The following is a 70766-nucleotide window of genomic DNA, read 5'->3' as shown; positions in this document are numbered from 1 at the left end:
ACAAATAACTGAAATATACCAAGACATTACTGGCATTTATTATACATTTATACTTAAAAATGGCTGATCTACAATCAGCTGATCTACAAGCTTACAACGCATCACGAAGTGACGCGTTGTAAGAACAGCTATTTCTGCTTTTTGAGGGGCACTAGTCCCTCCTATGTCCAGCCTTTAGTGTGCGTGTGTACACAAACTTTGTCCTAACACAAATGCCATTGACAATGAATGGAGAATTTAAGTCATATGTGGATGAGCAAATCGGCTTTTCTAAACAGTGAAACTGTTTTAATTCAGCTCGGGGGCTTATACCTGTGTGTGTATATACTGTATATAATATTTATACATCACATACATTCAGTTGTCATCTTACATGATCATGGTGAAAAGATGAGTTTTTTTAAACATTGTATCATGGTTAAAAGATAATAACATAAACAAGTTGACAAATTAATTCATGAAGAAGTATATTCATTTTTTATTGGATGATGTACGATGACAAGAGCGCCCCTCACTTCACACGGGTGTGATTTTTAGATATTAATGCACAGTCCATAGCCCCAATGGGGGCTTATAAGCAGTAGTTTTTGATTGATTGATTGATTGAATACTTTATTAACAGTTTGCATGGACAAGCACAGGGAAGTACAGTACAATAAAAGGTCTGCTAAAAGGATTTATCCAAGGAACCTAATGGTTTGTTGTTTCCATTGGGGTCCTACTCCTATTGTAATCAATTCATCGAAACATTTAATGATTTGGTTGGAATTGTAACTAGAAACTAGAATTGTAACTATAAAGGGTTAGTCTCTCTGGCACCCAGGCTCCCTCCATCTTTCTGTCAGTATGGTGAGGGTAATGGGGGAAGGACTGTCATTAAATTAAAGTATAATATAATATAGTATAACAATAATATGAAAGGCCTAGCGTTCACATTCTGGCATGCCTTGCCATGACACTGTTGCACTTCGACGTGCACTGGTGCAGTGAAAGGCTGTGTCCGCTCTTCCGTTTTTAGACTTGGCAAATATATTTAGCTTTGCATGCTGTGAACTCGCTCAAAATAGGACTGGACATAATAATCTTTATGAACGTCACCATTAAGTCCAACGACACTACTTCACAAATGTTGGTGTGACTAAGGGATTCGCTGCAAAAAATAAATATATATTATATTTTTTTACATTATCAACTATTATGCAAGTTTGACGAGTTGGCATTTCTGTCTGGAGCCTTGGCTTGTGCATAATTATTGTTGTATGCCTTTAGCCGAAAGGACAGGGTCATTGTAATTGGCTAGTAGTGCAGATCCTATATGCCGGGCTGGCAGCTTGGCTAGTCCTATAGCATTTTGGAGTAGGGGTGGGCGATATGGAAAAATCACACCTGTGTGAACTGAGTGGTGCAACTCCCCTCTCCCCCTAACCCCCCCCCCCCCCCCACCCCACCCCCTCTCTCTCTCATTAGCAGGCAGTGCAGCACTATCTCTCTCTCTCTGTTTCTGGCACAACAGCGCCACTTTTGCCCCTACTGCTATAGTCACATAGGTTAACACAGACATTGCTGTTCCTTGAAGTGGTTGCACCACTCAAAAATATAATATCACAATATTGTTTTACCAAAACAATATTATAATTTCACCAAAAAAGAACATATTAGTTGTTGACTGATTACAACAAATATTCAGGGATTTTAGGTCCTTGGCCTGCACAAGAAATGTGATGCTGATTGTCCCAGTAGTATGCGAGATTAGCTGCAGACAGACACACACAACAGATACACAGACACACAGCGATCGCAGTATTTCCACCTGCCTGAATAATAACTACGGCTGTCAAAATAACTGAGTTAGCTGAGTTAATTAATTTGTAAAATGTAACGCAAATTAATCCATACCTAGATGACCTGCCCCATACATCCCATAATCCCATCCACTCTGCACTCTGGTATCTGATGGCTGATAAATCCAAACGACATGTAAAGAGAAGCCCTATCTAGCCCTATCTGGATGGGGAAAAAACAGTTGGTTATTGCCATAAAAGGCTGCTCAATTTACATTGGCAGCGGCTCAAATCACATACACTAGCGGGATGCGAGACATGGAGAGAGAGCAAGAGAGCTAGAGTGTCACTTATCTTTCGGTTCTGACAACAGAACATGGCATATTTTGGACATAGTTGAATGGTGATTAATCATTATTAATACATTTTTAAGCTGTGATTAATCTGATTTAAAGTTTTTCATCATTTGACAGCCTTAATACCGGTAATAACGTTTTGTTTTGAACACCTCAGACGGTGGTGGTGAAGACAGACGAAGACAGGATGGAGGCGGAGCCAAGCGATGATGTCACCATCGCCAAGGAAGCAGGTGGGACAGGGATAGAGGCATGATGTCAGGCCACGTCATAATCAATCACTGTTTCTCAACGTCCGGTCCAGGGGTCCAAATTCCCGCCCAGTTTCAACTGAAAATGAATTTGTTCAGAACCGTAAAGGTTGGTTTGGAACTGGTTCCGTGAAAGCACCACGGTTCCAAGAATCTAGAAAGGAACCAGTTCTAGAACCAAAGTTATTTTGGTGGAAAAGGGGGCCTCAGAGTTCAATTAACACTTGTTGTGACCCCCAACTGGGCGTCTGTGACCTATATCAAACCGGGCCTCCTTGAAATTCAAGGAGGTTGAGAATCACTGACAACATGATGACATTAAATAAAATCAAACAAGACAACTTCTAACAAACTCTCTTCTGTATGCGTGCGTGCGTGTGTGTGTGTGCGTGTGTGTGTGTGTGTGTGTGTGTGTGTGTGTGTGTGTGTGTGTGTGTGTGTGTGTGTGTGGTACAGGCAATGTCATGCAGAGTCTGAACAAGTTGTCTTCTCCAGATGAGAAACTGGAAGTTCTGGTCAAAAAGTACTCTGAACTGGTGAGTGCATCATTCCACAAACAAACATGTACACCTACAATACACTTGCTGTATTAGGACTCCATTCCGCCACTGTCGGAGAACTTGTATGTTCAAAACAAACAAAAGTGATCGGAAATCGGCTCCGATCACACGATCCGATCGGATTTGTAATTGTAATGTAAATCTCAAAGAAAGATGTATAAGCAGTGAGAAACTTGTAAAAACTGTTTATGCTAGTTCTGGTCAAACAAAGACTATAGTCACACTCAGAGGCGTGAAAGACACCTATGATAAAAACAAAGGAAATGTAACGCCTGCTATGCATGATGGCATAGCTGTCTGTAGTACTCTCTCTGAATGAGAGAGATACTCTTTAAGAGTTTTAACTTGACTTCAGTTCTATAAGCTGTAGAACTGTATTCACTCTAATTAACCAATACATCATTATTTTGCTATGATTCCATGCTTTCATAGAAAGAAAAAGAAAACACTGACAGTCATTCTAATATAAGTATAGTCACATTTTGCCTTTCAATAATTGAAAGGCAACACAACAGACTAGACTAGAGTGACATACATTAGGATATTTGCTATTGTGATATGGCATACCGGTAAGTAAATATAAAGATCGGATCGGTAAAGATCAGTATTGGTATGTCTCAAAATCAAATGATCGGAATCGGATCGAGAGCAAAGAAACGTGATCGGGACAACCCTACCCCCCAGGGGTCCTTGAGAGAGTTTCAGGGGGTCCCTATACTAGCTAAATGATAGATAGGAACCAAATAGACCCTTATGGGTCTGTAACTCAGAGTGTACAAATGGAACGGGTCCATTTGGTTCCATTTGTACACTCAGAGTTAAATCAACACAGATTTTACAATTTAAATTGAGGTCCCAGAGATAGAAATGCTATTAAATAGGGGCCCGTAGACTAATGCATGTCAAACTACGGGTCCTTGAAATTAAAATGGTTGAGAATCACTGCTCACTGAGCCATACAATCTTTCAAATGAGGGTCCGCAGGCTAATAAATGTTGATTTGGGGGTCCTTGACATGAAAACGTTTGAGACGCAATGCAGTACTGTATGTAAAAGTATCCCCGACCACGAAGTCACATTTCACAAATACTAGAACAGTGCCCGTTGAGGGGTGATCAGGTGTGATCAATTGGCTAAAGGGCGAGGTTGCGCATCATTGTGATGTCAGAGCACCATTGTGATGTCAGAACAGGCCAGCTCCATACGTATATGGAGATCTAGGGGTGATCTGGATTTGTTGGGCCTTGTCCGATCTCCATTTATGAAGATCATGACACTGACCTCATTTATGATCTCCATATATGAAGACACTGACCTCGTCAAACCCTGGATTTAGGCCCTGGCCGGAGCGCGGGCAGGTGGTTTTTGTACTGGTTCTGGACAACCGGCGATCCGACGGACTTGACACCGGGCACTGCACTCCCTGTGGGGGTGTGGAGCGCATGTGTCAAGTTGAAGGCGGTGGGCCAAATGGTTCTCAAGTTACGTGGATTACAGACATACACACACATAGACATGGTGCATTTATAGATAGATAGATGTATCTTTGTTTCGTCATCAGGCTGAAGCGCGGCGTGCGGACGACAAGCGGCAGCGCGCCATGCAGCAGAAGCACTCTGCGCTGCTCCGGGAGAGGGAGAACCTCCAGGCGGAGAACAGCAGGAGCATCCTGGCTCGCAGCAAGATGGAGGCACTCTGCAGAGAGCTACAGAGACAGAACAAGAGCCTCAAGGTATAGGAGATAGGGTGCAGATTCTGGCCTGGGGAGGGGGCAGATTTTATATGGCCCGCGGCTTCTTTCCTGAAATGTATTATTGACAGCCCACCGGTATAGTCATGTGAAATTCATACGCATGACTAGATCTGCTATTTTCAAAAGATTTTTATGCATTTCATACATTTGAAAACTTGTGAGAAAATCAGCATGAGTATTATTTTGATGCAAATACATTTGTGCTTTTACTAATACCAAACTTGCAACAGACCATTTCTACAAGGGTTTTGATACTTTTACTTAAGTAAAAAGAATATGTGAGTACTTCTTCCACCACTGCCCCTATCCTAGCTCAGCCTCTCTCCTATTCTCACCCTATCCCTCCTGCCACCCACCTCCTGCCACCCACCTCCCCCTCTCACCTCCCCCTCTCACCCCCCTCCCCAGGAGGAGACCCTGCAGCGGTGCAGGGAGGATGATGAACGGCGGTCGGAGATCAGCACTCACTTCCAGAACACGCTGACGGACATCCAGGCCCAGATCGAGCAGCACAGCAACCGCAACACCAAGCTATGCGGCGAGAATGCCTTGCTGGCCGACAAGCTGGAGAGCCTCATGCACCAGTACGAGAACCGAGAGGAGGTACGTACTGCACAAGAAAGCGCGGATGACGTTCGCTTATTATTTCATGAACAGAACTGGGACGATAGGGTTCATGTGGTTAAGTGCTGTTGAAGCCACGGTCATCATTGTTTTTGTGTGTGTGTGTGTGCGTGTGCGTGTGTGTGTTTGCCCGTGTGCGTGTGCGCGCACAGAGTCTGGAGAAGCTGAACAAGCATCGTGACCTGCAGCTGAAGCTGTCTGACACCAGGCTGGAGCAGTCCAATGCTCTGCTTGCAGAGGCAGAGGAGAAGCACAAGAGAGAGAAGGAATACGTGAGTTCCCCCTCATCATGGTACACAACAACACATCAGAGATCACACACAATCCAGGCGTTGACACTAAGGCTTACCCACCTGCCCCTGGCAGGTAAATAAAACTTTCGGGCAGGTGGAGTCTGCTTTCAGGTTGCCCGACCGGGCAAGTGCTCGTTTGAGAGGGGGACGCAACTGTCTATAGTCTATACTCTATAAACACAACATGAGATATCTGTCTAAACACCTGAACGTGGACATAGCGCTCTGTCTTCTGGTGTGTGGAATGTAAAATTCCAGCACTGTTTACCTATAATGTGCTGTTTTCACTTCTAAAAAAAGAAAAATGGTTACATTGAATTCACATTTTACCTAGCATTTTGTAATGGACAATTTACTTTTCAGGCAAGTAACATGACCTGTACTTGCCTGACGGGCAAGTGCCTTTGAGACCTTAGTGTCAACACCTGTTCAATCACACATCACACATAAGAGAGAGAAGGAGTGAGTTACTTCTCATCATTCATGGTACACGCAACACGTCCTCATCGACGCTGTTGGGTGGGAACCTTGTATGTCCAAAACTGTTACTTTTTTTGGGAAATAAACGTAATGCTGCATTCACATGGAATCAGGCAAGCGGTAGATGGCAAACCGGACTTCATTTTAGTGGACGGGAGCAGGACTGTAAATGGAACAGGACGGCACGGCAGCCAGAACCGGTGACGTAACGGCAGACGGCATCAATGTTAAAATATTTAATCTTTTTACAATTCCATGCCGTCTAGCAGGTTTTGCCGTTTGCCGTCTACCACTTGTCTTATTCCATGTGAATGCAGCATTAGGCATTTAATTACGGGTGGAGAGGGGGCATTAAAATGTTGAAATATGGAGGTACAGTACAAGGTTTCTGCCCAGTGAACAGTGACAATATTCAGTCAAATACACCAGCAACTCAACTAACCGAGAAAGCATCTGTGTCATTTTAGATTTTTGCTTTGACTATTCAAACATAGCAGATATACAAGTTTACAGCTGCTATTTTTGAACATTTTCAGAAAAGAAATACTTGACTTAATGGGTTAAATGACACATTTCACACAGTCATCCATTAAATAAAGTTTAATCATTAAATATTTTCATGTTTTTTGCAAATTTGTGATTCTACATTTCTTTCAGCTACAGTAGGGTGATTATTTTCTACTGTATTTGTATCATTTTAAAGCTACAGTCCAGAAGTCTTATGTCTGTTGTCTCCCTCTCCTGACGGAGAGGGGTAATTGCAACAGGGGTCATTTACAATTAAATTACATCCATGGCACTATTTTTCGTCACTGCCTATACCCCTTATCTATAAACTTCTTTGCCTTTTTTACTATTTTGAAAAACGTTGACACGTTGTGAGCTTGTAGATCGGCTATTTGAACTGTTCAAAAATGTTTTTCAAAATAGTAAAAAAAAAAGGAAAATAAGTTTAGGGATATGGGGTAAGGCACTGAAGGCAGTTGGTTAAAAATAATGTTTTATTCATTAGAGTCGGTCCTGGGTTGTGGCTTTAATCATTAATTCACTTTATGCATTTACTTTTTAAAATGCTATATAAAGGTTATTATTATAATTGTTGTGTAGAGTGGTATTTTCGGGTAGAATGTCTATGTATATATGTCAATATAGTCAAGAACAATATCATAAGCGTCCTTAATTATGGAAAATATCCATATCAAAGTGTTTATTGGAGAATATTCGAGCGGAGACACGGCACTTACAACAGTGCGACGGCCAGGCCTCCTGGCCTGATCAACCGTAATATCCCGTTCTTCCCGAGGTGAGGTTAATGAATAATACTGGTCCAATGCGATGCTGCCATAGCCTGGTAAACCAACCCCGGTCACGTGAATTCACATTATCGTGTGCCTTCTGCAGAGCGGTCTGGCGACTCTGGCCCCAAGCGCTGGGCGGGCGTTTGTCAGAAACCAAACAGTGGAAGAGCCAATCGGCGTCTGCGCTCAGGGCCCTTGTGATTGACAGATGCTGATTGGCTCTTCCACTTTTTTGCTTTCTACAAAACGCCCACCCAGCGCTTGGCGCCAGGCCGGTGCAGCAGTGTACATTTTGTCGACTAAAACTATGACGAAAAAATGTTCGTCGACTACCTTTTTTCACTGACAAGTGAGAGGCTTATTGTCGGTATCAGCCAGGGTGTGGGAGTTTCAATGCGCTGGCTAGACCACAGTCTATCCCCGTTTCAATGCGCTAGACCAGTGGTTCCCAAACCTTTTCATGTAAAGGACCCCCAAATTGACACTAATTAGCCCCGCGGACCCCCATTTGAAAATATATGCCAGGGACTATGAGAGAAGATTTTGAGAATCCATCTCCCAGAGGGAGATGGATTGCTGAGGTGGAGCGCAACACCTACCATCAGCTCCCAGCACTTATACCACACGACATCAAGCCATGCTCCTCATACGCTGAGTTGGCGGTGCTTGGATTCGAACCCATGACTTTGGGGTCGAAAGTTGAGTGCTCTACCGACTACCCGGACACAAAACAGGCCAGTTTTCACTGACAAAACAAAATAAAAACTAAACAAAAATGAAAAAATCACACCTGTGTGAACTGAGTGGTGCAACTACACATTTATTGTTATAGTTACTGTGATGTCAGTGACGTCACATACTAACCATAGCAACCATGCTCGTTTTCTTGGTTGCTAACCATAGCAACCATGCTCGTTGTTTTGGTACGAACAAACACGGGTACACGGGTACAAAGCCAGTTGTTGGAGTGGTTTGCACCACTCAAAAATTACTAAAAGTAAATCAAATTTTGGTGTCAAAATCAACACTGGTCTGCAGAAGGCGTACACATGAGATACATCTACCCGGAAATACACAAAAATTGTGTTGTGGTGACGTCATGATGATTGTGTTGTGGTGACGTCATGATGATTGTGTCTTTTGTAGTCTGTGCATAACGCCCTAGACTGACTGTGATTGTATACTGTCTCTGTCATAGTTACTTAGGGAGGCTATTGACAAAACAAAGAAATGCTACGCAATGAAGGAACAGGAGCTGTCCATGAAGAAGAAGGTAAATGAATGCCTCTCTCTGATCCAACTGTCTCTCTGTCCTATAACTATAGTTACTGGTACAGGCCGCTGAGTGGAAACTGCAAGCTCAGCAACTCAATGAGCATGGGACTATGATGCAGGCTCAGGTGAATATCACAAAGAAATTATGATACAAAAGCAGCAAAGCAGTTCCTTTTAATGTCAGTGGTTCTCAAAACGTGTTTTCAGCGTGAGTTCCAAAAGTTTCCATAAACTTAGAAAAATACATTATGAATGAAGTCCCATTTCTAAAATAGTGAAAATAGCTGATCGACGTGACGGAATGTGACGTGTTATGAGCTTGAACATCGGCTATTTTCAAATAAAAATAAATTATGGAATCTTTTTAGATTTATATATTTTTATTTTTTTAAATTCTTTTGGCAACATAGAATATGTACTCAATGGGTTCCGACCCATTTTGGGAAACACTGCTTTACAGTAATAGTAGTAGTAGTAGTAGTCTCGAGAACAGAGAAATGGTAGAAACAGCGTCCACTCAAACTGGGATGAATACTGTCCTGTACAGGTCTACAGTAGGATATGTACTAAGTACCAACCTCTGAGCTACATCTTGGGCTCAAATCGCAGCATTGATTTGCCACGCAACTCTGTGCAACATGCAACTACTTGCAACCAGTATCTGCATCCCTAATGGCAGTTACAAGAAGTTACATTGGGTGTGGTTTGTTTAAAATAGCCAACTTACTGTACAATCTCGATAGTTGTAGAGGGAACGTTGGTTATTGCACGGATTAACTCCTGAGCAATGTGGAGCATGGACATAATTCTTGACTAATGTGGCATAGTCACTGCAGTGTGACATCTTGCAGTGGAATGTTGTACAAAGTCTCAATGTGGTTAAGATGAATCTTAACCACTTGCATCTTAACCACTTGAACCCTATCATCCATAATCTGTGGGGAACATTAGGCAAAAATATTTTGGCGAAGAAATTTGTAGAGGGGGCGGGGGGGGGGGGGGGGGGGGGGAGTGGTCAAAGTATAGTAACTCATGTCTGTTTGACTAAGAATAGAGGGTTAAAGTGGTTAAGGCTGACTATGTGTATCAACATTACTTCAAATGTCTCTCCAGTTTTCAGGTTTGATGACTTGTTTTACCCAAAATTGAATTCATTTCCTGGGTTGATTTTTACACGTCCAATGTTTAGTTTTACTGTTATGAAAACCAGTGATAGAAACTATTATTTACGTGCTGTATGCAGTTCACAGTAGTTGTTAAATGTCAGTCATGTTTAAGATGTTTTACAAGTCAACGAGGACCTCACGACAGTTGGGTGTCCTACATCCCTAAATGGCTAATACGATTATTATAGAAAGAGTTGAATTAGTTTAGTTGGTTGAAATTGACAGTAGAGCAGTAGAGTCGAATTGACAAACATTTGACTTGACAATTGCAGATACTTTCCTAGCTGATGGCAGTGTAGTTGTACTTTAGCTAGAAAAGAAGCCTGTAGCTCAGTCTGTCTGTCTGTCCACAGTTGACCCTGTATTCCCAGAAGTTTGACGAATTCCAGATCACCCTGTCCAAGAGCAACGACATCTATGTCAGCTTCAAACAGGAAATGGATAAGGTAGGTTGTCACCGTGGGTGGGGATGGGTCATTAGGCCATGTATATTCTGATATAATAACAATTAGACAATTAGATTTCATCCCATGGGGTAAATTCAGCTGAGTGCTGCCCACAGAGGAGCGCAGGGGGGGTGAGCAGTTAGGTTAAATGTCTTGCTCAGGGACACCTTGTCACATCACTGGGTCCGGAAATAGAATCTGGCACCTTCTAAATTCCCTGGCTTGCTCTCTACCCATTCAGCTATGGCTGCAGTGGATCTCAAAGTGGGTGCTGTGACGCAAGTCCAGGAGTGCCTCAGAAGAACACTTTAATAATATCTGGAATTGATCAATATAACTTCAGTTTAACCACTTAAACCCTCCTCCTCGCCAAAAATAGCAGATCTACAAGCTTGTGGGCTTCTGGATCTGCTGTTTTTCGGTGAATGTTCCCCCCAGAATAGGGATTGCTGATGCAAGTGGTTAAATGTCAAGTGTAACGTTATTTGTCGTAATGGAAACTGCTATTCTCTCAAATTTTCTCAAGAGGAGCACTCCTGATTAATGTCACTTTCATATGCATAGGCATTGGAAAAGACACGGCCACAATCGTTTAGCAGAGGCGTCTCACTCATGTGTAGCGCTCTGGACATAATGCAAAGCTCTCACTCAGAAAGATATTTTTGTTTGGCCCCATGCTGTCCGTCTGTTTACTCTGTTAGCAATATATAAAGTTGTGGAGGTTCTTGAAAGTGGATACAGACCATCCTTTACTAACTATGTCATGTGCGATGCAGTCAGAACATTCTTTAAATGTGAAACATGTGGTTGTTTTAGATGACGGGGAAGATGAAGAAACTGGAGAAGGAGTCCACTGTGTGGAAGACGAGGTTCGAGAGCTGCAACCAGGCTCTGGCTGGCATGATTGAAGAGGTATGTACTTTACGGTGATGCTGTTGTCATACGAAGTCACCTTTCAATGTTATGTCTGTGTTATGTCAACTGTTTAAGACCCCCACACCCCATAACTCAGAGAGTTACAGGTTCATTGATTCTATTTTTCACTGTGTAACAGAAAGAAGTGCAAGTCAGTCCAGTTTACGTTTCTGTAACTCTTACTCATGGTATCTAAAATCTCCCCAAAAGGTTTATTTGTCCTTGGGTGGTACATCAGTAAGTTTCATGTCCCCCACAATGTATGGGTTCAAATCCACTGCAGTGCAGCCAGATTGGCCAAGCGTTTAATCAAACACAGAGAAACACGGAGAAAATGGGGGAAGAATAGAGGGTATGCATATGCATAAAGTGAGTGGCAAATCGATTGGCAAACTGAATGGCAAAGTGAGTTTAACGCAGTCAGATAGGACTTTTCTGTTTGGATATATGGGCTGTCAAGGCAAGAACGTAGTTTTTTGCCACTCAGTAGGCGTTCCCGCATAACTTCCGAGTATGATGATGATGTCACGTGCATAACTGCATACCTTCTATAATCAAATTTAAACCAATTTTTTGGACCTGCTATTTGAACGTGATCTCACTATTATTTTCCATTCTCATTGTTCTTGCACCCCATCCCCCTTCTCACCATCACCTTTCTCCCGGCCTGTCGCATTCACTTCACTCATCCATGAATGTATTCTCCCCTTCTCCAGCGGGCGGAGAAAGACAAAGAGTACGAGTCGTTTGTGGAGAAGATCCAGAAGCTGGAGCTGCTCTGCCGGGCGCTGCAGGAGGAGAGGAAGGCCCTGTACGACAAGATCAAGGATGTCCGCTGTGCCAACACCCAGTCCGGCCTCGCGTTCAAGGTCAACATGGGCCTGTCCGAGGAGATCGAGCTGACCATCCCAGCGGTTGCCGTCCCGGCGGAAGCCGCTCCCGCTGCTGGCCTCCTGACCACCGTGGAGATCCAGGAGATCCAGGAGCAAGACCCGGTCCTGACCCAGGGCATGAGCCGCCTGAAGGAGGAGCAGGCCAGGCTGCAGGAGTTCGCAGCCAGCCTGCTGTCCCGCTCCTCTGGTAAATTCTCCTTCTATAGCACTGCCACCCAAGCGTGGAATGCCCTGACCCCCTCCCCCAAAAATGCAGATCACTTGCATCTTTTAAAACAGGCCTGAAAATCAGCAGGCCCAAGGGAGAGGAAATGATCACCCTCCCTTCCTTTTTCCCCTCACTGTATTTACAGTGTTTAATTTTTTACTGTGATGATTAGATTTTTTGTTGCTTTTACCTGTGATGATATTGATTGTGTCTATGAATTGATTGCATAGGGCCTAAATGGAAACAAGACCGCAAGGACTTTTTTGGGTGCTATCCCTTTTGGACTGAGTGTTTGACTGTACTCTGTTGCTGTTTATACATTAATTCTGTCTAATACACTATTCAATCAATCAATTCAATCCTCAGACGTCGAGGAAGACGACGAGTGCGAGGACGATGAAGAGGACGCGCTGACCTCGGTGTTCGCCGGCATTACAAAGCAAAGCCGCGTCCAGAAGAAGACCGCGGCGGAGGAGAGCGCCGTTCCAGAGGCGGTCGACACCAAGCCAGATGAGGAACCGCCGGCAGCTGAAGTGGCCGCCGTGGCCGAGCCCGCTTCAAAGACGGAGATCTGCAAAGAGACAACTGGGTCTCCGATGGCAGCTGCAGAACACGAAGAGCGACCCACCGAATCGGTAGCGGTCACAGCACCGGTGAAGGAGGACACCGGTCTAACTGTTGAGTCAACAACGGATTCCAGACCAGAAGCAGAGGAGGCGCAGCGGCAGCACACACCAATGGTACCAGTACCAGAAGAAGAGAACACACAGCTGTCCCCTGAACCACTGTCGGAGCCCACGGAGGTGGAGTCCAAACCTGCAGAGGAAAAGGTAGGGCAGATGAGGGACAACTTTAAATACAATGACAATGATATCAGTTCAGTTGCATTTGTCATATAATTCTCAGGAAATTACTTAAAGCTGCTATAAGCAATAAAATATTTTAATTACTTTTTTTAAATGTATTCAGACACATCTGAATACATGTGTCTGTCTAGCTGTTTCCAGACCTGGGCAGACAGGCGCGGCTGTTTTCCGCTGTCTGCCAGCGTCTTTTCCGGGTTTTTAGACAGCTGGTGGATGGAAAAGAAGCTCCACCCACGCGGCCGTCGCGGCATTCAGGCGCGTGGCTGGAGCTTCTTTTCCATCCATGATGATAAGAGCGCCCCTCACTTCACACGTGTGTGATTTCTTTCCACATGATTTGAATGTCCAGCATTTATTTTAAAAAGTATTATCCGTTTGCCCTTGCCCTTTTTAAAGGTTGACGCTGAAGTGATGGAAATCGAGCTATCGCCCACGCCAGCGGCGGCGGCGCCACCGGTACAAGAAGAGAAGACCCAGAAGGAGCAGTGTGCTGAACCGGTACAAGAACCAGTACAACAAGAAGCATCGGTCCCTGTCGAGCCAGAAGATGCAGATGGTCCCTCTAAAGGAGCCACTGCCTCAACAACAACAACACAGGCAGACAGAGCCTGCAACAACCCTCAGCAGCCCATCAGGAAGAAGAAGAAAAGGAATAATAAGAAAGTGTAGTTATGTTGGGTTATGACTGTGTATGTTGGGTTATGTGTGTGTGTGTGTGTGTGTGTGTGTGTGTGTGTGTGTGTGTGTGTGTGTGTGTGTGTGTGTGTGTGTGTGTGTGTGTGTGTGTGTGTGTGTGTGTGTGTGTGTGTGTGTGTGTGTGTGTGTGTGTGTGTGTGTGTGTGTGTGTGTGTGTGTGTGTGTGTGTGTGTGTGTGTGTGTGTGTGTGTGTGGTTAAGAACACTGGTTCTCAAAGTTCCTACAGTCATGAGTCCAACACCCTACCCAAAACTCTAACCCTAACCGCACGCGGACGCCACGGGTGATTTTTAACCCGCCACGGGTTAGTTTGAACCTGCAGCACTTGTCAGGAGCCACGGGTGAATTTTAACCCGCAGCATGGGTGTTGTCGAACTAATGACTGTAGGACTGTTGGTCTAACCAACGTATGTACCCCGCGGGGGACCCTCAATGGTTTCTTGCGGGGGTGCCAGGGCGTCCCCCAGCTAAATGGTTCTTAGTTAGGAACCAAACGGAACAGGTTTGGAACAGGTCTGTAGCTCTGAGAGTGTACAAATGGAACCATTTGTAGTAGTAGTAGTAATAGTAGTAGTGGGGGTCTGTGGCGCCAATGCATACCAGACTGGGGGTCCTTGAAATTAAAAACAAAGTTTGAGAACCACTGGGTTAGAGGGAGATACTGTAGTCAGTGTGTGTGGGGGTGTATGTGTTACGGTGGGGGGTTATTTATATTTTATTTGGTCAGGGTGTGTATGTGTTTACCTAGTGCCTTATGACATACTGGGTTTGTCTCAACTGGTGTGAGCAAAGCGCTAGTGTACTGTACGTCTAAACAGGTTCTATACCGGGAGCAGACTGACGACTGAAATGGCCGTGTATTTTTCAGTTTCAGTTTTTCAGCAAGTAAAAGTGGGCCTAGATATGACCCATTGTGGTGGGACTGAAGGAATGAGGAATTAGTAAGTTATATATCGTTGACGGAATAGATGAGGATGATGATGATGATCTTTGAGCTTTAACAAAAAGGAACTGAATACTTTAAGCCTTGCCTTACTTACGCAAGACAAAAAAAATAATCTATGCCAAACCAACATACTGTGTCTTTTCCATTGGAAATCACAAAAAGATGCTACTGAAATAAAAGTGTTTTTGACATAATTCATCTGTGTGTGTTTTTGATCGATTAAAAAAATGCATTTATACATGTTTTAAACGCTGGTTTATTGTAAACCCCGATATAAATCTCTTTCTCTCTTTTTCATGAATTCACATCCATAACTGGGTAACAGAATCGGCTGAATTCATAAAAATAAATGCAGTTTAAAGACTAGTTTGATGGAACACATGGAAAATACAACTTTAGGAGTATTTTTTTGCTGCATGTCAGCCAGCCAGTGCCATGGTGCAGTACACTATTCAAGCCAGAAGATGACGCAATAAGCACGCTGCAAGTGAAGCACATGATGACTAATACCTACCCCCTTTCTGAAACCAGCTCCTCGCCACTCGCTCTACACACTTGCCCTCGATATGCGCGTTCATGCGAGGCTGCGCCATAATAAGTGTCGTCCGAAACCAAGCAGCCTTGAGTGGAAGTGGCTTATAAAGCCCTCAAGAGCGAGTCTGTGCCGATCTAGACTCGATTGCCTTGTGCAGCCCTGCTCTGTGTCCGCATGGAAACCGCGACCTACAGATGTAAGAACCACCACAAATAAATGATAAATAAACTCCTCCTAAACAATCGTCATCTGATGCAGAATAGACAATGCTCCAACTGATGTTCACAATGGCTCTTTATTTAACCCACCGTGAAAAAACTATAAATGAAACCACACAAACAAAACAACTTTTAACACAATGATTTATAAACACCATGTATGTATATGACATGTCATTTTTGACAGTCACGCTGTAGTTCCTTTTTCCATATTAATGAAATCCACATGTCACACAAACATACACGATGCAATGCAATATAACTGTACAAACAAAATAACAGGTAACACAATTGCATGATGGTAACCATGGCAACGAATGGTGTCTGTAAACAGTTTTTTTATACCCAGCACCCTAATCAAGGGAACTTGATTCAGCTGGAGGGGCACTTTCTGACGAGGGAACCTCCCGAGAGCACTTCAAGTCAAGGGACTGGTTTCAGGGCCCTAGTCTACCTGTATAATTACCAGAGCCATAGAGTATAGACAGAGTTGTATATACCCCTCTCCAACTGTATCTACTTTCCCCATATTCAACTGTTTTCATTTGGACACTTGGCACTTGCGTCTTATTATTGGCAATGTAAACTATGTTTTCTCATGCCAATAATAAAGCACCTCCAGCTCACTAGGTGGCGGCATCCCTAAATAATCACGTTGGTCGCTCAACGCTGATTGGTCAGTGGGCGGACCCGCACAGCTGCAGTTAGATTTAAAAACGAATTCTCAGTTTCTCAAGAACACAACACAACATAACGGCGGACGCAAACAAAACCAGACCCATACAGAAGAAAAATCAAGCTTATTTTTTTATTTATTTTTTCTACTTTTAATACGTGTATTTTCTTCTTGAGATGGATGTCCCCACGATTTTGCGGTAAGTCGGCTTTTCTTGGAAAATGTAAACAATTGTCAACTTGAATTGACGTTAGCCTTTAGCTTAGCTCACGCCTTGAAAGCTACAGACAGTAGGCTTGCCCTGAGTCTAAATGTTTGGGCTAGGCTTGCCCCTTGTGTGAGCTTACAATGAATTAGGCATTTATCAGAAGCTCTTAATTCTGAGCATGGTTCACATGGTAATGCATCAAATACATAAAAATAGTCATTAAGGATCATAATTAAACTTAAGAACAAACTTACGTCTGTCTAAAGCCTAGCTATCTAAAGCCCCAACCCCACCCTTGGACCTAACTACAGTAGAATATATGTATAATGAATACTATGAGCTTCCTAAGTTTAATTCATATACAACACTAGCCCTGAAACATGACTGCCATGATAATCATCATGACAGTCATGACGCAACTGCAGCCTGTTTTACGCGATCGCTACATTTACAGTCCAAACGTGTATATAAACATTCCGTTTTCAAATATAAAGTACTCACAATTTGTCCCACGGGTGTTAGAAATTTGCTGGTACAGCGATTAGCATTGCTGCATCCCGCGTTGTTTAATAAAAAGCATTTTTATCCGAGCTCCCCGGCTACTTTTCTCAAACGGGGTTCGTTTGGGAAATACAAAGTTGCACACCGGGAGCGCACTCGCCTATTAGTCTGTATTGGCAGTGCTGTCAGCGTGCCTATATCGAACACACCCAGTGTTTCAGACTGCCACACTCCTCCCGACCGATAGGGGCGCGTAGTTGAAAGCCAATGGCAAAAAAACAGCTCGGGTAAAAATGCTTTTTATTAAACAACGCGGGATGCAGCAATGCTAATCGCTGTACCAACAAATCTCTAACACCCGTGGGACAAATTGTGAGTACTTTATATTTGAAAACGGAATGTTTATATACACGTTTGGACTGTAAATGTAGCGATCGCGTAAAACAGGCTGCAGTTGCGTCATGACTGTCATGATGATTATCATGGCAGTCATGTTTCAGGGCTAATACAACACTACGTGTGAACTCATGATTAACCTCGCGGCTCACTCCTAGTCTAAGATTTAGACTCTCGTAGATGTATTTGATCAATTCGATAAATCGATCAGATACATCTATCTACCAGTTCCTCCCAAATGTCGAGTTAACGTTCCATGGCTACAGGGTTAGTACTTTGTTTATATGTATGGAGAAATGGACTTTGATCATGGATGTCCAGTGACTATTACGGGGTTAGAGAATAGAGATCAAAACTATCATATATTCGAAAGTAAACATTGTCTTGATCCAAGGCTATTGCAGACTGCAGATAGATAGATACATGAATTGAATTTGCAGCAATGAAAGGGAGCGTACCTAGGGTTCTATGTTCCCCACTCAACTAAAAAAGGTTCTATGTCCCCCATTTTCCTCTGAAAAAAGGTTCTCCGCTCACCCAAAAATGCAGGAAATATTAATTTTTAATTTCATATTATTAATATCATCTCTAAACACGCATAACGGAACATAATGGGGAGAAATTACTATCAGAAACCTGCCCTTTGGGCGAGCACGCATGCAGGCAGGCAGGCAGACACACACACACCCGCCTACTTTTGGGGACCGGGGTTCATATGTTAACTTCTGAAATCTGCAAAATCGGAGTTGGAACCGGAGACCAATTGGGTCTCCATTGCCCCGCTGAGCGCTGTTCAGAGGTGGACAGCAGCTGCCCCCGCCGGTGGGGGCAATAGGGCTCAAGAGGTTATGAAAGCCATGAAACCACTGCGAATGAGCCCATACTTATTATCATGTAACTGTTTCAGGAGCTTTGAAAGCAGTTTGGATGGCTACACAGGAGATGACCCTCTGGAGGAGTGGGACAGGTAAATGTCGATATACAATGCCGTTTTTCAACAACTGAAGATGATGACCTTAATATAATGTGCAGAACATATTATATAAGTGCATTTGTTCTAGATTTGCCCACAGTCTTGAGAAGAGACTGCCTGCTGGAGCTTCTGCAGGGATGCAAGATGTGTTTGACAGAATTGTGAAAAGATTTCACGATGTTAAAAGATATTCAGATGACATCAGATATGTGGGCTACTGCATTCGATTGGTAAGAATATCGAGATATTTCCCAAATGCATTGACACATGTTTTGATTCATTTTATCAGCCTCTCCCCTGCCCCCTTTTATTTTTTTATCCAAAATATGGATGGAGTGCAGGTTTGGGTCTTTGAAATGGTTTTTGGTGCTTTTATCATTCATTTCAATGTTGTTCTGATAAAAATACAATTACGTTGTCCTGTTTTAATGTCTCTGAATGTACTATTGACATGTTGGTCCACACTAGATACTGGCTACACTATTATTTAGTCCTGCGGTTCTCACAAATTGTGCTTTTTGATTTTAATCTGTTTGGTGCAGGCAAGTTACTATGAAGATCCCACTTCTGTGTTCAGCTATGTCCACAGTAAGGGTATTGGGACTAGGACTGCAGCCTTCTATATAGCCTGGGCCCATCAGGAAGAGCGGCAGGGGAAGCCCGAAAAGGCTGCCTCTGTCTACCAGGGAGCCATGGAGAGCCAGGCACAGCCCGCAGATGCTGTCCTCCATGAATTCAGGTGATTCCCGTTAAGCTGCAACTATCAATTATTTTCTAAGTGATCATTCTATTGATATCCTTTTTCTAAGAACGGTGTTCATATCAAGGTATCCAGCAGCAGGAATCTCCATTGTTTTTTGTATGAAATCTGAAACTCTAAATTGACGATCAGATGAATGTCACAAAGCCTACTTGACTTATTTTACAGTTTAAGTCAAATTCCTAATCGAATGAAGGGAAGCAAAGCACAGACTTTTAGCATCTGTGTTCAGTGTGTTGAAGGTGAAGCTGTTATCTCCATCAGTGAACAGGACAATAACAGCAGGGAGATGCTGACACCAGTGTTATGTTCTTTGAATGCATAAGCTAATTGGGGGCTTTGGTTCTGATTTGCAGGAAGTTTGAAATGAGAACCTCCAGAGTCCAACCAGGAGTGTCAGGTGAGATATCTTCCATTATAATTAATTTGTTGGCTTGTTTGCATTCCGTACTGTGTATCATGTCAGCTGTCTAATGTGTTCCATAGGCCGTGAACGGAATCCCCTTCAGGATTCCCAGGTCCTCAACCAGAATGTTGCATCAAGCAAGGTTTGTGTGTGCTTGCTGTCCCTGTGTACTCACTGACATGATTTGGTTCCATCAGGCAAGCCTTTTTTTGTTTCTCCTATTATGTAGTAGCTAACAGTTCTCCAAATAACACATTTTACTGCATCACAGGGCTACAGTGACTGTCTGTTCCCACCACCTCCAGTAACATCAGTCCAACTGTGAGTTACCTTTTTTGTTTCTTACTATAAAAGTTATTTTGTTCTCAACAGTTTCAGTAGCTTAGTTCAGGGGTTCTCAACCGGGGGTCACGACCCCTCAGGGTCGCCAAATTATTATTATGGGGGGGGGGGGGGGGTGTATTTTGAGTACACGCATAAACTTTCCTTAATGATTATATCTGGTTTCAGTATTTATGATGTATTTTCTCTTATTATTATTAAGGTTATTGTAGCAGTCAATTTGTATTGGGGAGGGGGTGGGGCTTGTGAGACATGGCCAAAGCATTTCTGGGGTCCCCAGCCCAAAACGTTGAGAACCCCTGGCCTAGTGGTTCTCAGACGTTTTAATTTCAAGGACTCTTATTACAAGTGTACAAATGGAATCAAAATGCACTTGTGTTACAGGCCTGTAAGGGTCCATTTGAAATTGGTACTTTCACAATCACTGAACATTATGCTGTTGAAACTGTCCCAACTGCTTTATAATGCCCCCAGTGTTTTTGAATAGCCTGCTACAACGGCACATCTTTTTCTGTTGTCAATTTACAATAAAATGTCAAATCCTTAGGATATCACGTTCAGAGAATGCCGGCGTAAAGTCGTCTGTGACAAGGTCGGACGCGCTGTCGAGGTACGATAAAGACAGCCTGGTTTGCGAGGGCTCGGAGTACTGCTTCGAGGAAGTCAGGGCTGCCAAGTACTTTCTGAAGCTCAAGCAGGAAAAGGAGCGGCGAGAGTTTGGTAAGTTGAGTATTAATAATATTGCGGGCAGAAACTTATTTCAACTTGCTTTCTCCTGTAAATGAGTGACCTACTTTGTCATTATGTGATTTATTGAATACTTGTAACCTGTAAAACAATTAATCAAGCTATGCTAAAAGGATAACGACACAAAGCCCTGGGTTTGTTATGCTAAATCTCTTGCTGTGTTCTGGATGAGCAGAGGAGAACCAGAGGCGATTGAGGGAGTCAGAGGAGAGCCTTGCTCACATGAAGAGGATGCTGGAAATGTCGGATCAGAACCAGGGGCCCACTGCAGCCAGATGCCCTGCCGACCAGCAGGTTAGACCAGGCCTTCCCAAACCTCTGCATTCTTTGCAATGGGCTCTATGCACACACCATTTTGGAAAGAACTTGGGGCCCCTTCTTCCACAGGTGTTACCGCTGATGCAAATTAAGGCTCTGTTCCATTCTGGCAAACGGAGGGGTGCTGCTCTGCTCTGTCTCAAAGTGTCCTTGGGTTCCAAATGGCCCCATACGGGTGTGTATTTGTAACTCTGAGTGTACAAATGGAACCATTTGTACAGAGTTAAGGGGTCCTTGAAATTAAAACGTTGAACAACTGCACATTTAATGTAACAGTGCCTTCATTAGTATCATCGCTAACACCCATGAAGGAAGTAGGGAATGGGCTATATTCTGTGTACATATAGCCCATTGGAAGCTACCACTAACCTGTGGTTAAGACTGCATACTCGACTAATTCAGAACGCATGCCATGCTTTTTCCCCCTTTTTTTAAAAAAAGTATATTTATTGGTTTTAACAAAATTAAGGACAATAAACACAGACATTACACAACAAGAACATAATAAGAAACGGCTCAGGCACAACACTATTGTAAATAAAAAGATGGAATATACAAAGACATGGCAAGAACAATGAACCATAATGGCAATAAGTGGCTATTGATAAGACTCTCATTCAGGAAATGCATACATACTGTATATATTTTAAAAAGACAGACAATAGTTATCATAGGCACCAAATCATTACAGTGAGAGTAGACCCATGCATACTCTACTTCGAGGCGGCAACCGTTTTCTGAAACTTAGGTCAGAAGATGGCCTTGGAAACTGCATGCAAGGAAGAGAAACTGGATTCAGAACAGACCTAAAAGTTTTTTTATTTATTTATTTAAGTGCTACTCGTGTTTATTTTTTTGTGAAAAATCCAACATGGAAACGATTATGCAAAAATAATTGTGACCATTTTCCATTGTGACAGGCCTACCGAGCGCCCTCCACCCTCCCTCCAGCACCCCAGGAGCCGCATCAGTGGAGCTTTGAGAGTTCATCTCTGATCCCCCACAGACCAGCCTGTGTCCTGGAAGTCCCATACCAGGGTGATGCGGTCCAACCTGATGGGCTGTTGCCCATCCACACAGATCAGTGAGTAGTTCATCTCATCAATGAGACCTTTCATCAAGTGCTTTTCAACAGTATATTCTCTTGACTTGATTTGTGATGTGTGTGTGTGTGGGGCTTTGCTTCCATGTCTGCCTAAAGCCGTTTTCCTGTTAAATATTGTAGTTGTGTAGAGGGACCATAGACGGTAGCCCTTACCAATGACAATATGTTTTGGTGCTAGCCCCTCCTATATCCAGCTTTTACAAAATGTATCTTGCACAAACATTAAATTGACAATACATGGGGAATTTTACATCTGTGTCTGAGCAAAGGACGGTGTCTATTTTACTTCATGATGTACAATAAGAGCGCCCCTCACTTCACACAGGTGTGACTATCTACCTTCTGTTTCCAGTGATCCATCTGTTGGTGAGATGACTGAGCCTGAGGAGAAGTTGGATGGTAAGTAACTGACTAGTGGCTCCCTGGAAAACTGGGGGTTGTACTGCAGTGGATGTAGTTGGGTCTACAGCCTCATTGTGAGCTTGTAGATCAGCTACCCTCACGTGCCACTGTATGATAAATTTCAAAAAGGGATATTGATTGAATGTCCTCTTCTTTGGCGTGTCAGTGTCTCAGGGCGGTACTACAGGCAACCTGTCTCACGTCACTCCCAACACGTCTATGGGCCTTGCGCACGCCACGCCATCCAGGGTGCTCCCCTCGCCTACGGTCAACACCCGTGAAGCTCTGGGTCAGTGCCGAGCACCCCTTCTCTCCGTTCCTCTCCACCATTTAGCAACCCAACTGTAAATTGGTAGTTTTAAAAAGGGTCTCATGATATCGATCATAGCACCAGCTATGTTCTTAATGAAAAAAACATTTAGTAAGTAATGATGTCCCTTGCAAAATGTGTTGGACTAATGACACTGTTTCAGTACATTTAAGACTCATGCATGGGTGACAGCCTAGGTCATGAGGCTCTATTGTCTGAAATGTCTTTATCCACCCTCCAGATGCCATCATGGATATGTTTCAGGCCCCAACCCTGCTGGAAGACTCAAATGCATCGCTGCCCCAAGCTGCAATTGGTATGTCCTTAAGGGGAGGTGGTGGTGTATATGCACATCAGGTGTTTAGCGTAATGCTTAAATACTGTAATTTAAGCTATATAAAAACCATCTTTCCCAAGAGGTCTATAATCAATGTGCAAGCTAGTCCAGCTCAGAGTAATTTAGTAAGAGTGGCGATACTAGCGTAGACTCTCATTGTAACAATGGAATGCGGAAGCGCTCATTCTATCTCAATGGGATAGTTCCAATGTTTGGAACTATAGCCCATAGCACCCTGCTTTGCAGCGAGATCAAAGCGTGTCGCCACTCTCTTACTAGCTTACTAGTCCAGCTGGTTTTCTCATTGGCTGACGTATGTGCACACAGCAAATATGTCTGTGTGGAAACTGACACTGAGGCAGTCCTAGTGGACACCCGCAGATAATAATGCTGCTCCCCCTCTTCCTGATCCTTGACGTTTTGAAGGTGTACCGTTGTCCTGTAAACCCCCCACCAACCCAACGCCATTTACCGTCTTCACGGATGAGGATAATCAGGAGAACTGCAGGTAAAAATACAGGCCTTTGTTTGGGTAATTCAAAAAATATAATCCAATCCTGGTGTATTACTACAAATAATGAAAAGGACAAGGTTAACCATTTTTAAACTTAAGTAATCTTATTTTCCACTTTCTCAGGGCCTCTGTAGCCGAGAAGCCCAGAGCTGCAAGAGCCCTGTCTGTGCTGGATGTCTCTAAATCAGGGAGACCCAATGTAAGTAACTTTTTTTTTGTCTGTCTCGCTGTCAAATCTAGCTACTTGTGTACAACAATCTCGTACGATTAAGTAGGGCAGTGGTTCCCAAACTGGTGTGTGTGCACCTTGTGGTGCACTAGCGCCTTCTAGGGCATACATGGGCAACTGACTGCCCAGGGGCCACATGCGGCCCCCACCATCAATTAATGTGACCCGCAAGTTAATATCCAAATACTATTGATTTCAGCTGTTACAATTCCAAACATACAAACACGATCCGCTTTAATTACTTCAGTCTAAATTAGTAGCTTAATGACTAGTACTAAAATGTTGTCTTTTTAATGTCCAATGCATTTGTATTTAGTTAAAAAGGAATTTTAAATTTTAATTTTCAGGATTCCAATTGGCAAAACGTGACAGGATTTCAATTCAAATATAGCAAAAATTGCAGATCTACAAGCTTGTTTTGAGCTTGTAGTTAGTTAACAGACTCATGGTAAGACCATGTTGAGGGCCCAATTCTCCATGTTTGATTTACCATACTATGTGTATACATTGTCAACCCAGGATACTCCTTCAGAGCTGATGCCGGAGGAGAGCACAATGTGGGGGCCTCGGTACAACGCCCTGAACTCCCTGGCCGCCTGTCCCAACAGCTCCACAGACTTCGCCATGGCTGCACATTTGGTGTCTACTCCCTCCACGTACAAAACCTTCAGAGAGCAGGAACAAGGTAGCTGTCCTCGGAATGTACTTCAGTTGGTTTATTTCAGAGGTTCACAAAGTTGGTTCCTTGAGGGGGTTCCAAATGGACCCTTACAGGTCTGTAACTCTAAGAGTGTGCACATGCGTATACTCTGAGTTGTGGTGGTCCTGTTTTTTTACATTTCTGTGCAACTATTCAGAGTACAGTCGAAACATTTGGTCCGAAAGGGATGGCAATTCCTTGCTGTCTTTTTTCCATTTAGGCCCTATACGTGTTGTGTGCCTTTCATGTCTAACCATGCTTCTACCATTTTTAAGTGGTTTAAGTTAAATAAAGCTTTGTCTATAGGTCCAGATGACCGGTGGGGAAGGGGTTTTGGTGACTTGGAGGAGAAACGACACAGGCCCCAATCCGCAAAACTCAGGTAATTTGCCATCTAGTTGCTCCAGTCCACCACCAACACTGTATGTGTGCTAATAAAACCTGGGCCAAATTGGAAAAACTTTGATTATAGCCTGTTTTGGTGTCATAGGATTCAGTTGGTTGCTACAATAGGTGGCAGTATCGTTGCTGTTGGACAGAAATCGTATTACTGATCTTCCTTCCTCTCGTTCCAGCCCCATTGTAGAGAACGCGTCGGACGAGAAGCTGTCTGAAACGGCGCTGGGCCTTTCCAAGCTCCAGGGAACCATAGTGGGAGAAGGCCTCCCGTCGGGCCAGCAGCACAATGTCACCTCGTCTTTCTCCAACACTGTGACCCAGCCCCCTCCCACTGCCAAAGCGCTCTCCTTCAGAGATGTCCCCACAGACACAGCTGGGCTCCCCTTCAGAGATGTCCCCACAGACGCCGCTGGCCCAGATAGCCCAGCTAAGGCTAACGCACCAAGCTGGCAGGTGTACGTCAGCCCGGAGCAGTCTGAGAAACTAGCGTCTCATCTCTGCCAGATACCCAAAAGTTCAAGCCGGCGGATGTCCGAGTCCCACGCCTTTACTGTTTGGAGTGACCATGACAGTCCAGAGAAGGCTCAGATGAAAACGGGTTTCCCGAGTGATGTTCCCATGAGCCCGGAGTGTGCACCCAATCCCAATTGGCTGTCGGGCATCGCGAGTCCCGAGGTAGTGATGGAGCCGGACCTGGATGCCTTCGAGAGCCCCCATCGTGCTCAACAAGCAGCCGCCTTTCCTCGGCAGCGCATTGAAGTCCCGATGACTCCAGAACCCCCACAGTTCTGTGCACCCAAACTCAATTGGCTGTCCGCCATCCAGAGTCCTGAGGTAGTGACGGAGCCGGACCTGGATGCCTTCGAGAGCCCCCATCGTGCTCATCAAGCAGCCGCTTTCCCGCGGCAGAGCATTGGCCCCATGATGACGCCAAAACGACCCAGCTTCTGCACCGATGTGCCCATGAGCCCCATGGAGAGGTCCTGCTTCGAGTCTGTGGATGAACCAATGAGTCCAGTCCAAGGGCTTACATTGAGTTCTGATGCGGCCATGAACAAGGCAGTACCAGACTGCAGTGCTGGAGGGCTGATTTCGGATCCCTGGGATGATGAGCTAATAGCCAATTTGTTGTCCACACTGTCCATTCCACTGGCATCTCGCCCACAGTGCAACACCTGGCAGTGTGACATGCCCAGCATTGCACCCAAGGCGGCCATCTCCATGGGTAATGGTATGTGAAACTCTCATATTGTATCTGTGTTGCTCAGATGTAACAAATTCCACAATTATTCTAGTCTAAAGATATAAAAATAAATAATCACACCTGTGAACACATGTCTGTTCCCCAGATGTGTTGTCAGCATGTAGTTGTAGAATGCGTAGTTTGGAGAGTTTCTCACATGTAATAATATTAGTACTTTGATACTGTAAGTCTATTTTGATGTCTGTGCTTTTGTAGTTTTACTTGTAAAAGTGTTATATTTGGCTTGAGTAAAACATCAGTACTTCTATTTGTCTTGAGTAAAACATCAGTACTTCTATTTGTCTTGAGTAAAACATCAGTACTTCCGCCACTGACAGGTAAGGATAAGAAGTCCATACGGGTCGATGCCGTTCTTGGATCAGGTGCCTTTGCGACTGTCTACCAGGCCATCGACCAGGCGTCTGGCATCAAAATGGTTATAAAGGTAACACCAGACCTCTGCATTAACCAAACTTATCTTTGAACCACTTGGTTTGACCAACCCACCCACTCGCATCATTTGGGTGTGTTTGAGAACCACTTTTTTTCCTAAAACGGTTAAGATTTAGACAAGCTATTTGTAGCGCGCTATGAGCTTGTAGATCTGCTATTTTTCAATAGCTAAAGTATAACATAATGCTTAGTTAAAACACAAACGTGTTCCCGTCCAGAATTGGTTTAAAGTATGCCATGAAGAACACTCAACAGGTGCCTATTAATGCTGACTATCTTCAATACATTGTGTTTGGTAACGTAGGTCCAGAAGCCAGGCCATCCGTGGGAGTTTCACATCAACACACAGCTGGATGCTCGACTGGCACCAGATGTGCGGCATCTCTTCAGTAGATTTCACTCGGCCCACCTCTTCAGGGATGGAAGCGTGCTGCTTGGAGAGCTCCACGGTTATGGAACTCTACTGGTGGGTGCCCATTGGGGGACCGCATGTAATTCAGACAGGGCATTAGTCCGACATGCGGACTAGCGTCTGCTTGCGGTTATGGTTAAGTTTATGGTTGGGAGATGAGGTGGGTTGTCATTTGTCGGATCAATGACTAGTCTGAACAACGTACTGCACCCTCGCATTGTTCCATCGTTTTCTTTTTTTACCATTGAGCTTTTTAAATGAAACATTGTCTGCAGGGCTTTGGACTATAAAAATCCGCCCTCCTGTTCTCAAGTCATTTTTGACCCCTAGCCTCATGTTGCGATACTAATATACCACTGCGCTGGGCTATGCAATGGGGCGGGTGAAGTGTGGCTGCGCCAGGCTACAGCACCCCCTCTGCATTATTTTTATATACAAATGTAAACGTCCTGTTTTTTACAACTTGAAGCTTCGGATTCCATGTACCCAGTCCAGATCTTTTACCTAATTGAAATCGTTTTTATTTGTCATTCTAAGTTAGAGTATTAAGTGGGCATACTAGCAATAGAGTACATTTATCACGGTGAAAGCAACTTGTGTCACAGAATCAGATCTCGACAAGGGCAGCCAGATACCTCAACACGGGCAGCCAGATACCTCGACACAGTTATGTGTATTGTGCCGTACTGTTTATGAAGCTACTTTCACGCCACTTCACAAATCACAGTTTTGGACTTACGTCAATCACATGCACCAATTCAGGATGAAAGTGAAACATAATCTCACGACTGACGACGCTTTGTCCCCCAGAATGCGGTCAACTTGTACAAGAAGAGTGCAAGTCTGGGTGACAAGCTGATGCCCCAGCCGGTGGTCATGTACCTCACCATGTGCATCCTACACATGGTGGAACAGCTACACAAAATCCACATCATCCATGCTGACATCAAGCCTGACAACTTCCTGTTAGGAGAGAGGTGAGTTGGGCCATATTTCATATTAATATCTTAATCCGAAAGCATCTGGGTTGTTTTAGATTTTATAAATAGTAGATTCTATATATGGCACAACTTTTTATTTGACAAATTCATATAATTTTGGGGCTCCATGGCACAAACGTTTTAAGACCTGAGGCCCATTCTACAATTGCCTTCTAAAAATCGGTAGTTCTCAATGGGTTAATATCGTGATATGGCATAAGTGTCAGTTATGCCTTATTTTATACTTTCAAAAATAATTGCCAATGATAAAAAATGGCAGCTCTACAACCTCAGAACACGCACAAGTTGTGAGCTTCTGCTATTTTTTTTAAATTGTCACAATATCGATACTAGTATTTGGTCCCCATCGCCCAGACCTAGAAGGAAGTGGGGATTTTGCATATACTGTACAATCTATTAATGAGGGTAGGTCACACTGGTCATTACATTGACCATTTACCTAATTGGAGCACAGTATAAACCCGTCTGATACTGGCAAAAGACCCCACATTGAATGCATCATCTCTTGCATGTATTTTTAAATGTAATAAAGTACTAGAACATTGTCTTTTTTTTGTGTGTTCTAGCTTTATGAAAAATACAACGTTTGAGCCGGATAACTTGAATCATGGCCTGTCCCTGATCGACCTCGGACAAAGCATTGACATGGAACTCTTCCCCCCTGGTACGGCCTTCACCGCCAAGTGTATGACCTCCGGGTTCCAGTGCACCGAGATGCTTGGTGGCAGACCATGGACATATCAGGTATTTAACCTCCACGCAGTGCACTGAGATGCTCAGTGGCATAACGACCGACCATATTAACCAAACCTGCCATCCCTATTTTGGTTATGCCCCCCCCCCCCCAGATTAGCATCACTATTTTCAATATCATTGTAATCGTCCATGTTCACTTGACCCCAGAAACACTGTTCTTCCCCAGCCAAAAACATTGAGAACCACTGGTCTAGACTAATGTTTTCTTTTTCTTTTTTTTGACACATTGAGCTTGTACATCAGCTAGTTGTGGCATTTGTAGTGCGATGAAGTGAACAAGCACACCATTCAGTATTGAGGTGACAGAATAGAACTGGGTAGAGTTCAATGGAGAAGTGGTGCCCGCTGTTCTATTCTGTTCCTCATGCTACGTATAGTCCAGTAATAATGTCATTTGACCTCTAACTAATTGCAAAAAAACCAAACTCAACTGATTTTGCATCTTCAATATATCCTGAATAACAGAAAAAGTTGCCTGGAATTGTCTGAGGGGAAAGTGTTGAAAATGGCCTGTACAGTATGGCCACCATTGACATCCTATTATAAGGCAATATTTTCTAAATTTCCTTATGCTTTAAGTAGCATGTGACATATCAAACTAGGGGGTTTTCATGATGCTGAATCCATTCCAAGCATTAGTTTTGCATAAAAACACTCATTGGGCTAAATTTGGCCATAGCAACTTGCCCAAATGTGCTGACCTCATTACATTTTGGCAAGTTGCTATGGCCAAATTTAGCCCAATTAGTGTTTTTATGCTTCAGCATCATGACAACAACCTAGTTTGATATGTCACATGCTACTTAAAGCATAAGGAAATTTAGAAAATATTGCCTTATAATAGGATGTCAATGGTGGCCACACTGTACAGGCCATTTTCAACACTTTCCCCTCAGACAATTCCAGGCAACTTTTTTCTGTTCAGGATATATTGAAGATGCAAAATCAGTTGCGTTTGGGTTTTTTGCAATTAGTTAGAGGTTGATCCTGTATTTTCCATAGATTTCCTGTACTAGTACTGTTGTAGGGCTTTGAGTGATTTACTTCATGATTGTATCCTATGATGGTCTGATAGACTGACTGTGTTCCTGTTTCAGACGGACTACTTTGGCATCGCAGGGACGGTCCACTGCATGCTTTTTGGGACGTACATGCAGGTTACAAACGAGGATGGAGTTTGGAAGACAAACGGGAACTTTAGGAGGTAAATGTGGTGGTTTACTTTGAATCAAATATTTTAGTGCAGTCAAAAGAAACACTTGAGAATTGTTTTTGATGATTTCAACACTGACTACTGTGAGTTTACCTAAGTTGCAATTCCTTCTATTGACATCCCTATTGATGAGATGGTTCATCTGCTTGTATTAACCCATTTAGAGCCGAGGTAGAGTCTACAAATGTCTTCTAAATCCTGACAGTTTTCTGTTTCTATATCAGTGGTTCTCAAACTATTCCATGTCAAGGAGCCCCAGAATTATATGTAATTGGCCGCCGACCCCATCTCAAAATATGTTGTTCCAGCTAGGGATGCTCCAATCAGGTTTTTTGGAACGGATACCAATCACTGATTGTTTTTCTAATGATCGGCCGATACAATAGGTCATCTCCAGTTCCAGGGACCCCCAGAAGCAAAGATTTTGAGTTAAACTTTCGCTCTGAAAGAATATATATTCAAAGATGTGCACCACATTTTCACAATCTTTCAAAAATATCTTTTGCGCACCAAGTGCCACGCTACGAACTTGTAGATCTTCTATTTTTCAATAGCTAAAGTGTAGCATAATGCTTTAAACACCAGACGTTCCCATCCAGACTGGGTTAAATATTGTAAGGTGCAATATCTTTTAAAAAGTTGCTATCCAACGTTTTGTCATGTTATGAGCAACACTTTGTCATACTCGTACTGCATGGTTCACTCATACTGCATGTTTCTTCGAAGTGTTCTCTTGCTCTATCGAGCACATGCATTAACTGCATGTTCAAGCTTAACCACTTGAACCCCGCCCTGACTAGGGGATATTTGGCAAAAATAGCTGATCTACAAGCTACTAGATCAGTTATTTTTGGCTAACAGATTTTGTGTATATAGATGGAAAAAGAAGAAATGTACAGAGCCAATTAGTCCAGTTTACCACATCTAGTGGTTTTCAGTGGTTTAAGTGTTCACTCGTTAAAACCAGCTGAGCATCTGTCATTGTCGCTGCATCTGCTATTAAAAAATAGCAGATATACAAACTTGCTGCAAGATCGGTACATCTGCTATTCGTGAAAGTGAACTACTGAGAATTTAGACTACTTCCAAAGTATGAAATGTTGGACGTTAACCCATCTTTGTCTCCCTTCCACAGGAACCCCCACAGTGAGCTGTGGTGTGAGTTCTTCCACACGCTGCTCAACATCCCAGACTGCGGCTCTCTGCCCTGTCTGAGCAGCCTCCGCAGCAGACTGGCCTCCATCCTTAAGGACCACTACGCCAACAAGCTGCCCGGCAGCGTCCGTCGCCTGGTGGTTCTGCTCCTGGAGAACCGGCCTTCCAAGAAATAGATCAACCACTGTTTTGATTTTTACTGTTTAGTCCGCTGTTTTTTCTTTTTTGAGATTTTACTGTTTTTGTAAATGTTTTTGTAAATAAACAAGACTCTTTTTAAATTTAAGTGTTCTGTTGCCTTTTGTGGGTTTAGCCATGGCCTAATTTGTGGTCTGTTTGGACCCTTGGTGGTCCCAGGACCCAAACAATATACTGTAGAATGTGGGTTCCAGATTATTATTTTTTTTACCAGCTGCGAAGCAGCCTGGTCTACTTTATATCAGGTTGGTAGTGGCAATTTATTTCATTGGCTGTCTCGTCTCTAGGCAATCAGACTTTTTGCCTCTAGCTGACCTCAGCAAATGGGATAGCATTGCAGCCAGCAAGTTGCAACAACAACCCACTAGTATGACTTATGTCAATTCTTGTTTTTAATGGTATCAAATGGGTCTGTGGCCTATTGGATATCAGACTGGGGGTCATTTAAATGAAAAGGTTGAGAATCGCTGTCCTATTGTTTCTGCTAGTCTAATAAATGCAGGCAGTATTGAATCCACAGGAAAAGTGGTCCTGTTAAAATAATTGCCTGAATAAAACCTGGCTGTCTCAGTAATTTCATGCCTGAATCCTATATCTTAACTGGGCTATATGCAATATATTCCTAAAGTACAAAGCAAAATGTGGACCTATAGCTAAGACCTGGCCTCTCCGACTTAGACACTCACTTGGACACTTCCCAGCCAGGCTCATTCATTCCAATGTAAATAACTAAATATCATGGATTTTACACATTAAATACCTTTTTGGAACCAGACCTTCAAACTCTCTTCCAAATCCGTCAACAAGGCCTGCCATATGCACTGGAATAATATGGGCATGACATTTATTTTTTTAAAACAATGTTTTAGCATAGGAAAACTATTGGAGAGGTTTGTCTACTCTAAACCATGTTATGCTTAGCTGTGATTGGACCATAGCAGTTTGGGGAGGGGCTTAGCTATAGGTCACATTGTCATCGCTTAAATATTGCAGCAGGTTAAAGGTGGCGCTAATTGACTTTGATAACTTTAATTCTTATACATGTAGCTGCTCGCTAAAGTCCTGACGGTGCTGTGGATTCAAACCTGGCTGGGTCTCCCACCCACACAAGCCCTACAAGTTTTGCTCAAATGAAAGCCTGGGTAGATATTTGGCCTTCCTGCAGTACCACTTGTCAGCCAGTAGTCGTCTTACCAGACCACATAATAAATGAGAATGAAACCGTCATACTTAAAGTCAAATTGCAATTGCATTCCCTTGAAAAGGTTTTAGTGTAGTTTTAATGTATGATTGTGTATCAATCTGAAACCTAACTAATCAAGTCAAATAAAAAAAACTACAGCACTGTGTAGTGTATGTGTATGTGACGCATAGAGATTAGGAGCTCTGTCACTCAAATCAGACTTATATTTAGCTCTGTCCAGCTGTAGCGCAGTGTTGCCAAGTGTGCTTATTATAAGCTTAAATATTGGAAGTTGTGGGTTGAGTTAATTTAATTATTCATTTTATTTAATAGCTTTTTTTGGGGGGGGTCAAACATTGGGCCTCTTACGTTATTTTATATGACAATTTAGCCAATGTTTGGCCGACCAGTTTTTATAGGAGGCCATTTAGGTTGTTGATTACTTTGGATGCAGTAAATTGTCTTTTTCGTGTTAAAAAGGTCGTAAAGTCATGTCACCCCAAAACACATGTGGGGACAGGGGAGCCACACAGTTTGAGAAGAAGTACCACCACTGCATGAAAGTTTGACTGAGCTGCTTTTCTCTCACAGCAAGATGTGGCAACAGCGCCACGGCCTCGGCCTGGCCTGCCTGCTGCACAAAGTTAGTTATGTCGTCAAACATGTTTCGTTGTGTGTTCCTCTTGTCTCGACTTGACAGAAGCCTCCTCTTCCCCCGCCGCAGTGTCACTAGTACTAGTGTGTTGTTGTACAAGTACAAGAAGAACGCAGCAGCAGCCAACAGGCTGCCCGTCATTTCATTCCAACGCAACATGGCAGATCATCATAATAATAAAGGTCTGTCTGATGAAGCTGTCGCCTCTGCCTGTAAAGACGGGGACCCTATGACCGCGGTAAGTAACACTGCAAGGAGGTCTGATCATCTACTATTGAACCATAGCTGCGATCTCAAACGTAATGCCTCCGTCCTCAGCCAACACCTTCTCAGTCACTACTGGAATTGCATTCAATGCATTGGAATGTAGCTCTGAATGCATGCATGTCATGATCGTTATGGTGTTGCCTCTCCCATCTATCTCAAACTATATTTTAGACCTAAACCATCTAAAAAACAAAGATCAAAACTAAAAACTGTTAATTGTGTCGGGTGTACTTGACGTTGGCTTTGCAAGCAAATTAATAACCTGCAAAACAGACTTCTTCTCTAGCTTTGCATCTTGTTGTTGTAATCCCACACACATCTGAAAGTAATATTGTTTATTCAGAACCCCATTAGCTGCTACACATGGCAACATCTACTCTTCTGGGGACCACGACATTAAAACTAATACAAAACGTAAAACTATGAATGAAATGGATAGAAAGAGCACATTGTGTCCGCCTAGCAAGTCATCTCTAGTCAAATTCTACCCTCTAGTGGCTAATAAGAGAATAGCCTTCAATCACTATCATTCCTGAGTATTACTCAATTTGTGAGTTTTAAACTCGCACAAATTGGTTCCACATGATCTCTGGTGTCACATTCTCAAGGTGTGTGTGTGTGTGTGTGTGTGTGTGTGTGTGTGTGTGTGTGTGTGTGTGTGCTCGCACAAATTGGTTCCACATGATCTCTGGTGTCACATTATCAAGGTGTGTGTGTGTGTGTGTGTGTGTGTGTGTGTGTGTGTGTGTGTGTGTGTGTGTGTGTGTGTGTGTGTGTGTGTGTGTGTGTGTGTGTGTGTGTGTGTGTGTGTGTGTGTGTGTGTGTGTGTGTGTGTGTGTGTGTGTGTGTGTGTGTGTGTGTGTGTGTGTGTGTGTGTGTGTGTGTGTGTGTGTGTGTGTGTGTGTGTGTGTGTGTGTTCTAGTTTTTACACCAGCCAAATATTTTGTCTCCAGGGACCCCAATATGACAGGATCTTAGTTGTTAGATTAAGTAGAGAGTTCTTCAACAGTCCAATACTGTAGGTGGGGAGGGCATTCCCTCGTTGGGTTACTTTCTAGCTGCTGAAAAATGTTCAATCAAATAGCGAAAATCTACAAGCGCACACACGTTTTGTGCACTTGTAGTTGAACTGTTCCTCACTTGGTGGATCCTGATGTGATCTTAGTGCTTTTCATGGTAGCAGTTTTTGTATTGACTTGTGCTTTCGTTTGAAATGTACCCATTCTACATACTGTGAAATAAAAAAATCAATCAAACTTTGCTGGGGACCCCCACTTACAGAACCACTGTTTTATGTAATATTTCTCCCTTCTCCTTTTTTGTAGGACTACATGATGCAGCAGACAATGCTAAGAGTGAAAGACCCCGTTAAATCTCTAGATTTCTACACGCGCATCTTGGGCATGACGTGAGTGAAAGACCCCGTTAAATCTCTAGATTTCTACACGCGCATCTTGGGCATGACGTGAGTGAAAGACCCTGTTAAATCTCTAGATTTCTACACGCGCATCTTGGGCAAGACGTGAGTGTGTCGGGCTCAGGCTGGCTTTGAAATAATGTACACAACTCTATCATAACCACAGACCTGTCGTAGTCATTCCATCAGAATACATTTGAGTGACAGTAGGCTACTTTACAATGGCTTCATCTGCTCTGCAGATGAGCCAATCTACACACCTGTTGTGAGCTTATGTATCTTCTATTGTCATTGTTTGAAAAATAAAGGTGAAGAAAACACTGTCCATATCGAGGTGTTTGGACACCACCCACTTGAGCAATAGTCGGCTATTAGACTTCCGTCTAAAACCGTGTTATAACTGGTCTACAAGTGAACGTTTTTTAGTCGTCTAGGCTCAGCTTAGACGTTGATTAGCTGTTTTTTAAACGTCCTATATATTGACAATTTTTATTTTAACGCCTATCTGAGCCAAGTCTCCTGAGGAGGCACATCTGAAGCCTGTCCTGGACAGAGTATCCGGACGTAAAATAAATCTATATATATTATATAGCTGTTGAAACGATGTTTCAACGTCTAATCTAAGCCTAGACCGGCAAAAAAAACTTTCATTGTATGTCTTATGTCTTAATAGCCTGAAAAAGGCTCAGTGGGAAATATTGTGATATTTGATTTTGTCCATATTTTAGTAGCAATAATAGTAACCAAGTCACCAGTACAATAAAGAACATATTGTGATATAACCACAGGCTGCTGCAGAAAATAGATTTCACATCGATGCGTTTCTCCCTCTACTTCCTGGGCTACGAGGACAAGTCGGAGATCCCTGTGGACGTGAAGGATAGGACGGCCTGGACATTCTCCCGGCGAGCCACCATAGAACTCACACAGTAAGCACAGCACAACCTTCTAGCCATAGAACTCAAACAGTAAGCACAGCACAACCTTCTAGCCATAGAACTCAAACAGTAAGCACAGCACAACCTTCTAGCCATAGAACTCACACTAGCTGGGGAGCAATTTGTCCAAAATCAACAAGATTGTGCACTTGGTGACAAGTTATAGATTTTTGCCATGGTATTAGGTATGGTTATAAGGTTTAAAAAAAACATCACAAACGAGTTGGGCTCGTTGTCCGTTTGCAATGAATCCAATGTTAGTATGTGGCAGTGTTAGTATGTGGCATACAATGGCAGTATGTTTAAACATTGAAAAGAATGTTGTCATAGTTTTAGGTCTAAACCGCACCAATGATATACCAATGTGTAACTCAGTGCTATTGAATACCCTGTGTGTGTGTGTGTGTGTGTGTGTGTGTGTGTGTGTGTGTGTGTGTGTGTGTGTGTGTGTGTGTGTGTGTGTGTGTGTGTGTGTGTGTGTGTGTGTGTGTGTGTGTGTGTGTGTGTGTGTGTGTGTGTGTGTGTGTGTGTGTGTGTGTGTGTGTGTGTGTGGTTTTGACCAATGGAAAGTACCAGTAGTAAAAAAAACAACGCTTTGGACAAAACCTCTTAACTCCACTGGACCCTCAAACTGTCTGACAATATATAACTTCACAACACTAACTTTGAGGAAGTATTGTTTTGTTTAAAAAATATAAGGTTTTCTTAATTTCCTGAAAAATGAACATTTTGGAGTTAGTTGGTTTCTTCCCAACAGCAGAGAAAAAACACTTTTAGGATCCGCTAACGGGTGGTCAGGGATTTGTGTCCACATCAGTAAAAATGTAGTTTGTGTGTAAATGTTGTCTGCACTTTAGGGGACCTCCATTGTGTTGTGATTGCTTTTTAAGTATTTCTGTGTTTCCTTTCAGATTTGTTTACAATATAATTTGCGGCCAATCCCCGGGCATGCAGTTTTGCAGCATGACTCTTCTTGCATTTGCTTAAAAGACCACTTCACTACTTTTCAACCTACCTTCATATAATTGGTCCTCACTAATGTCCACTAATGTCCACTATTTTTGAGTGCAACCACATTGCGGAGCTATGTGTGGGTCCCTGGGTCCGTCCGAGCACGAAAATAGCGTTTGGTTGGTTTTCACCACCAAGTGTCACTGTTGCACACACACACACACACACCATCTTAGCTGTCCATCATGTACGATGATGACGCTTTCCACCCTGGGCGCGTTCCTGTGGGTGTGGAAGTTCCAGGGACCCCCACATGGAATTGCACCACTCAGTTCATACGGGTGTGATTATTTGTACTCAGTCTGTGTCTCATAGGAGGGGTGTGGGCAGTTCAGAAACTGTCATCATCAATGGGGAATCCAAGCTAATAGAAACTGCAGGCTTTCTATTCCTGAAACGTTGCAATGCGATAATGGAAGCCATCGTTCTCACTATAATAAATATCTAAATTGTTTAAAAGAAAATCTGCCTAACGATGATGTCACTGGTGGATGGGTTTCTGAACTGCCCACAGCCCTCCTATGAGACACAGACAGAGTAGAAAAAAATTGTGGTATTTTATCGTGAACATTAGTGAGGAACAATTATATGATGATAAGTTGAAAAGTGGTGAAGTGATCCTTTAAGCGAAGTGTTCTGAAATTCTCAACATTTCTCTTTGTGTATTTTATATATTTTATCTTTTTAATGCGATTGACATTGTGTTCCACACTGTAGATATTCCGGTTACAATTGAAAAGCGGAAATGCATGTTGATGAAACTTATTCTGATATGATGCCAGCTGCAAAATGCAATCCATCCCAACTGGATCTAGACACAGGCCATGCTCTATGTGGACCACATTACTGTGGACACCTTCAATGAACTTGATTTTTAAATGTCTGTCTGTCTGTCTGTCTGTCTGTCTGTCTCTTTCAGTAACTGGGGTTCAGAGGCAGATGAAAGTCTGTCTTACCACAACGGAAACTCGGAGCCAAGAGGATTTGGTAAGAGTACATTCAAGCTACCAGTCTTTGTCCACCTCTTCTATTGCCATGTTAATGTTATGATTGCACCTCCTCGCTCATACTACACGTCTACGTCATAAAATGACCCGGAGATCCTGATAATTCATAAATGTAGGCCCGGTGATACCCATAAATATATATATAAGAAAGGCTAGATGGCTCACCCGCGCTGCAGGCCAATGGAGAGCGACGTCGATACGCGGCGGTCATCTCACCGAGGGGCAGCATAACATTGTGTCTATGGGCATGTACTTTTTAAATAACCATAACTTGCTCAATTTTCAACTGATTTTCAAACGGTTTGGTTTGTTATAAATGTCAGAGATGTCTGCATACTTACATGCTTTTATGACGTTAATATAAAAAACATTAAGCAGATAAGCGTCCTGAATCATAGCCACGTTGATAATGTTTGTAATAAACCAACCCGTAACCCATAAACAAAAAGACAAATCAACCTTATGAATCAAATCAAAAAGTCCAGACAAATAACATATACAAATGACCGTGGTAAGATATCTCTATGTATTTATTATTGAGTACTTTTGTTAAGAATTGTAGATGAGATGTTTTCAGGCATGGCATTGGTGCTAGGAGTAGTATGATACCAGAAGCTGCCCCTCTAGTGTTGTAACCATGTTCAGAAGACATAATACTGGTGAGCCAAGCTGGACTGGTTATACTGTAGGAATACTGGAATGCTCACCTTAAAACACAGTCGCCCCAGGCGTACAGCCGGCGGAACTGCTCAGCCTGGTATTCCTAAACATAACCTATTTAAAACTCATTCTAGGCCGGCCTGGGCCGTGGCTCAGCGGTCCAGGCACCTTGGCCGGTATCCCAAGGCTGGCAGTGTGCCGCGGGCTCGACTCCCGATCCCGACGGCCTTTACTGCATGTCACCCAGTGGCGTATCCAGGAATTACGTTTTGGGCAGGCAAGATCATGTGTTAATTGTCGTCTCCCGCGCACAATCGTAGCACTAAAGGTTTTCAAAGAGATATACCTGCCAGACGAGTAGGATACAAAGGCTGAAAGGCATGCATTTGCATTCCAATGGGTGATTGAGGGTCGCGCTCTACCGCAACGGCCAACCAGCTGTCCATTAATAGTTCTCAGGTCTTGTTTTTGTCTTTTTTTCTCATTGTATGGATTTTGGCCAGGCCAGAAATGGATTTGGACAGGCGGACGCCTGCCCTCGCCTTATTGTAGATACGCCTCTGATGTCACCTTCCCCCCCCCCCATCTCTCTCCCCCATTTCCTGTCAGCCTACTGTCTCTCTATAAAAAATATAGAATAAAGGCGAATGCCACAAAAACAAACAAAAGAAAACTCATTCTAGGCCAAATACGTTTTTGACAAATACGTTTTTTAATCTTAAAACTCTCTTTCTAAAAACATAGAACAAATCTATGTTAGCCTGTGCTGAACTATTGCTACTGCCATTTAGCTATGTATGAGTTAAACTATGCTTAAACGGTTAAATCTAACCTTATTCCTAACATGGATTAAAAGAAAGACTTATGAACCGACCGACCCTATGATCCCATTCTGCGATACGCATGGCAAGTTTGAAGTCGATTGGTCGGACGGTTCTCAAGATATTTGGTGTCAACACAGACAGACACAGAGATTCTGTGCATATGTAGATATAGATTAATACTGTATTTAGTATTACTAGAGCGGTGCCCATTGGGCACTGGCCTACTTAGAATGATGCAAGTTGGAAATGCATTCCCACCCAGTTATTATATCTGTCTCCCTTTTATGCCCATATAGCATATATGGAGATTTCTGTATCTGTCTCTCTGTGTCCCTTTATTCCTATATGGAGTTCTTTGTCAGGCATGCCCAAATATGAAGTGTTGTGATGTTAGAACAGGCCAGCTCCATATATGGAGATAGAGGGGTGATCAGGTCCAGAGGCCTTTTGTGGCGGTTCTGGACAACCGTGGGTCTCGACCGACTCGACACTGGGCACTGCACTGTGCACTCCCTGTGGGGTTCAAAGTGTGGAACACGTGTATCGAATTTGAAGTCGGTGGGGAGAACGGTTCCCGAGTTACGTGGATTACAACCGTACAAACGTACAGAGACATGCTGCATTTATAGATGGATAGTGGCACTAAACATAAACATACCCCTCTTATTGTGAGGAGACATTGAATCACTCCCTTTCAGTTTTTAGTTTTGGTCAATCTCAGGCTAAATCAAACTCACTGAAGCAGTCATTTTAATATGCCAAGTGTCACAGAATTGTTAAATGTAAAGCCCAGTCCACACCAGTGATTCACAACGCAGCAAGTTTCAACTTGCAACCACTTGCAGAGGTCTGTGCAGTTTTGGGATTCTGTTGCAAGTTTTTGCAGTTGCAGCAACTTCTTGCATTGTGGATCATTGGTGTGGACTGGGTTTAAGAGATAGGCCCATATGTCACCATCTCTGATTCATTCTTTTGCAATTTACATTTCCTGCAACATATATATTTTCATCATTATTTTAGTGCGACCTTGAATGCCTTGAACATAACTGAACTGTACTTTTAACAGTGACTCTACATGTGTTAAAAAAAGAACCCACAAGAAATAGTTAATAATAAATAAATAAATAATGACAATCAAATGTAGGCTCTGCTGGAAAAGGAAAATAAATGGAAATGCACATGAAGTCAATGTCCTAATTTAAACGAGGATTAAGTGCATCAAGTGAAGTGAAAGAATTGAAATAAATTAAATAACTGAACTGTACTTGAACAGAGAAAACAATCTCATGTGTGCAAGAATATACAGACTGTGTTGGTTCAGGCAGCCTAAGGGCCGATTCATACTCTTATTTTACCGCTGTTTCGGCGCTGTAGTGCCGAAATGATTTCAGTAGCACCGAAGAGCCGACTTTAGGACGGTACCCGCCCCCCGAACCTCAAATGACGTCACATTGTAGGCTCTACAGCGCCGAACCGACTTTTATTCGGCTCTAAAATAGGAGTATGAATCGGCCCTAACACTGCCTTACTGTCTTTTGCTTGTTTTTAAAGGTCATATTGGCATAGCTGTCCCTGATGTTTATGCTGCCTGCAAATTATTTGAAGAACAAGGAGTGACGTTTGTCAAGAAACCTGATGATGGTTGGTGTTTCACTTTAAGACATACTGTACAATGAATCATATATTAGGGGCTGTGTCTATCCACAGAGAATGCCATCTGAGCTGAGAAGTACTTTGCATATCATGTCCATTGCACTGACACACAGCGTGATGCCCGCACTGTTCGAACACTGCTCAAAAAACGTCCTATCATTTGCGTTATTAGCACAAATAGCTTAGCTGACTTCTCGTGGTTGTAGTAGTGACCAGTGATGTAAATAGGTTTTCAATGTAATGAGTCCCGGGATGCAGGGGTGGTCTTTTAGATGAGTCCCAGGGAGATTTTATGAGTCCCACTTCAACGACGTTAGGAGTCATATTTTGCCATTTTTTTTACAAATTGCAGCATTTAACTCATTTCATTTTATATGGTTATAATGTGGTTATATTCATGTAGAAAACGGAAGAAGACATTTTTATTATAACTAAAGCTAGCAAAATAAATTAGAATAAAAAGAATGCTCTACATATTTCATATTATTTTAACTGTTAATAAATTGTTTAATAAATTGTTGTTAATAAATTGTTATGTTGTTGGTTTAGGTTGGTTTAGGTTTAGAAAATGGGTTTGCTAATATACTCTGTTGCCCCCAATGCCCTGCAGTTGGCTTTGGCACATTTCTGGGGGGGGCATTTTAATGTGTTTGGTGGCACTGGTTCTGATCTTAAATCCCTTTATTTTAGATCGTTTTTAGTAATAGTACAACATAAACATTACAGAGACTGTAGCCTAGTTGTCACTGTACAATACTTTAAAACAGTCGTCATGTTGCACACATGCCTAAAATTGCATATTACATTTGGGGTAGCCTATAAATCAACAACTGTTAATTAACCGGATAATGCCATCGGCTACCCGGCTGGGAAATGAACCGTTACCGACATCCCTACACCGGTCCACAACGCACAACATACAACAGTGTCGGCGTTTGTTACACACGATGTGTTTCCCATTCAATCGGGTCTAGTTGCTTGTCATGCTCAAAAATGTTCCCCTGTCTTTCTGTCGGAGGCAGCGCCGTTTAGATGAGAGAGTTGCGACAACTCCGTTCTATCTATCTCCATAGTCATGTGATCAACGCGGATCTGCACCATTTCCTATATTCCATCCTGATTGGCTAAGATTGGCTTCCAAAGAACAAAATTACACAAATCACACACAGTGTGCAATTTCCGTGAAATTATACACGCACATTTCCACTAGGCCGAGGACGACATGCCACTTAATTTTTTCCAAATCAGCCTTATGGTGGCGCTATAACAGGCCAATTCCTGTTTTTACCTATAACCCCATCGATCTGTGTACAACTTTGTATGCGCACTCCCTAGAGGCCATGGAAAAAAAATCCCTCCACATCTGCTGGTTATAGCGCCACCATGAGGCAGATTTCTGCAAAACACATGCACAGATTTCATCCAAATCTCAAATCACAAATTGGTAAACATGATCTCTCTAGTCATGTGAACAAGACGAGTCTGTTGGATTTCTCAGATTGTACACTTATTGTTCTAAGATTGCCATCCAAAGTTTTTCAGGAGTGGCCCGTTTTGTACAAAATTCTGCAAATCATGAAGAACGCAGGGCCCGAGTGCAGTGCAACCCTGTGCACTCATATTCCCACTACTAGGCTGAGGAAGCAATGCCAATTGACATTTTTCAAATCAGCCTTTCTCTTTTCGAGCGCCACCAGGAGGCCCATTTATGTGCAACACTCTTTTTTTATATTAGTCCTTCAGATTGTATCTAAATATCAATCCTGGTGGAGACCTGTGCCCTGAGGTGTACTTCCAGTTTTTTTCTCTTTCACAAAAATTGTTGTACATACTATACCCCAGCAGGTGGAGCTCTAGGTTAACCAGAGAGAAAGAGTGAGACATGGCCAAAGCATTTCAAGGGGGTCCCCAGCCAAAGACATTGAGAACCCCATGTAGAGTACAAACTGTTTTAATTCTTGTCTCTCCACTATGCACAGGTAAGATGACCGGACTGGCCTTCATACAGGACCCCGATGGCTACTGGATAGAGATTCTGAGTCCAAATAACATGGTCTCCATAACATCATAGATATGGACATGGTTCTAACTCATGGTGAGGAGGAGATATCCAGGGAATAAAGCAAAAAAGAAAGGAAAGAAAAAAAAACCTTCTCACGACTGAAAACTTTTGTTTGGTCAAAGGTGTCATATCTGTGATCTGTGAAAGGAGTGCCCCACACAACCACGCTCTGTTGAAACCCGGGTCCATTTGGTTACACTATTGATGTCACATCCACAGTGTTTAAAGTGGTTAAAAGCTAAAGCGACACAGATTGTTAAATTAACACTGGGGATGTTGTACCTTGGGATCAGAACAGACAGACGAGAACTTGATTTACACATTTGAAAGTATCTTTTAACAAAACCCTCTTACTCTTTGCACACAGGTACTACTGCGTAGTCTGGCGAACCAGACTGTTGCCTCCCACAATTCAAAATGCTTCCGTCACACAATCTGGAGCATGGAAGCTCTGGAAAAAAAATAATATATATATATATATTTCCGATCTCCCGATCCGATCAGGACAACCTATATATATATATATATATATATATTTATATATATATATATATATATATATATAGCTTGCTGCTTATCAGAAAAGGAAATTCTAAAATCACATTTAAAGATATTTTAAAATATATTTTTAACGGAAATTACGAACAGGTGACGGCTTCTGTTCTCTTATTTCGGGAGGTATATAGTTCCAGACTCTGGAGTGGTTTTATCGGTCTAGGACAGTGTGGCAAAGCGTTCATCAGAATGGTACAAGCCACATCTGCAATACTATCCTCTTTAATTATTATTACAAATCCTGATGTACTTGCTTTTTATAGGCCTACAATAAAATTCATGTTTCAATGAGAAACGATAGGTTAAGGGATTTGTTTGGTTCAAACAAAACTTTTTTGATGGGGAGTCGAAGCACTATATTCTGATTTGAGTAATAATTGTTATAGGGATCGTGACACAAAAAAGGTTTTTGTAATTTTTATTTTTTATTTTTAGGTTTTCTGAGCTCAATTGCACCCAAAAAACCTGAACTTTTAACATTCAGTAGATTTTCTGTGGTCTGGGGTTTTCTGGCTCAAACAAGTGCTCTGATTTGCCTGTGAGGTAAGCGTCCACAAATCCCATAAATTACATAACAATTTGCCAGCATATGTCGCTGTTGAGGGATTTTGCCTGTTTTCATTGCAGCTCTAAAGGCTTCAGAACACAGAGAAAACCCCAGACCACAGAAAATCCACTGAATGTTCAAAGTTCAGGCTGAGTGGGTGAAATTGAGGTCATAAAATAAAAATAAATGAAAATGAATGTCATTGAAACCTTTAAAGAGTTTTTTGAACAGCAATGTCCGTGTTAACCTACCTATGTGACACCTACCTATGTGACTGTGACTATGTGCCTATGTGACTATGAGTACCAGTAGGGGCAAAGGTGGCGCTGTTGTGCCAGAAACAGAGACAGAGAGGGGGGGGGGGGGGGGGGGGAGTTGCACCACTCAGTTCACACAGGTGTGATTTTCAGTAACAGGGGTCTCCAAGCCTCGAGCTCTGTAATAAACCACTAGGTGAGTCAATTTAGGAAGAAATATCCCTTAACCCCCAAAAAATTGAAAAGTGCCAGCTTCCATTTTGAACGGCATCTTGAAAATGAAGCCTTTCCGGAAGGTGTATTTTCCTAAATCTTTTGTATGTTCATAAGCATGTCTACAGGTACAAGAATCAAGTGAAAAACCTTTTGTATCATTTCTTTTCAATTGAGATATACAGTATAGCTGTTTATAAGCCTGCCATTTTTAACGTCATCTCGTCATCCCAAAGGTATATTTTCCTAAATTTGTAGTATGTTCTTAAGCATGTCCAGAGGTACTAGAATAAGTTGAAAAATACTTTGAAGATGTTTTCCCATTTGATATATGGCCATTTTAAACTGTCTGGGACGCAATCTTGAAAATGACGGCTTTCTGGAGAGTAGATTTTGGTAGTCTTTTAGTATGCCCTACCAGAATCCATTGAAAAACCTTTTGTATCAATTTTTTGGGGGTTAAACCTTATATTGTTTCACCTACACACTTTCAGTAGAGAGTACCCATTTATTAGCGTACATTTTACAGTGTTACCGTTTCAATTGTGCCATCATCACTTCCAATTTCTCTTGTTTATGGGACAAACATTGCATGTACAAGCTCTTTGAGCTTGTAGATATGCAAATATATTTCGTATAGAGAGAGAACAGAGCCCTGCAGTCTCTTAAGGTTTAAGTGGTTGTTTTAGCAGCCAACCCACCCATGTCTCTGTCGAGGTTCACTTTCTGATCTACTTTGTGTGGCTGTCAATGGGCTGTGAAAGGTGGTGAAGTACACCTTTTGAGGGGTGCTAGCCCCTCCTATGCCCAGCTTTGTGTGTGTGGTAAATTATTGTGTAATAGCGATGATTTGATTGGCTTTCTGGCTGAGCACCCCCATAGCGATGATTTGATTGGCTGAGTAAAGTACATATTGAGGATGAAAAGTGAGGACAGAAAAATGAGGCCCGAATGTTGGCCCGATTGTGATGATGTACGATGATAAGAGCGCCCCTCACTTCACATGGGTGTGATTATTATAATTATCTTATTTTTAAAGCAAGTACTCCAGCATACTATAACTAAAGTACAAATTTGACAGTAACTTTTACTTGTAGTAGGAGTATTTATACTTTGACTGAAAGTCCGGCGGTTGAATACTTTGTCCACCACTGGTTGTGAACATTTACTTCTCTAATCTTTCAGCGGTGCCTTTTCTTTTCCTCTTTTTTTTTCTTCCATTGACTGCAACATCTTTAGAGATATGCCAGAGACTGCCATAAGAGAAGTTCTGTTGTTAAAAATCTTTCAAATTATGAATAAATTATACTAATGTTCAAAAAATTTGGAAAATAACTGATCTATAAACTAGCCAAAGTATAAAATGGGGTTCAAGTGGTTAACTGATTTTTGATCCTATCTATATATATGAACTCATTTTGCTGGGGGACCCCCTGGAACCCCCTCCAGGCCTGTTGGGGGGGGGGCCCACTTTGAGAACCACTGTTCCAGCGGTGCCTTGTTTGCATTGACTGCATTGACCAAAAAGCGGTGTCACCCCGGGTCACGGGCGCGCCGTAATTTACCGCCGGTCACTTCAAAGCAGAGAGGCTGCGTGAGAACCCTGTCCGTCGGCTGACCAGGGTGGATTTACAACCCGCGGAGCCTTTTCCCAGGGCTGTCATCATGGGGCCTAGAGGGCCCGCTCCCCTCACTTTAATCCCCCATTCAGTTGGAAATGATGCCTTTTTTTTCTTTTACCTCGTGGATTTTAACAGCATGACGGTGTTCCTGAGCCTGTAAATCACAAGTACAGAATCCACCAAAAAGAGCCACAGAAAGTGTGTTCCTATGAGAGCTACAGCTTGTTTAATTCAGGGATTACTTGAGTTTTTTTTAGGTTTGTTAGTAATGGCTGGTGACTTAATATTAGAACTTTATTACTTTATGACCTTCATAATACATGGTATATTTATATACTTACTTTAGTTGGATATATAAATTGTGTAATCGTCAAATGTTCATTTTTAAGTTTCTAACTGAAATGTTACATATCTGCAGTGCAAATCTCTAGAGGCAATTGTAGAACAATATTGTGAACGTTTTGGAATAGCTGTGTGATTATCTGTGGAAGGTTTTTAAATCATGAGGAAAGGAGCATGATTTTCCAGATTTATAACCTGTCGCACAAAACGAGATGTGAGAATCGTGTGTAGGGGCCGCAGAGCTTGAATGGGCACTACACCACGGCACACGTACCCCCACATACACGCTGCACAGATATTGAAAAATAAATCTTTATTGGGTTGCAAATCCTGTAGTCAACGTTTTGGTGTGTTTGTTATTAAGCTGTTGCAGAAGTCAACGCATCCCAATGCATACAGCCAGGTCCATTATTACAACACATCACACAGCAGAACTTTTCCTAGATCAGTGGTTTTCAACCAGGGGTCTGGGGACCATCAGTGGTCCTTAAGGCGGTTCCAGGTGGTCCCCAGCTAAATGATGGGAGAGTTGGTAACCAAAAGGACCCTTATTAGATCTTTAACTCTTGAGTGTGTAAAATGAAACCAAAACATCTGCATTACTTAATTTACAAGAAGTCTACACAATTGGCGAATGTAGAAGAATTGATATTTTGATTTTGATTAACGTTTGTCATTTGCCTGTTATCTCTCCTATGGTGCATGGAATTGTGGACAAAATCTAATCCAACGATATCAAGATATTCTTTAGTTTTGGGTCTGAGAGTCTAAATCTCATGGTCCGTGCCTCCGTGGCTCAAATTCCGAATAAATAATGGACCTTGATATGAAAAGGGTTGAAAACCACTGCTTATTAAGATCGTTTGCGGCATGCTCTGCTGCCTCTAAAATAATGTTTTAGATGAATGATACAATTATTCAGCAATGAAACCTTTGCACTGTAATTCTCTGAGACGACTCCTTAGCACTCTTCCTAACTTTCCACATACATTCATATGCATATCTTGATGCTGAGGTGCTTTGGGGAAACTGGACAAGGAGTAATCACACATTTGTCATCGGTCATCGGATTCACATGTGTAACATTTGAAATGGGGTAACTTTACTGTCCATATCATTTACCATTGACCATGTCAGGTTCTTAGGGTGAGAGTTACGTGTTTACATTGTCCATGAATTGAGGAGGACCCAACATAACATATACAAACCATAACATTTTATTCCACAGGAGTTGCTATTTTTCTGTAATCCTGATTACACATCTTGAGAATCACTTAACTTTTAAGAAACTTATTTTATGTTAATATATATTATGTTATAACTGAAGTGCTGTTTCAATTATTATTCTGTCGGAATTAGGTGAATTTAAACTGAAAAGAAAATCAAACTGATTTGATTCTGATTCGGAGCACATTAAAACATGTACAGCCATCCTTTGTTAGCAGATGGTTTGTAGAGAAATTCTTCAATGATTGAATCTGAATGATTATCCAGTTAATACCTTTGGTTTATAAACCTTTGTCACCATGTTACTGTATATGTTTCCTGAAGGGTGAGAGGAAACGTTAACTCCAATGCTTAACTGTAAAGATGTGTTTATTTGCAAAATTGTTAGTACTCATTTGTTCTTCAAAATAGTCAATAACTTAAAGGTTATTCCAAAAAGAGTTTTACTTTCCTGTGTATGTATAGGCTACTATGTCTGTTTCAGCACGGACAGCTGTAGTAGCGCTGTGTGCCCTGGCTGTGTGAACAGTACAGTGCAGAGTACAGTACAGAGTACAGTACACAGTAGTACAGCACAGAGAGTAAACAGTTGTACAGTACAGAGTACATTACAGCACAGAGTACAGTACACTGCAGTACAGAGCACAGTACGGAGTCCAGTAAAGTACAGTAGAGTACTGTACAGAGTACAGGGCAGTACGAGTGCAATACAGTAAGAGTACAGTATGCGAACAGTACAAATACAGTACAGAGTACAGTATAGGAACAGTACAGTACACTACCCAGTATAGTACATTACAGTGAGTACACTACAGAGTACAGTACAGTACGAGTAGAACACGGGTGTGATTTTTGTTGTTGGTTGTTTTTTTGTTGGATATCTCGTTTTGGAAAGATGCACCTTGATTTCACTTGGTACACGTGAAAGTGTCGGGTATAAAAATTAGGAACAACAAGAAAGCATGTGAAAATAAATGAGCATTATTATTCCATTATCTGGCCAGTATCAACAAAAGCTCAGCAACACCAGTCAATGATAATTAAAAAAAATACAAAAAATAAATCAGCAGGCAGAAAACTGTTGGTTAAAAATACAGTCATTTGACACACGCTCACCTCAAATGTTAAAAGGCACACTGTCCACACATTAACCAGTTAAACAATCAACTAGTTGGTAAAGGCCAGCCGTTAAATCCAGTATAAACACAGCAATGGATGACGCTCCCACTTAACAAACATTAACTTGCAAATAAAGGTATTCCGCAAAGCCAGTTGGTTAACCACTTAAACCCTACATACTTGGTTGATCAGAGACCCCCAGGGCTCTATAATAGGTCTGCTAGTAATTCCCTCGGCACCAAATCTCTCCGTCGAAGACAATAACCGCTCTACAAGCTCAGAACACGTAGCAGTTAGTGAAACACGTTGTGAGCTTGTAGAGCTGCTACTATCACTGAATGTTCGCCCCAGAATAGGGAGGCTTGTGTTTAAGTGGTTAAAAAACCAGTCAGTGAAACCGCAAGGTGGGGCGGTCGGAGAGTCTGATTAATCAGCCAGTAAAAAAAAGCATGTGGCACTAGTGGTTCTCAAGGTGCGGTTCAGGGCCCCTCAGTGTTCCTTGAGGGTGTTCCAACTGCGCCCTTAACAGGTCTATAACCCTGAGAGCGTACGAACGGATAGGCCCTTACGGATCCAATTTGGTTCCATTTTGTACCCTCTCAGAATCATGAGGGGGTCCGTGAAATGAAAAGAAGCTTGAGAACCATTGGCATCCTGGTATAGGTCAAAACGCTCCGACTTCGGTTCCCCAAGGTCTGTACGGCTTGCCGCTGCTGCTCTGAGGAGTGAGGGAGGAAGAGGAGGAGATGGGAGGACTGGCTGCGGAGGAGGAGGAAGAGGGAGCGAGGGAGGGGTGGTGGTGGTGGAGGAGGGAAGGAGGGAACCCCCCGGAGAACGCCACGGAGGGGAAGGACGCTGAGAGGGAGAGGAGCGACGCGGAGAGGGGCGGCTGCGCTCTGAGAGCGCTCGAGGAGGGCATGGGGGGCGAGGAGGAGGAAGAGGTCGGGGTGTTGGTGGTGTTGGAGGACGAGGAGTCTGCAACGTGGGAGGAAAACGAGGCACAGAGATGCGTCCCTCTTCCCGCAGCGCTGTTGTCGCCGCCGGTGCTCCGCTGCGATACCTCCGCCAACCTCTGGGCGGTGCCGCCACCACCCCCGCTCCCCCCACCTCCGCCCTCGTGCGAAACGGGCACGAGCGCGCTCAGTCCGAACGCCGGCAGGGGGTGAAAGGTCGCTGCTGCGGCTGCAGCCGCTGTGGCGACCGCGGCCGCCCAGTGCTGGTGGTGGGAGGAGGCGGGGTGGTGGAAGGAATGAAGCGCCACCCCCACCGGCGGAGGCTGTTGGTGGGGGTGAAGGTGGTGCCCCCCGTGGAACAGGTGGCCTTGGTGGGCCGCCGCCGACGCCACCATGGAGGAGGACAGAGCGGCGGCTGTGTCGCGCTGGGAGGCGCAGGAGGCCAGGTGGGACAGGAGGCGGGCGGGGAGAGGGTCGCTGGGGTCCAAGCTCTCCACAGTGCTCAGGTAGCGGGACACCTCGCCCAGACACTCCTTGAAACCCAGAGACAGGAAGTCCAGCGCCAGGGCGTGAGCGTCGAAATAACCTGGGGGAAGGAGCGGAGACGCAACAAACGGAAACCGTTATGGTGGAAGTCTCCACATCTGTAGCGCCATGCTGTTAGTATTCCTGCTGCTGTGTGCACACGTCTAAGATGAACTGTTCATGAAATGATAATATTGTACAGAATAATTTCGTTTTGTGATGCAGTTGCCTTTTCCGTTTGATATCACGGTATTTTTGACCCAGTTAATGTCACTCAGTAACATTGCCAGCTTGGTGACCTTGTGGTTAGAGTGTCCCCTCTGAGACTGGAAGGTCAGGGTTGAGTCCGTTTTTGCATAAATCAGTGCTATTGAACACCCTTTACGTCTGTGTGTTGTTTCGAAAATATTGAACCAATGGAAAGTAGTAAAAAACGCTTTGGACAAAACCTCTTAACTCCATTGGACCCTCAAACTGTCTGCTAACTCCACCACCTCTCCCCCTCTCATGCAAGTAATTGACAATATATAAAGTCACAACACCAACTTTGATCAAGCTTTGCTTTGTTTTGAAAATATAAGGTTCCTGAAAATAATATATTTTTAATTTCTGAGTTAAGTGGTTTCTTCCCGACATAGCCGACAAGTGGCTATGAATTGACACAATTCATAGCCACTTGTTTGACCCTGCCACCCCTCTGCTCTCCACTCTAGCTTTCCCCAGCTCTATCACCCGTAGAGAGTGGACTTGTTTGTATGTTTGTTCATTCTCCCCTGTGCAACACTTCTTACACGGCTCCGGTGGTTAACCCAAACAAACAGTGCTGAAGAAGTCTGGCCTTTGAATAGCCCCCCCTCCTCCTCTTGCTCTCTCCTCCCTCTCCCTCCTCCCTGCTGCCTCTATGAAAGCAAACACAGTGGCTCAGGGTCAAGTGGTGCTTTTATCCTGGCAGTGTTTTCCCATGGACCCTGCAGCCCCACACAGGCACACACTGTTAGAGGTTGATCCTACTGCCTGATCTCCCTCTGCTTCAAGCTATATACTGCAGACACCAGTGTTGATTTTGACAGCAGATTTTGATTTTAGTTTTAGTCATAGTCTCTTGAATAGTCACCTGAAATGTTTTAGTGATAGTCTAGTTTTTATCAACTAAATATCATAAGATTTTAGTCGACTGTTGATTTAGTTGACTAAAATGTATTTTGGTGGGCCTTCGGCGATTCCGTTGTAATGGCTGATTTTACACTTGCTGAAAAATAGCCGATCTACAAGCTCACAATGTGTTGCGAGCTTGTAGATCTGCTATTTTCAGCATGCGTAAAAGTGTAAAATGACTTGGTAGTCGATGAACATTTTTTGTCATAGTATTAGTCGAAGAAATCAACAATGGCAGACACTCCACTTACTGCCTGGCTGGCTGTTTGACTTACCAGCTGACGAGTTCACAACATTATATTAACCCTGGCCTCCCTGTTTTGGGCATGTCATTATAGATGAAATTAAAAGAAAAAAATAGATGTGTTGTGAGTTTGTAGATTGGCTATTTTCACTGTGTTGTACGACAAAGTATATACAATTTTACTGCCTGGCTTATAAACTGACCAGTTGTTATTCGACTGATTAGCTGTTTATGAGCAACTGGATTACTTCGGTGAGTAAATTAATTTCTGAAACGTCCTTGGACTTCTGTATATGGACGCCTGTCACAGTGACTGTCTAGTACTCTAGTTGAATGGCTGGTTATAAACAAGTGATATGCAACTGAACAGTTCTATTATAAAATACTACATACCACCTGTATATACTGTATGTGTGTAGATTTGAACCCAAAAATATACTGTTAGCTAAGAGGGAATCTCCCATTGGTCAGGGTACAGATTACGCTTTTGGGAGTTCTGGTGTTAATGCCAAACATCTACCACTCAGGTCAAGATCAAGGGAGTCCTTCCAGGGGAGATATTAGGCTTCTGAGCTTCAGGCAGAGCTACTTGGCACTACAGATGTGCCATAGAACAAAAAAAAGCAACAACTGGAAACACTTTGTGCATCACAGTTGTGAATGACATGGGGATCCATTGTGAGGTTACCTTTGCCTCCTGTTGCCTGCAGCATCTTCAGATGATCCACAGTCATCTGGAGGATCTCTGCTTTCTCCAGTTTAGCTGAACCCTGATGGAGAAGGTCAATGCTCCAATTTTAGACCATGCAGGGCAGTCCAACCGTGAAACAATACAGGATTCTTGTCGTAAGTTATACTTTTCTTAATCTTTACTATCTCAAACACAATGGAACACAACAGTACATGATGGAGCAGAAGGTGTCATTTCAGTTAAAACTAGAAGGTTGCAAAAATAAGTGACCATTTACGTTGAGCCCTTTTTTTTTTCTTCCTGAAATAGCCAGTCGACAAGCTTGTAGAATGACATGCCCCCCCCAAAAAAAGATGAGTTTGAAAGCGGCTAAATAATGCATTAATTAATGCAAGACAAGTAAACACGTGTCACATGTAGATGAATGGGCCTGCATTGAGATGCACTCAGCTCCATCTCCGCCAGAGTCAGTGTCCAAGTGTCCTTGAGCAAGCTGCTGAACCCCTAATTGCTCCCGATGAGCAGGTTGGTGCCTTTCATGGTTTCCTCCGCCATCGGTGTATGAATGTGTGGGTGAATGTAATGCACAATCATTGTAAAGCGATAAAGGTAAATGCACTTTATAGATTTTGATTACTATTATTACAAAAAACATATATTAACCACCATATATTACCGTATATTCTACACATTTCGGCCTTTTGGAAATAGCCGCTTCTAGGGCTTGTATATGTTGTATATCGTTTTTTAAGCTTTTGAAAACTTGAAATGTGACATTGACTACTATTGTTTTTGGTACTTTAAAGTACATATTTTGATGCCAATACTATTGTACTTTTTGAAGTACATTTTGAATTCCGGACTGAGTATTTGCAGTATTGATACTTTTACTTTAAACCAGATTAATCTAAAAAATAAAATAAAAAAAGGTTAGGTAAGGCTACATACCGGTAAAATAACTGGGGTTAAATGCAAACACTAGGGGGTGGCAATTGCCATCCCCTGAGACCCCAAATGATGCCCCTGGCCCTGGGCAGAACAGATCAAAATAGTAAAGCAGGGCTTTTCAACCTTTTTCATATCAAGGCCCATCATTTGGCATTTGCGCCACGGACCACCATTTGATGAGATTTAGCCTCTCAGGCCCAAAACCTAGAATATGTTGTTGTCGGATAAGATTCTGTCCACAATTCCATGTGGTGTTGATGTTGGTACCATAGGAGAGACAACAGGCAAACTCAATTATACAAAAAGAACTCAAAATAACAATAATTTTTCATTCTCTAATTGTGTAGACCTGATGCAGATGTTTAACAAGAATGTACTGTAGTAAAGATGATGCAGAAGCAAACAACAGAGAGTGGAAAGGAAAACATTATCACCTGTTTCTCAAACGCAGTGGGGACGAGTCTCCTTAACTCTGAAAGGCTGCTGTTGATCCTGTCTCTGCGTCTCTTCTCGATTATCTGACAGACAAGTGTGTAAGAAGAAGGCACTTTATTGACCAACAGGGGAAAATGTCTTAAAATTGTATCCCTAAAAGCATTTACAAGATGCTCATTGCTATAATATTTAATAGTGGAATGTTTCAGATAGGATCATCAATCAATGTTTTACTTGGGATAATATCTTAAAGGTGATGTAATTGATTTGTTCTAAGAAATGAGTTTGTTCAGTAACTGGGGTCTCCCCGTCTCTTCAGCTCAATTTTTACTAAACAAAAGATACATGTTCAGGTTGGGCAAGTGGAATTGGAAGTGATGGGAAGATAAAAATGAGCACAACCATTTTGGATTTGAAGCTCATAAATCTTATTTGGATTCTCTTTCCAGATTGCATAAAATTGATATCCCGACCTAAAAATGTAGGCTTTGTAGTATTTTCTGTTTTAATACCAGAGAGCTGGAGAGGTTTAGGAGATTCCTGTTACTGAACCAACACAATGATTACTAGAATATAGAAATTTAACTTTTTAACAAAATATACACATATAACTTATGTTTGGAGGTGTGATCATAAGAAGCTTGTTTTGTTTTGTCTTGCACATTCCAGTCATTTATTATTATTTCTCACCTTATGTGCGTAAAGTGTATCATTACATTAAGTATTTTATCAGACTGTCTGTATTTCTAGTGATGGCAAAATATTTACCCCTCTTCGTTTTTTCCTCGCCATAACTTGTGTGGTGGTGGTAGGAGATCCACATCTTATAAACGACCGTTTTATGTGCCTGGGAGTGCATGGGAGACACGTGCCATATAAACTTATTTTACAAATATCAACAGTGTTTATGCATATGGAACATATGACCACACAGTCGTATAAAATCGCATCCCAATTTTTCACAGCCTAATGTGTGAACAGAATTAAACACTGCATTGCAAGGAAAAACTAAAACAAACTGTGCATTTATAGCTTTTTTCCCCTTCTTTTTTTGTCTTCACGTCATGTCCTTAACGTGTCCCAGTCCTATACACAGTGAAAAGTTCTGCACATTTTAAACGTTTTAAAATGTTGTAGGCCTAGTCTGTATAGTCTTACTAACCCGGGGTAGATGCTTTCGCTCCCCACATCGATCGTCTCCTCCATGTCGCTCTCCGCGGAGCTGCTCTCATCACACGGCCGCTTCATGGTGCGTCCGAGGCGGGCTGGCGGCGCTTTGCCTCTCGCTCCCTGGGATGGTGCGTCCGAGCGAGGCGGGGTGGCGGCGCGCTGCCTCTCACTCCCTAGCTGGGCGCAGCCAGGTACGGTACGAACGTTTCTCGAGTCTCTCCGGGGGTCAGTCAGTCCCCAAAACCAAACTAAACGAAAGCACTGGAGGCTGGAGCGATCAGCGACTGTCTTCTGTCTGCCAGTGGATTGTTGTGGTTTAGGGTTTAGAGACCCCTGAATAGTCCTCCTATCTTTATATGTCTAAACTTTTTTTCGGAACCACAAAAAAGAAAGAAAAAGATGTCCCCCTCATGTTCGTCCACCTGTTGTCGGCGGTCGGTGTGGGCCGTGTGGCCGCTGCTACGTGGCTGCCCGGCGGGGTGGATGTGGATGGTGAAGCGGTGCATCCAACAGGCTGTTCAGGGGAATCCTCCAGCTTGACATGCTGACCATGATGGACCTGAAGACAGCCCTCCTCCTCCTCACTACTGAGTGCCTCATCATGCTCAAGTGTTTGGGGCTGGGGCTGGGACTGGGAGGGAGGGACACGGGCACAGGACAGGGACAGGACGCGGGGGACGTCGAAGCGCATCCTCGCCTTCAGGGTGTGTCTACGCCTCTACGGTACTTTTATCATTGTTTATGTTTGTTTGTTTAATTTTAGGCTGATATGGTAATAAATAAATAAAAACAGTCCGTGTTTTTTTGTTGATTTTTGTTCATAAAAGAGACGTGGGAGTGTTTGTTGCACTTGACGTCATTTTGTGGATTTCTTAGTTTTAATATTAATAGCATAATATAGGCCGTGCTTATAAGCCTATATCTGGCTAGTAGGTAGCCCCATATGTGCCCTCTCCCTACGCTCATTCTGTAAGCTCCGAGAATGAGCGTAGGGAGAGGGCACATATGGGGCTAGCTAGCTTCAGGTTGCTTCATTCTGGGAAATCGAGTTATAAATCTCACAACTTGTGAAAAAAGAAAATGTTAGCTGTCATATAGCTTAACCTACTTCAAAGCTCTATACCCTTGAGTGGGATTTAGACTGTCTGAGTCTGGCATGGACAGGGGCGAAAGAGTTTGTTGTAATTGTGTGTTGTTTTCGCTCGTATTAAGTGTTTCTTTAATATTAATAATACATGACTCATATTAGCCTATAGTAGTCGGTAGTCCGTGACAGTTCGGGACAGGTAGATTGTTTGTCTGCAGTCTGAGCTCAGTGCATGGTCCCTCCCCCCCTCTGCAGCTTTCCCACGGACCCTCGAGGACAACACACACACACACACACTGTCACTGGCAGGCGGGCCTTAGATTTCTTCTCGTCTCGGTGGAGTAGGGCTGCTCCCCGTTCGGCCGTTCCCCAGATAATACGGTCTGTCTGGTCGCCGCCGTCGTGTGTGCGTGTGCGTGTGTGTGCGTGTGTGTGTGTGGGGCGGCTAAACGTTTGTTGTTTGAACACAGCCGCCGGCCGCGTGAAGCAGCGCCGTGAGAAACTGTTTATAGGAGGAGCGCGATCCGCTGACACGACACACACACACACACACACACACACACACACACACACACACACACACACACACACACACACACACACACACACGGGACGAGCACGAGCAAGCGCGCGCCTCCGTTCGCCGACAGTACTGAGGGCGGAGTACGGGCGAGTGCATGCATGGGAATGAGGCCACGTTTTAAGCGTTATTATATAAGCTAATTGCCTTTAGGCTGCACTACACACACACACACACACACACACACACACACACACAGGCTGCACAATCCATCCCTGTTCTTTTAACTCCCAGATGGTGCAGAGTGCAAACGGAACCGTTTTTGGTTCCATACTTTATCCAGTGATTTCCTTTTTAGCTCAAGACCCAAAAAATATATTAGACTTTGCCTGGGACCCACGCTAGGGAACATAGCAGATTTACAAGCTCACAACTCAATGATCTAATGTATATGTCATTTCTTAGATTTGTTTAAATTGTCTTCGATTTCTTGATGACATAGCCTACTGAAAAAAAATCTTTGAATTTTGTTTTGAATACAAAATGCCCCCCTTTGCCAAACTTGTAGACTTTTGTATTGTTCTTAATTTAACTTTTAATCTGTTTTAAATCAATGACCTCTTCCATACAGGAAAGGATTCCAAATAAGCCAGCTGGCTTCTTCCTTTCCTTGCATTGTATTTTTGATTTTTGATATGTATTGTCTATATTTTGTACTACATGCTAAATAAATAAACCTAAAACCTAAACCTAAATATATTTGGCAATGTTGTCTGAAAATGTTTTGAAATAATAACAATTAAAAATCACACCCGTGTGAAGTGAGGGGTGCTCTTATCATCATACATCATCATGATGTAAAATAGACACTATGCCTATACGTAAAATTGTCTATTCATTGTCAATCAGAATTTAATGTTTGTGTAAGACAAAGAGAGACAACTAAGCCGATTTGCTCAGACACTATGTGTTTGTGTAAGACGAAAATCTACACTAATAGCTGAATATAGGACTGGCTAGCGCCCCTCAATCAAAAACAGAATGTAGGAAACAAAAAAATAAAGGGACCCAAAAAAATGTGTGGTTCGCATCTTCGGGCTTTACCCATAATAATAAAAATAATCTTCTAATACTTTTTGTAGCCTATAGTGATCAAAATGAGGTGATTGAGTGAGGATAAAAAATAGTGACGGGCCATGTAAGTGAATGGAGGATCTGTCATGAGGGGTGTGCCACATGAGCCAATGGATAAGTATGTCATATGGGAGCAGGCGCGTAGCGTGGATTAAAATGTTGACTGGGCAAATTAGCATCGCGGACGAGGATGGAATGAGTAGTTTGATTGGTTGGAAGGTGTGTCTGTGCATATACATAAAAGTGTAAACAGAGCTGTGTTACAGTACATTGCAACTAAGGGGGAAACTATAAAAACTGTGCATACCTCTCTCTCTCTCTCTCTCTCTCTCTCTCTCTCTCTCTCTGTCAGTCATTCTGGGTTTGTGTGCAGTGGCTCAGGAGTCATCAGATGGTTCGTGGTTCAATACCCAGCTCCTCCTGGCTGAGTGTGGAAGTATCCTTGAGCAAGACACCCACTGTTTCCGATGAGAGGTAGTGTTCCTTGCATCGTTGCATTCCTTGCACTCTGCTCTTTGTGTGGGTGTGTGGGTGTGCGTGCGTGCGCCGCGTGCGTGCGGCGCGTGCGTGCGTGCGTGCGTGCGTGTGTGCGTACGTGCGTGCGCCGTGTGCGTGGCCTCTGTTCTGTCAGACACGTGAATAGACACCCTGCTGTTGGTTCACCCAATTATCCCTCCACTGTGATTGACAGCTCTGAAGTCAACAACAAAGCCACACCAACCGCAGTTTAGTCAACATAGCCTGTATGGCTGCAGGTCACTCATTCACGCACACACGCACGCACGTATGCATGCACGCACCCACACACTCACTCACTCACTCATCTTGTGTGTGTGTGTGTGTGTGTGTGTGTGTGTGTGTGTGTGTGTGTGTGTGTGTGTGTGTGTGTGTGTGTGTGTGTGTGTGTGTGTGTGTGTGTGTGTGTGTGTGTGTGTGTGTGTGTGTGTGTGTGTGTGTGTGAAAGAGAGAGGGTCCTTCTCTGTAAAATGCATCCCTTGCAGAGAGGCAGACTGCCAGAGAATCAATTCCCACCACGGCCATGTGCTGCAATGGATGTCTGTGTCGTGTGTGTGTGTGTGTGTGTGTGTGTGTGTGTGTGTGTGTGCGTGCGTGCGTGCGTGAGTTCCCAGCAATGCTGAAACCCAATCGTCGTGTGAGAGGATCCAGACACACACACACACGCGCGCGCAGGCAGGCACACACGCACACACTCCATCTTTACCATTCCCCACTCCTCTGTATAGTTGAGAGTTGCAGATAGAGTTGTCAGCAGCCACTTGTTGGCAGAGCCCTGCTCCATTCTCACTTCTGTTTCATGCTGTCCTGCTGTTTTCTTCATTCCTCAGGTCCCTCTTTATTGTTATAGCGTCCAAAAATAAAAAATAAAAATAAAGAAATTCTGGAGATAAGATTCGGCCCCTTGGGAATTAGGTGAACTTAGTCGTTAACTAGGGGTGTAACGATATAGTAACTGCATCGAAAAAGTATATCGAAATGGAAATTCATCATATCGTATCGTTTTGAAATCAAATATCATATCATATTGTACCAAATAATCGGTATCAAATTGTTTTGCAATGCAAATAATCAAATGTGTCAATACTAAGCACTTGTGCTTTGTATTTTCCAATAGCAGCAAGCAAATAGCAGATCTACAAGCTCAAGCTTGTAGATCTGCTATTTTCAACCAAGTGTAAAATGACTTGTGCCTTTTACTCATACTGGATCTCTTGTGCACTAGTCCATTTTAGTCTAGTTTTTATTTGTTGATGAAATTGTCCAATATATTTAGTCTTAGTCATCATAGCTTAGTTTTCATTTAGTTTCCATTTAGTTTTTGTCAGTGGAAAAAGGTAGTCGATGAACATTTTTCGTCATAGTTTTAGTTGACGAAATCATCTGGGGATCCCCCCAAAATAATTTGGAGACCCTCCTGGAGGTCCTGACCCCTCCACTGGAGTAGGGATAGTGGCAGGGCCGTGTACTGAGGGGGCAGATTTTTGTGTGCCTGAATTTTGGGGTGTGGGGGTCCCTCATGCCATTTCACACCAGAAATGTAGTACATTGGATGTCTTATGCTAACAGAGAAAGATATTCCACAAATATGTTCCACAATAACGTAAAGTAAAATAAGCATACGTTACTCATTACCATGTAAATATGAAAAGGGCCACAGATGGGCAGGAAAAGGGCACTTTGATTGACAGTCTGTATACAAGGAGATTGAAAGAAAATAAGTAATTTTGTGGGTTGAACTATCCCTTTAAATAAGAATAAAATGGCAGCTGTGTGAACAGCTCAATAAGTTACACCTGTTCCAATTAAGTAAATAAATCAGCTTATCTGTATCAGCCTTGGTGCGGGAGTCTATCCCTGTTTCAATGCGCTAGACCTCTGGGACTTACTTACCGCACGACTTCAAGCCGTGCTCCTCATACACTGAGTTGGCGGTGCCCACGATCAAACCCATGACCTTGCAGTCAAAAGGCAAGTGCTCTACCGACTGAGCTACCCAGACACAAATCATGTATTGTTCCAATTACAGCTGTCCGTAGTGCAATGATGAGAACTCCCCTGCATGCTTTTGTCAGGCTTTCAGACTATTTCCTGGATTTCGCAAGAGGCAGTCAGTATACAAGAAGACAACATGTTTATTAGTCTACTGTATTACGTAATATGTACAAGTCCAAACACAGTGAGAAACTAACGTTTATATTGCACCCTTCTTATAGGCTTACTAGTCTAAAGCACTGGTTCCCAAACACTGGGTCGGGACCCATCTGTGGGTCCCAGAGACATGTTCATGGGTCCCTTCATTTTTTGTTTTAATTATTATTATTATTCAAAACATTTTCAAATAACATTCCCTAAAAAGAAAAAAAAAACAAAAACAAATCATGAATTAAAAACAAATTCAAGGATTTTCCCCAGTAATATATCATGACGAAATAAAAGAAAAAATATAAGAAATTCCATAAATATGTGGGCATGCCCAAAAGTGAAAGAATTCTGGGAAGAAGTAAGGAGGGAGATTCAGAAGATATTGTTGATAAATATTGAGCTTGACCCGAAACTGTTTCTATTAGGTCTTTATCCACCTGGCCATAAGATTCAGAGTAGCGAACAAAGATTTCTAGATTTATGTTTACTACAAGCCAAAAGGGCTATAGCTTTATCGTGGAAAAAGATAGGCAAACCCAGTATTGCTCAGTGGTTTAGGGAGCTGTCATTGTGTCTTCCTCTGGAAAGAATCACTTATACTCTGAAAAATAAACAAGAGATGTTTGATAAGATATGGGGACGGTTTATCCAGTATATTACAGTTAATGATTTGTCTTACTTAATGGTGGAAACTGAAAATGTTTAATTGTACTCTCTGCTGCTATTTGTTCTTGCTGTTGTTACCAGTCTAAGTGCCCTTATTTTATTTTAATATACTGTATTTATATGTATGTACTGTATGTTTGTTTTGTTTTTGTTTTTGTTTTTTTAAGTAATTGTATTGTCTGTATTATGTATTGTGTATTGTTCTGTTGTATTGTCTGTTTGTCTAAAAGAAGAAAAATGCAATAAATATATTGTTTAAAAAAAAAAGAAATTCCATAAATTAGAAAACAAATAGTTTAGGTCTTGGGCAAACGTCTACTTCCTCTTTTGGGTCACAGGCTAAAAAGTTGCAAAAGGGTCAAATCAGCCCTCAACGGCTTCTGACAGAAATATGGGGAGGGGATGGGGCCAATTTCATTCGAGAGAGTAGCCTACCCGTTTATCAGCGTTCCAGTTCCATTTTTGTCTGCTCGTTTCTTTGTTCCATCACTTCTTTTTTTTTTATTTTTTTTTTGTGGCTTTTTCTGCCTTTATTGATAGGTTGAAAGTAATCTGACAGGAAATGGGAAGAGAGATGGGGGAAGTCATGCGGCAAAGGCCGCATCGAACCCGCGGCACGCCGTCAGGCTGGCTCAGCAGCCTAGGTGCCCAGACGGTTGAGCTAACCGCCCGGGCCTGTTCCATCACTTCTAAATGCAATTATTTATCCCGTGTCCTCCTGTATGAGTTCTCTCTACCGATTGGATGAAATTGGTATCCTCACCGAAACATTTATACTTTCTGTTTACTAAAGAGCTGGAGAGACAGCGAGACTTGTGTTAGTGGACAAACACTCTATGGCATGACTATCAGAATATAAAGCTGTGTAAATCTCGTTTTTTAACAAGAAAACATCACACTCACTGCACCTTTAACCATTGTGTTGACAATATGTAAAGTAACACGTCACGTGCAGCATGTCGTCTGAAACTTAATTGATGCAGCTGTGGGTGCTTTTCAAAGTTCAAACACACCGTCACGAGGCACTGCTTGTGTGTGTGTGTGTGTGTGTGTGTGTGTGTGTGTGTGTGTGTGTGTGTGTGTGTGTGTGCGTGCGTGCGTGCGTGCGTGCGTGCGTGCGTGCGTGCGTGCGTGCGTGCGTGCGTGCGTGCGTGCGCATGCGTGTGTGTGTGCGTGCGCGGGTGTGCATGCGCGTCTGTGTATATGGGCACACGTACTCAAGCATGGCATGCATTTCACCGTCCTCGTGCATCTCGTGTGTGTGTGGGTGTGTCCCCGTCGTTCCCAGACGAAGGCAGGGAATTCTTGTCATCCCAAGCATTCTTACTGGTAAAGCCCCGAACCTCCTTCAAAATCAATTACAACTATAATCCTTAATGGCGATGTCTTTCAACCAGTGGGTCACAAGATGTTCTGCCTGGGAGAATTCATCAGGGCAGGGGGCCAGTGCGTCTAAAGTGGCCCAGGAACGGGTTCTCAAATTATGTCAAGGACCCCCAAATTGATATGTATTTGGCCGCGGACCCCCATCTGATTAAAGGTTTTGTGCCATGGACCCCCAGAAGAGAAATATGTAAAAAAAGGAAAAATAATCAATCAATCAATCATGTTCCAAGCTACAAGCTCTCATCATGGCACGAAGTGAGCTTGTAGATCTGCTATTTTTTGAATAGCCAACATATAAAACGGATAAAGTATTTAACACAGCCGACGCGAATCGCGTATCAATACGTTATCAATTAATCAAACGTCGGGTGCGGATCACGTATCAATACGTTTCAATCACTTTTTTATAGCATACTTTCATTCATCTTTTTACCCACCCGGACAATGAAGAACCATCGCCCTATCATTGCTGCTTAGTCCAGCTCACGTGATCAGAAAAAAAAAAAAAAAAAAAAAAAAACCCTCCCCTCCTGAAAACAGGAGGGCGGGCCGCTTTACGTGTAGAAGCCAGTGTAATGGCTGCGCCCATGCCGATCTAGTCTGTGTTTGAAAAGAATCAAATTTCACCTAACCTCGCCTCACCAGGCTTTCCACCTCGGACATTTGATTCCCCCCTCCCCTCCTGTTTCTCCAGGAGGAGGATCTTGCGAGGGGGTACATGCTCTCCTCTGTCTCTCGGAAAAAAACATGACGAACGCTGAACGGAACGCTGCCTGAACACATATGCACCAGATCGGCATTGCAATGCAACGTCTGCAACACACATGGACAGATGCATGTTTCCTTCTTCATACTGTAGCGACCAAACGATCCCCGAGCCTACAATACTACGAACTAACCACAGTATCGAGGGGCCGCCACGACAAGACAGTGTTCCGTTGGTGGATCACGTATCGCCATGCAGAGCCGTCATAATCGGAGATCGCTCAGACGTGTGATTGTAACGCTTTTTTATTCATTATAATTGTAGTGATAAGACCGCAATGAACGCGTCGGGGACGTAATCGACCCGGGTGTAATGTATAACGAACTTTTCCGCGACCTAAACCGTGGTGTTGTCATCTGTGGAAGTCATTTTTTCCTTCTCGTCGACATCACAGCCGGGTGACGCTTTTTTTTCCCTCCATCGCCCCCAAGCTGCATGCCCATAGCCTGGCTTGGCCAGCCTCATAGCGGGGATTCACTGAAGATTCTTCCCCGGAGGAAACATCAGTGAACCCTCGCTATGAGTCTGGCCGTGCCAGGCTAGCATGCCCAGGCATGTTCCCCTACACTAGCTTGAAAAACAAAATCAGCTGATGACAACGCGTCTCACCGTTATACTATAGTTCTGAACCGAACGGTGGAATGGGACTTTTTATAGCCGTACGGATCAAGACTTTTGCTGCCCAATGTGCCCATGACCCCCCCCCCCCCCCCAATGTTACTGCGATCAAAACAATGAAAGCAGTGAGATAGATTAGGCGAGGCGGCAATCATCATCATCATCAAAAAGAAAGCATAGTTATGAAGGTTTATAGTCAGACATTGACAGGCAGATATAACAATAAACACAATAAATATGCTATACATCCTATACATCGAATGAAAGCCCTGAATGTGTACTTTTACGAGGAAAAGAGTAAACATTGATCCCATGTACAGTTTGTCATAAATTGGATACTGGGTGGATGCACATTGCGCCCACCAGATATAACTGCAGAGAAGACATGGACCCGAACTCAATATTCACAAAATAAGGCCTATAGCGACATATAAATACTATATACCGTATGAAACAGAAGACTCTCTGCTTTCATAAGAAAAAAACTTCTACTGTAGTAATAATAAAAATCACACCCATGTGAAGTGAGTGGTGCAACTCTGTCCCATATTCTGTTCTCTGCTTATTCAATACAGCTCGCTATATACGGACTGAGGCAGAAAGTCATGTAAACCTTTTATTTACAGTTTGGTCTGTAAACTTCTACTGTAATAATAAAAATCACACCCCTGTGAAGTGAGCGTTGCAACTGTTCTGTACTTATTCACTACAGCTCGCTATATACGGACTGAGACAGAAAGTCATGTAAACCTTTTATTTACAGTTTGGTCTGTAAACTTCTACTGTAATAATAAAAATCACACCCCTGTGAAGTGAGCGGTGCAACTGTTCTCTACAGTTGCACGGTGCAATGGTAGAGAACAGTTGCACCGCTCACTTCACAGGGGTGTGATTTTTATTATTACAGTAGAAGTTTACAGACCAAACTGTAAATAAAAGGTTTACATGACTTTCTGTCTCAGTCCGTATATAGCGAGCTGTAGTGAATAAGTACAGAACAGTTGCAACGCTCACTTCACAGGGGTGTGATTTTTATTATTACAGTAGAAGTTTACAGACCAAACTGTAAATAAAAGGTTTACATGACTTTCTGCCTCAGTCCGTATATAGCGAGCTGTATTGAATAAGCAGAGAACAGAATATGGGACAGAGTTGCACCACTCACTTCACATGGGTGTGATTTTTATTATTACTACAGTAGAAGTTTTTTTCTTATGAAAGCAGAGAGTCTTCTGTTTCATACGGTATATAGTATTTATATGTCGCTATAGGCCTTATTTTGTGAATATTGAGGAGTTCACGTCCATGTCTTCTCTGAAGTTATCTGGTGGGCACAAGCTGCATTCAATAACCAATTACTGTCTAACTGTAGATGGGATCAATGTTTACTGTTTTCCTCGTAAAAGTACACATTCAGGGCTTTCATTCGGTGTATAGGATGTATAGGATATTTATTGGGTTCAATTTTATATCTGCCTGTCAATGTCTCTGACTTTAAACCATCCATAACTCTGCTCGCTGTTCAAGATAACCACTTCCAGGCAAATGCAGGTGTTGCAAAAAGGTCAATATCTCCAGAATGGAACATGGTAAAATCAAAATGTATTTTTTTAATTGAAGTGGACAAGTTCAGCTTTCTTTTGTTGTATGCGTGTGATTCTCGCTATAAGAGAACATTTTGCTGTGGGCCCCCGAACAAGGCCTTTGTGCAATGTTAAACGGTAGCAACATCCAAATAGGCCTGTCGAGATCTTGTAGCAATCAAAGTGTTAATTGCCTAGGGTATGCTCACTGGAAAAGACAATCAGAGGGAGGCTTCTGCAGGGAAACTCCAATGCGAAGAACCTGCTATTGTCCTTTGTCACGGTCCGCCCTTGCACTTTGTATGTGTTTATTCGTTTTGGGACCTTTACTTGTACTCTTGTTCTGTTTTCAGTCTTGTGTTCCGCTAGTATCACTTGTTGATTTCCCAGTACAGTGCATCTTATTTTGTAGTAATGCCCTGTGCTTTCCTGTCTGCCTTGTTTGCTGTCACCTGCCTTGTCTCACCTCCCTGTATTTAACTTCTTCCACCACTGGTCCGCTATACCCATTGTGACGGAGGAGGGCCTATAGGGCCAAAACTGTGCTTCTATCCATGCCGTTCCATGTTTACGTCTAGGTTTACGTTTACAATTCAAGGTGCCGGCGGAAGTGGCTTCCTCTTTCAGAAAGAGGCTATAGCAGAGGAGGAAAGCTTTTCTGCTCTCTGCTGCCAAAGGTCGCCAGGGGTACTGTTCTCCGACTGCATGAGTTGCATTGTTGCGTTGCATTGGATTGGGAGTTGTTCCCAATCGACCGGACGACGTAAGGCACGGACTGAACTCAAGAAATTTCTCTCCCCCTCCGTTGCTTGGCGCTTTCTGCGTCGATTACAGACAACTCTGTAAAGCACTTAAGCTGAGAGAGAGAGAGAGAGAGAGAGAGAGAGACAGATAGAGAGAGCAGAGAGAGATGGCAGGCAGAGGGAGAGGGGTTTGTTTGGAGGAGAGAGAGAGAGAGAGAGAGAGAGAGACCTTTTTTGACCTTTTAAAGCACCTTTATTAAAAACACTGCAATACAGAAGTCATGTCACAGTTTCAGTTGCTTATGCACTTTGTGTAAAAGGTTAGAAGAAGACATCACACCACACACAGCACGTCTCCCTGAGCCCAGAAAAGGCTAAAAGCCTCTACACATTGTCCACATTTGTGGTAGGCTGGCAAACTGCACCCTAAGGCACGCTGCCACCAGTACTTCCAGTACCTGCACTGGGTCTATGTTCCCAGTTCCCTCTGTTTTGTTCTTCCGACTCAGCCAGAGATAGAGAGAGAGATGGCAGGTAGAGGGAGAGGAGTGTGTTTGGAGGAGAGAGAGAGAGAGAGAGAGAGAGAGAGAGAGAGAGAGATGGATGGATGAAGGGAGCATAGAAAGAGGAGAACAATAACATGTGTAATGCTGATGTTGGCTGTGCTCCACGGTGCTTTTCCCAGACTCCCCTGCCCTGGGAACCACCGATAGGCTAACAGGGTGCAGGCAGGGCTTGGTAAGAAATATACACAGAGCATACAAAATATTATAGGACTCTTCGACCGCTTGCTTGAAATACCGAATTCCGCCACGGTTTAATACATCTGATCTGTGTTTTTTGCCCATGCAGCCTTCGGTTGATTCCCCAAGAGAGATCCCCCCTTCCGTGTCCGTGGTTCTCTGGATATTTTGGTTGTAATGATTTGTTTTTAATTGGTGGTACTTTTCATATTATTTGTGTCATGCAATGAATGTCCTTCTGATGACATCACTGCAGGAGCACAAATTATTTGCTGGCATTGACTCGTCTTAGCTAAATTCCAATGCCCAAAATCTCGGCCACTCCCTCACTCACACTCATGGCGGTGTTACGGTGAAATTGGTAACCTGCCGAAATATGTGACCATCTTGTGGACTTCACATAACTTACATGCAGGTCTTTAAATACGTGGCCTAACTTCCACTATAGGTTGAACTAGGTTGCTAATAAACAAACAGCAATGATTTACGTTCGGACACTGACGTTATATGATTGTCTACACGATTGTCACATATTTCAGCAGGTCACCAATTTCACCGTAACACCACCATACTGGAGTGACCAACGTTTGAGTGAGCGAGTGGCCGAGATTTTGGGTATTGGAATTTGGCTAAAGGGACAGCATCACACATTTCATTGAATAGGCTCTGTGCCATAGAGTTATAAATAATGGAGACAGCACCGGAATTGCTCACCCAGCGCATACTCCCCTTTCACCTCCCCCTTCTTCTGGGTTGGAAAAGTGGTGGGCTCTGCCCATTTTGGGCCTAAATTAAACGCGCCGGGCTGAAAGCATGAACGAACACCGTGTCACATCATGTTTTAGGCTCAATCTATAGCAGGGTTCCCCAATTAATTTTCCTCAAGGGCCATATTTTGACTAGGGAACCAGGCTGGGGACCGAGTCCGCACGCGCAAAAAATTGGATTTTTTATTTTTTCATTAATTAATAAAAAAATGTTCTCAACCAGTGGTCCGGGGACCACCAGTGGTCCTCGAGGGGGTGCCCAGTTTGACATGCATAGGCTACTGACCCCCATTTAATGCCATTTATATCTGGGACACCCCCGAAAACAAAACAAAACAAAACCCTTTTTTTGTAATCTTCCAGGGGCCACAGGGGGGCGCTCCGCGGGCCGCAAATGGCCCGCGGGCCGCCTATTGGGGAACCCTGATCTATAGGAACAGATGAGAAGGAAGAGACGTGAAGTCACGAGCAGGCACCGGGGAAGCACCATGACAGTCATCCATCGGTGGCAAACCTCGCACCGGAAGTTTGATGAAATACATGTCATTGAATGGAGCCGGCTGGACGAGCTCATGAACAAACACTATTTATGAACAATTGAGACCTTGGTCATATAATTGGTTCAGGGATATAAAAGGAGACATATCACATGTTGTTTACTAATAACTTGCTTTTCGCTGTGCACAGTACATCATTTTATTGAGGCATCTAAACAGCGGCAGGTATTGTTTCTGTCTCGGAGGTATCGCAAGATTTGGTAGCCAGACAGGAAACTGTGGGTTTCTCGCAATACTTGGCATGTTCAGAAACACACAGCGTGCACGTCGAAAAGCAACACAACAAACAATAATGTGTTATATGTATTATTTTATATTCGTTCATTAATAATATTGGTTTGAGCTGGTCTAGAAAGAAAGAAAGAAAGAAAGAAAGAAAGAAAGAAAGAAAGTGTTGAACTCAAATTAACTAAATTTAATTGGTTGCGTTTTGCAACCCTCCCTGCACAGTGAAAACGTCATTGAGCATTTATCCATTTGTAACTAACCAAATGTAACCTACAAATGTTGTTACCAAGTTGTAACCAAATGTTTAAAAGTAGTAACCAAATGGACCCTCATTTGGTTACATTATTTTGTACAGTTAAACTATAAACCTGTTACCCGAGGATTTCGCGGTGTCGTTTATTGTAATATCATTGGACAGCATTAGAGGCCAAGAGACCAAAACAATTCTGTAGTACAATACGCAGTTCACAATTCCCTGTGCGTGCGTGTGTGTGTGTGTGTGGGAGTGTGTGTGTGTGGGAGTGTGTGGGAGTGTGTGTGTGTGTGTGTGTGTGTGTGTGTGTGTGTGTGTGTGTGTGTGTGTGTGTGTGTGTGTGTGTGTGTGTGTGTGTGTGTGTGTGTGTGTGTAATATCACAGGTCCTTTATTAGTGTCAGGGGTCGGCATGGACAAGCCGGGTCATCGTATGACAGGAAACACTCTGTGTCTCCTCTGAGACAAATATCTGTGTGTGTGTGCGCGTGCACACGCGCATGTGTGTGTGTGTGTGTGTGTGTGTGTGTGTGTGTGTGTGTGTGTGTGTGTGTGTGTGTGTGTGTGTGTCTGGGCAGTGTAATATCTGGGTGTACGCCGGGCTGTAACTCGGAAATCCTGCTGGAACAGGAGAACATGACCGGAGTTTGTCTTGTTCTTGTGTGTGTGTGTGTGTGTGTGTGTGTGTGTGTGTGTGTGTGTGTGTGTGTGTGTGTGTGTGTGTGTGTGTGTGTGTGTGTGTGTGTGCGTGCGTGCGTGTGTGGACACGGCACAGAGAATAGGAGGAAGTGCTGTATTATTCTGGGCTGGTTTAAGCTCACCGCCCGCCCGACGCCTTCAGACCCCCACACGGCCCCTTGCTCCCACAGGACGCCACGCACGCACGCACGCACGCACGCACGCACGCACGCACGCACGCACGCACGCACGCACGCACGCACGCACGCACCAGATCGTATATCATGTACCCTGTGTCATGGAACTGAATGATTCATCTCCCATTCACATACAAACACACACACACTTAAAGGGCCACATCACCCCTTTTGCAACCAGATCTTATTTTAATGATGTTTGGGAGACAAGAAACACTTTCCTGCATGGGGTTTTTATGTGCGTTTGTAGATATTTTAGTATTTCAAAGTGTCAGTGATGTCATGGTCACTGGTCTCACTTCCTCCTGGACGACATGTTGTCTCAGTAAGACAGCTCTGCACAAGGTGGGGTGATTGCACCAAAGCATTATGGTCATTGTAGTAATCCAGCAATCCAGTCAAACTGTCTCCATATGGAGATCTCTGTATCTATCTTTCTGGCTGTGTCTGAACTGACTGTGAAAAGTGGACTGGCTAAGTAATCAAATGACAGGTGTGGGGTTGCCATGGCAAACACACACACACACTCGCACACACGCACACACGCACGCACGCACGCACGCACGCACGCACGTGACACACGCACATGACACACACACACACACACACACACACACACACACACACACACACACACACACACACACACACACACACACACACACATACACACACTCACTGCACTCTCACACACACACACACACACACACACACACACACACACACACACACACACACACACACACACACACACACACACACTCACTGCACTCTCTCACTCACTGCACTCACATACATTCACACACACAGGCACCAACCTGCTTGGACCTCGTTAAAGTTGATTGTTATACTGTTTCTCCCTCTGTCATTTCCTCGTATTTCTAGTTTATTGAAAAAATGTAATGCACATTTGTCCAGTGCATAGCCTACTGCAGGCCTTGTTGACTCGATTCAGAAGTAATTCTGGAGCTCTTCCTACTGAAATGATCGATTATAACATGCATCTCAATGGGAGAGAAGGACAACTTGCCCTGTCTCCTCGCTGCTAACGAGCCTATTGGATAAGGACAGGTTGGGGAGGGACTTACCACAGGGCTAATTAGAGGATCCGAGTCTTGCTCAAGGACACTTCAACACTAACTCTGGGGGAACCCGCGGAATCGAACTGGGAACCTCATCGTTCCCAT

At 43.2% G+C, this 70766-nt stretch overlaps 4 protein-coding genes across 10 annotated transcripts in view; 3 read left to right on the top strand and 1 right to left on the bottom strand.

The window, feature by feature from the left end:
• The window catches only part of LOC306941266 (beta-taxilin-like), an 18714-nt gene extending 4791 nt beyond the window's left edge, over positions 1 to 13923 (top strand). Inside the window, exons 3-13 of one of the 3 annotated variants that reach the window (XM_079526616.1) lie at positions 2295 to 2370; positions 2845 to 2924; positions 4510 to 4680; positions 5110 to 5304; positions 5478 to 5597; positions 8595 to 8669; positions 10191 to 10283; positions 11100 to 11195; positions 11915 to 12278; positions 12666 to 13129; positions 13562 to 13923. In XM_079526616.1, coding sequence (XP_079382742.1) covers positions 2295 to 2370; positions 2845 to 2924; positions 4510 to 4680; positions 5110 to 5304; positions 5478 to 5597; positions 8595 to 8669; positions 10191 to 10283; positions 11100 to 11195; positions 11915 to 12278; positions 12666 to 13129; positions 13562 to 13834 — 2007 coding nt within the window. In that variant the 3' untranslated portion in view covers positions 13835 to 13923. Of the gene's footprint in view, positions 1 to 2294; positions 2371 to 2844; positions 2925 to 4509; positions 4681 to 5109; positions 5305 to 5477; positions 5598 to 8594; positions 8670 to 8721; positions 8797 to 10190; positions 10284 to 11099; positions 11196 to 11914; positions 12279 to 12665; positions 13130 to 13561 lie in introns of all 3 variants that reach the window. The other 2 variants (XM_079526615.1, XM_079526614.1) reach the window with 2 other exon arrangements.
• Positions 13924 to 16295: 2372 nt separating this feature from the next.
• On the top strand, positions 16296 to 31397 carry LOC306940773 (mitotic checkpoint serine/threonine-protein kinase BUB1-like). 4 transcript variants are annotated; one of them, XM_079525962.1, is made up of 24 exons: positions 16296 to 16435; positions 18249 to 18308; positions 18403 to 18544; positions 18857 to 19053; positions 19431 to 19474; positions 19561 to 19622; positions 19752 to 19801; positions 20370 to 20542; positions 20745 to 20863; positions 21808 to 21971; positions 22345 to 22391; positions 22561 to 22683; positions 22946 to 23020; positions 23468 to 23549; positions 23679 to 23754; positions 24304 to 24469; positions 24791 to 24866; positions 25060 to 26114; positions 26465 to 26571; positions 26884 to 27045; positions 27802 to 27968; positions 28559 to 28736; positions 29846 to 29952; positions 31097 to 31397. In XM_079525962.1, exons 1-24 carry the CDS (start codon positions 16413 to 16415, stop codon positions 31290 to 31292), a joined length of 3651 nt encoding a protein of 1216 aa, XP_079382088.1. In that variant the 5' UTR covers positions 16296 to 16412; the 3' UTR covers positions 31293 to 31397. The 4 variants fall into 4 exon arrangements, with proteins under 4 accessions (XP_079382088.1, XP_079382087.1, XP_079382086.1 ...); XM_079525961.1 differs by having other exon boundaries at positions 22318 to 22391; positions 25060 to 26108; XM_079525960.1 differs by having other exon boundaries at positions 22318 to 22391.
• A 1680-nt stretch (positions 31398 to 33077) lies between these two features.
• LOC306941364 (lactoylglutathione lyase-like) lies at positions 33078 to 43484 on the top strand. Of its 2 annotated transcripts, XR_013792127.1 has the most exons (7): positions 33078 to 33390; positions 34745 to 34827; positions 35625 to 35765; positions 37705 to 37772; positions 40828 to 40917; positions 42909 to 43124; positions 43294 to 43484. XR_013792127.1 is itself a non-coding variant. In XM_079526796.1 (6 exons), the coding sequence occupies exons 1-6, from the start codon at positions 33148 to 33150 to the stop codon at positions 42998 to 43000; spliced, it is 717 nt and encodes a 238-aa protein (XP_079382922.1). In that variant the 5' UTR covers positions 33078 to 33147; the 3' UTR covers positions 43001 to 43234. The 2 variants fall into 2 exon arrangements, 1 of the variants encoding a protein (XP_079382922.1); XM_079526796.1 differs by lacking the exon at positions 43294 to 43484 and having other exon boundaries at positions 42909 to 43234.
• A 5231-nt stretch (positions 43485 to 48715) lies between these two features.
• Positions 48716 to 55750, bottom strand: hey2 (hes-related family bHLH transcription factor with YRPW motif 2). The gene is made up of 5 exons (XM_079526178.1): positions 54987 to 55750; positions 54593 to 54671; positions 53824 to 53907; positions 52439 to 52520; positions 48716 to 50412 (listed from the first exon to the last, which is right to left on the bottom strand). The coding sequence occupies exons 1-5, from the start codon at positions 55070 to 55072 to the stop codon at positions 49538 to 49540; spliced, it is 1206 nt and encodes a 401-aa protein (XP_079382304.1). The 5' UTR covers positions 55073 to 55750; the 3' UTR covers positions 48716 to 49537.
• Between the last annotated feature and the right edge of the window lie 15016 nt (positions 55751 to 70766).

Source organism: Electrona antarctica (genome assembly GCF_951216825.1).
Source record: "Electrona antarctica genome assembly, chromosome: 17".
NCBI classification, from domain to species: domain Eukaryota; kingdom Metazoa; phylum Chordata; class Actinopteri; order Myctophiformes; family Myctophidae; genus Electrona; species Electrona antarctica.
This window is presented reverse-complemented; position numbering and strand designations above follow the sequence as displayed.

What these genes read in the sequence shown, in the direction of transcription:
- LOC306941364 (XM_079526796.1), top strand. Translation starts at nt 33,148, where the DNA reads ATGTCGTCAAACATGTTTCGTTGTGTGTTCCTCTTGTCTCGACTTGAC. An exon ending in ACGCGCATCTTGGGCATGAC is followed by an intron (nt 34,828 to 35,624) that starts GTGAGTGAAAGA and finishes ATATAACCACAG; the next exon opens with GCTGCTGCAGAAAATAGATT. An exon ending in GCCACCATAGAACTCACACA is followed by an intron (nt 35,766 to 37,704) that starts GTAAGCACAGCA and finishes TGTCTCTTTCAG; the next exon opens with TAACTGGGGTTCAGAGGCAG.
- hey2 (XM_079526178.1), bottom strand. Translation starts at nt 55,072, where the DNA reads ATGAAGCGGCCGTGTGATGAGAGCAGCTCCGCGGAGAGCGACATGGAG. An exon ending in CGAGGAAAAAACGAAGAGGG is followed by an intron (nt 53,908 to 54,592) that starts GTAAATATTTTG and finishes CTTGTCTGTCAG; the next exon opens with ATAATCGAGAAGAGACGCAG. An exon ending in GCAGGCAACAGGAGGCAAAG is followed by an intron (nt 50,413 to 52,438) that starts GTAACCTCACAA and finishes TCCTTCCCCCAG; the next exon opens with GTTATTTCGACGCTCACGCC.
- LOC306940773 (XM_079525960.1), top strand. Translation starts at nt 16,413, where the DNA reads ATGGATGTCCCCACGATTTTGCG. An exon ending in GCTGTCCTCCATGAATTCAG is followed by an intron (nt 19,054 to 19,430) that starts GTGATTCCCGTT and finishes TCTGATTTGCAG; the next exon opens with GAAGTTTGAAATGAGAACCT. An exon ending in GCATCAAAATGGTTATAAAG is followed by an intron (nt 26,572 to 26,883) that starts GTAACACCAGAC and finishes TTGGTAACGTAG; the next exon opens with GTCCAGAAGCCAGGCCATCC.